Source organism: Coregonus lavaretus (genome assembly GCF_964263955.1).
Source record: "Coregonus lavaretus genome assembly, contig: HAP1_SCAFFOLD_1221, whole genome shotgun sequence".
NCBI lineage: Eukaryota > Metazoa > Chordata > Actinopteri > Salmoniformes > Salmonidae > Coregonus > Coregonus lavaretus.
In genome coordinates this window covers 3,290-72,500 of record NW_028165971.1, presented here as the reverse complement: position 1 = coordinate 72,500, position 69,211 = coordinate 3,290, and the positions used below count along the sequence as shown (strand labels likewise).

At 48.4% G+C, this 69,211-nt stretch overlaps 1 protein-coding gene across 1 annotated transcript; it reads left to right on the top strand.

Annotated features, from left to right (window-relative positions):
* Positions 1-17,260: 17,260 nt before the first annotated feature.
* zdhhc1 (zDHHC palmitoyltransferase 1) lies at positions 17,261-46,782 on the top strand (the record flags this gene model as incomplete). The annotated part of the gene is made up of 7 exons (XM_084190451.1): positions 17,261-18,045; positions 18,636-18,868; positions 19,501-19,676; positions 21,943-22,044; positions 32,816-32,940; positions 34,715-34,870; positions 46,661-46,782. Coding segments are annotated over exons 2-7 (897 nt in total), but the record flags the coding sequence as incomplete, so codon positions are not given.
* Positions 46,783-69,211: the final 22,429 nt, after the last annotated feature.

The following is a 69,211-nucleotide window of genomic DNA, read 5'->3' as shown; positions in this document are numbered from 1 at the left end:
ACTTTCAACTCCCTCCAAAGATTTTCTATGGGGTTGAGATCTGGAGACTGGCTAGGCCACTCCAGGACCTTGAAATGCTTCTTACGAAGCCACTCCTTCGTTGCCCGGGCGGTGTGTTTGGGATCATTGTCATGCTGAAAGACCCAGCCACGTTTCATCTTCAATGCCCTTGCTGATGGAAGGAGGTTTTCACTCAAAATCTCACGATACATGGCCCCATTCATTCTTTCCTTTACACGGATCAGTCGTCCTGGTCCCTTTGCAGAAAAACAGCCCCAAAGCATGATGTTTCCATCCCCATGCTTCACAGTAGGTATGGTGTTCTTTGGATGCAACTCAGCATTCTTTGTCCTCCAAACACGACGAGTTGAGTTTTTACCAAAAAGTTATATTTTGGTTTCATCTGACATTCTCCCAATCCTCTTCTGGATCATCCAAATGCACTCTAGCAAACTTCAGACGGGCCTGGACATGTCTGGCACTGCAGGATTTGAGTCCCTGGCGGCGTAGTGTGTTACTGATGGTAGGCTTTGTTACTTTGGTCCCAGCTCTCTGCAGGTCATTCACTAGGTCCCCCCGTGTGGTTCTGGGATTTTTGCTCACCGTTCTTGTGATCATTTTGACCCCACGGGGTGAGATCTTGCGTGGAGCCCCAGATCGAGGGAGATTATCAGTGGTCTTATATGTCTTCCATTTCCTAATAATTGCTCCCACAGTTGATTTCTTCAAACCAAGTTGCTTACCTATTGCAGATTCAGTCTTCCCAGCCTGGTGCAGGTCTACAATTTTGTTTCTGGTGTCCTTTGACAGCTCTTTGGGCTTGGCCATAGTGGAGTTTGGAGTGTGACTGTTTGAGGTTGTGGACAGGTGTCTTTTATACTGATAACAAGTTCAAACAGGTGCCATTAATACAGGTAACGAGTGGAGGACAGAGGAGCCTCTTAAAGAAGAAGTTACAGGTCTGTGAGAGCCAGAAATCTTGCTTGTTTGTAGGTGACCAAATACTTATTTTCCACCATAATTTGCAAATAAATTCATTAAAAATCCTACAATGTGATTTTCTGGATTTTTTTCTTCTCATTTTGTCTGTCATAGTTGACGTGTACCTATGATGAAAAGTACAGGCCTCTCTCATCTTTTTAAGTGGGAGAACTTGCACAATTGGTGGCTGACTAAATACTTTTTTCCCCACTGTAGTTTAGCTCAGGAAATGTGGTAATTAAACTACAATGACCATAACTCATTGCAAGGCTACTTGTCCTCTGCTAGACAGAAGAACGCGCGATCAAGAGGGGATACATAGAGAGCAGTTTGTTTGATGTATCTCTACCTGGAAATACATGATCTAAGGGATCGATAGTTTGTATTCAGCAGTCATATAAGTATGCCTTATTTACACTGAAGAACTACAGTACATGCTTCTACAGTACATCTGCATTGCTGCTGTTTGGGGTTTCAGGCTGGGTTTCAGGCTGGGTTTCAGGCTGGGTTTCAGGCTGGGTTTCAGGCTGGGTTTCAGGCTGGGTTTCAGGCTGGGTTTCAGGCTGGGTTTCTGGCTGGGTTTCAGGCTGGGTTTCTGGCTGGGTTTCAGGCTGGGTTTCAGGCTGGGTTTCAGGCTGGGTTTCAGGCTGGGTTTCAGGCTGGGTTTCTGGCTGGGTTTCAGGCTGGGTTTCTGGCTGGGTTTCAGGCTGGGTTTCAGGCTGGGTTTCAGGCTGGGTTTCAGGCTGGGTTTCAGGCTGGGTTTCAGGCTGGGTTTCAGGCTGGGTTTCAGGCTGGGTTTCAGGCTGGGTTTCTGGCTGGGTTTCTGGCTGGGTTTCAGGCTGGGTTTCAGGCTGGGTTTCAGGCTGGGTTTCAGGCTGGGTTTCAGGCTGGGTTTCAGGCTGGGTTTCTGTATAGCACTTCGTGACATCTGCTGATGTAAAAAAAAAAAAAAAAAAAAAAAAGGGCTTTATAAATGAATGTTATTTCTATTTAAAATAGTGATTTTGTCAGACAGCATAGGCAGAAGCTCTATAGAGATGAGATGACGACTTGGAATGAAATAATAAAGTCATCAAATAAAACAAATGTACTATACACAACAATTGAAATATTTTATTAAAGTAATGTGAATAAATTAAGGTTAATAAGTGATAAGCAGCAATGGGCAGTCACTACCATCATGGTACCTTTATTAATCATTTTATTCTGTGTTGTTACAGCATTCAACCCATACAATGTTTACAAAAATACTCAAAACCGAAAATCGTGATTCTTTTTTATTAATCGAACCGAAACCGAACCGACCTCAAAAAGCCCTAATCACTCAGCACTATCATACAGTACCAGTCAAAAGTTTGGACACAGCTACTCATTCAAGGGTTGTTCTTTATTTTTACTATTTTCTACATTGTAGAATAATAGTGAAGTCATCAAAACTATGAAATAACACATATGGAATCATGTAGTAACCAAACAAGTGTTAAACAAATCAAAATATATTTGAGATTTGAGATTTTTCAAATAGACACCCTTTGCGTTGATGACAGCTTTGTACACTCTTGGCATTCTCTCAACCAGCTTCACCTGGAATGCTTTTCCAACAGTCTTGAAGGAGTTCCCACATATGCTGAGCACTTGTTGGCTGCTTTTCCTTCACTCTGCGGTCCAACTCATACCAAACCATCTCAATTGGGTTGAGGTCGGGGGATTGTGGAGGCCAGGTCATCTGATGCAGTACTCCATCACTCTCCTTCTTGGTAAAATAGCCCTTACACAGCCTGGAGGTGTGTTGGGTCATTGTCTTTTTGAAAAACAAATGATAGTCCCACTAAGCCCAAACCAGATGGGATGGCGTATCACTGCAGAATGCTGTGGTAGCCATGCTGGTTAAGTGTGCCTTGAATTCTAAATAAATCACAGACAGTGTCACCAGCAAAGCACCCCCACACCATAACAGCTCCCACACAATAACAGACATGGCGGTTGGAACAAAAACTTTCAAATTTGGACTCCAGACCAAAGGACACATCCAGCAGTTTAATGTCCATTGCTCGTGTTTCTTGGCCCAAGCAAGTCTCTCCTTCTTATTGGTGTCCTTTAATAGTGGTTTCTTTGCAGCAATTCGACCATGAAGGCCTGCTTCACGCAGTCTCTTCTGAACAGTTGATGTTGAAATGTGTCTGTTACTTGAACTCTGTGAAGCATTAATTTGGGCTGCAATTATCCCCTCTGTGAAAGTGCCCCTTGAGGTAAGATTTATCTTATAGAGTTTTCAGATATCAGATGGCAACATACTGTATGTTTTTAGACTCTGAGCACCGCATGGACCTGGCATGCACCGCCCCCCCCCCACATGTCTCTGCATGGACCTGGCCTGCACCGCCCCCCCCCCCCCACATGTCTCTGCATGGACCTGGCCTGCACCGCCCCCCCCCCCCACATGTCTCTGCATGGGCCTGGCATGCACCGCCCCCCCACATGTCTCTGCATGGACCTGGCATGCACCGCCCCCCCCCCCCACATGTCTCTGCATGGACCTGGCATGCACCGCCCCCCCCACATGTCTCTGCATGGGCCTGGCATGCACCGCCCCCCCCCCACCCCACATGTCTCTGCATGGGCCTGGCATGCACCGCCCCCCCCCCACATGTCTCTGCATGGGCCTGGCATGCACCGCCCCCCCCCCCCCCCCCACATGTCTCTGCATGGGCCTGGCATGCACCGCCCCCCCCCCCCCCACATGTCTCTGCATGGGCCTGGCATGCACCCCCCCCCCCCCCCCCCACATGTCTCTGCATGGACCTGGCATGCACCGCCCCCCCCCCCACATGTCTCTGCATGGACCTGGCATGCACCGCCCCCCCACATGTCTCTGTATGGACCTGGCATGCACCCCCCCCCCACATGTCTCTGCATGGGCCTGGCATGCACCGCCCCCCCCACATGTCTCTGCATGGGCCTGGCATGCACCGCCCCCCCCCCCACATGTCTCTGCATGGGCCTGGCATGCACCGCCCCCCCCACATGTCTCTGCATGGACCTGGCATGCACCGCCCCCCCACATGTCTCTGCATGGACCTGGCATGCACCGCCCCACCATATGTCTCTGCATGGGCCTGGCATGCACCGCCCCCCCACATGTCTCTGCATGGACCTGGCATGCACCGCCCCCCCACATGTCTCTGCATGGACCTGGCATGCACCGCCCCCCCACATGTCTCTGCATGGACCTGGCATGCACCGCCCCCCCCACATGTCTCTGCATGGACCTGGCATGCACCGCCCCCCCACATGTCTCTGCATGGACCTGGCATGCACCGCCCCCCCACATGTCTCTGCATGGACCTGGCTTGCACCGCCCCCCCCCCCCCCCACATGTCTCTGCATGGACCTGGCATGCACCGCCCCCCCACATGTCTCTGCATGGACCTGGCATGCACCGCCCCCCACACATGTCTCTGCATGGACCTGGCATGCACCGCCCCCCCACATGTCTCTGCATGGACCTGGCATGCACCGCCCCCCCCCCACATGTCTCTGCATGGACCTGGCATGCACCGCCCCCCCACATGTCTCTGCATGGACCTGGCATGCACCGCCCCCCCCACATGTCTCTGCATGGACCTGGCATGCACCGCCCCCCCACATGTCTCTGCATGGACCTGGCATGCACCGCCCCCCCACATGTCTCTGCATGGACCTGGCATGCACCGCCCCCCCCCCCCCCCCCACCCCACATGTCTCTGCATGGACCTGGCATGCACCGCCCCCCCCCCACATGTCTCTGCATGGACCTGGCATGCACCGCCCCCCCACATGTCTCTGCATGGACCTGGCATGCACTGCCCCCCCACATGTCTCTGCATGGACCTGGCATGCACCGCCCCCCCACATGTCTCTGCATGGACCTGGCATGCACCGCCCCCCCACATGTCTCTGCATGGACCTGGCCTGCACCGCCCCCCCCCACATGTCTCTGCATGGACCTGGCATGCACCGCCCCCCCCCCACATGTCTCTGCATGGACCTGGCATGCACCACCCCCCCCACATGTCTCTGCATGGACCTGGCATGCACCGCCCCCCCCCCACATGTCTCTGCATGGACCTGGCATGCACCGCCCCCCCCCCCACATGTCTCTGCATGGACCTGGCATGCACCGCCCCCCCCACATGTCTCTGCATGGACCTGGCATGCACCGCCCCCCCCACATGTCTCTGCATGGACCTGGCATGCACCACCCCCCCCACATGTCTCTGCATGGACCTGGCATGCACCGCCCCCCCCACATGTCTCTGCATGGACCTGGCATGCACCGCCCCCCCACATGTCTCTGCATGGACCTGGCATGCACCGCCCCCCCCCCCCCCCCCCCCACATGTCTCTGCATGGACCTGGCATGCACCGCCCCCCCCACATGTCTCTGCATGGACCTGGCATGCACCGCCCCCCACATGTCTCTGCATGGACCTGGCATGCACCGCCCCCCCACATGTCTCTGCATGGACCTGGCATGCACCGCCCCCCCACATGTCTCTGCATGGACCTGGCATGCACCGCCCCCCCCCACATGTCTCTGCATGGACCTGGCATGCACCGCCCCCCCCCCCACATGTCTCTGCATGGACCTGGCATGCACCGCCCCCCCACATGTCTCTGCATGGACCTGGCATGCACCGCCCCCCCACATGTCTCTGCATGGACCTGGCATGCACCGCCCCCCCCCACATGTCTCTGCATGGACCTGGCATGCACCACCTCTATATAACAGTGGCTTGCGAAAGTATTCACCCCCCTTGGCATTTTTCCTATTTTGTTGCCTTCCAACCTGGAATTAAAATTGATTTTTGGGGGGGTTTGTATAACTTGATTTACACAACATGCCTACCACTTTGAAGATGCAAAATATTTTTTATTGTGAAACAAACAAGAAATAAGATAAAAAAACTGAAAACTTGAGCATGCATAACTATTCACACCCCCAAAGTCAATACTTTGTAGAGACACCTTTTCCAGCAATTACAGCTGGAAGTCTCTTGGGGTATGTCTCTATAAGCTTGGCACATCTAGCCACTGGGATTTTTGCCCATTCTTCAAGGCAAAACTGCTCCAGCTCCTTGAAGTTGGATGGGTTCTGCTGGTGTACAGCAATCTTTAAGTCATACCACAGATTCTCAATTGGATTGAGGTCTGGGCTTTGACTAGGCCATTCCAATACATTTAAATGTTTCCCCTTAAACCTCTCGAGTGTTGCTTTATCAGTATGCTTAGGGTCATTGTCCTGCTGGAAGGTGAACCTCCGTCCCAGTCTCAAATCTCTGGAAGACTGAAACAGGTTTCCCTCAAGAATTTCCCTGTATTTAGCGCCATCCATCATTCCTTCAATTCTGCCCAATAGAAATCCAATATGGATGGTGTTAAGAGATAGATGGGAGGTGTTGAATGGAGCTGAAGGATGGGACTAATAACAACAACTAATAACAACAAGATAACTAATGTAAAGCATACTGTGTCCATAATAAGTATATAGGTTATAGGTTGAGAGCTTTTGTGAAAGAGCACAGTTAGAAAAATATGGCATATAGAAGCAAACCAGATGGACATCATGAAAATTATTGGAGGAAGTTCAGGAGTAAAAACAAACAAAATATAATTATTGTAGAATTTGACTGTGTCCATAAAATGTATATAGTATGTATGGGCTGGAAGTAGAGGCCTGAGCGTTGATGTTCACTAGTTTACTCCAAGTGAGGAAGGGGTGGTTGGGTTGGAAAGTAATGAAGGGAAATATAATTTAAAAAAGGATATACAGTGGGGAGAACAAGTATTTGATACACTGCCGATTTTGCAGGTTTTGTCACGGTTCTCTAAGACCGAACCCAGAAGCAGACCAGGACAAGGTGAGTAGAACGAATGTGAGTGTTTATTTACAGATAAAAAAGATGCAGAATAGTCCAGGAGACGGAGCGGGTGGCGGAGATGAGTAGGTGGTGGTGAAGTGGCAGATGAACTGATGGCACGGCAGGGGTTGGGTGAAGGTTCCAGGAGAATGATGTTTATGGCTAACGATCCGGCAGGGAATGGATGTCAGGTCAGAGCTTATGAAGGGGTGATGATCAGGACCAGGTGTGCCGAAGCAGATGAGAAGCAGGTGCGGGTAATCGAGAGATCACCCGCCTAGCAACGTCGCCCGGCAACCGGACAGGGTGCGTTCAGGCACCTTCGGGAAACAGGAGATTCAGAGCAGAAAAACGGCAACACAGGCAGGAACAGACTCAGGACGTAGGGTTCATGACAGGTTTTCCTACTTACAAAGCATGTAGAGGTCTGTACTTTTTTATCATAGGTACACTTCAACTGCGAGAGACGGAATCTAAAACAAAAATCCAGAAAATCACATTGTATGATTTTTAAGTAATTAATTTGCATTTTATTGCATGACATAAGTATTTGATCACCTACCAACCAGTAAGAATTCCGTCTCTCACAGACCTGTTAGTTTTTCTTTAAGAAGCCCTCCTGTTCTCCACTCATTACCTGTATTAACTGCACCTGTTTGAACTCGTTACCTGTATAAAAGACACCTGTCCACACACTCAATCAAACAGACTCCAACCTCCCCACAATGGCCAAGACCAGAGAGCTGTGTAAGGACATCAGGGATAAAATTGTAGACCTGCACAAGGCTGGGATGGGCTACAGGACAATAGGCAAGCAGTTGGTGAGAAGGCAACAACTGTTGGCGCAATTATTAGAAAATGGAAGAAGTTCAAGATGACGGTCAATCACCCTCCGTCTGGGGCTCCATGCAAGATCGCACCTCGTGGGGCATCAATAATCATGAGGAAGGTGAGGGATCAGCCCAGAACTACACGGCAGGACCTGGTCAATGACCTGAAGAGAGCTGGGACCACAGTCTCAAAGATAACCATTAGTAACACACTACGCCGTCATGGATTAAAATCCTGCAGCGCACACAAGGTCCCCCTGCTCAAGCCAGCGCATGTCCAGGCCCGTCTGAAGTTTGCCAATGAACATCTGGATGATCCAGAGGAGGAATGGGAGAAGGTCATGTGGTCTGATGAGACAAAAATAGAGCTTTTTGGTCTAAACTCCACTCTCCGTGTTTGGAGGAAGAAGAAGGATGAGTACAACCCCAAGAACACCATCCCAACCGTGAAGCATGGAGGTGGAAACATCATTCTTTGGGGATGCTTTTCTGCAATGGGGGCAGGGCGACTGCACCGTATTGAGGGGAGGATGGATGGGGCCATGTATCGCGAGATCTTGGCCAACAACCTCCTTCCCTCAGTAAGAGCATTGAAGATGGGTCGTGGCTGGGTCTTCCAGCATGACAACGACCCGAAACACACAGCCAGGGCAACTAAGGAGTGGCTCCGAAAGAAGCATCTCAAGGTCCTGGAGTAGCCTAGCCAGTCTCCAGACCTGAACCCAATAGAAAATCTTTGGAGGGAGCTGAAAGTCTGTATTGCCCAGCGACAGCCCCGAAACCTGAAGGATCTGGAGAAGGTCTGTATGGAGGAGTGGGCCAAAATCCCTGCTGCAGTGTGTGCAAACCTGGTCAAGACCTACAGGAAACTTATGATCTCTGTAATTGCAAACAAAGGTTTCTGTACCAAATATTAAGTTCTGCTTTTCTGATGTATCAAATACTTATGTCATGCAATACAATGCAAATTAATTACTTAAAAATCATACAATGTGATTTTCTGGATTTTTGTTTTAGATTCCGTCTCTCACAGTTGAAGTGTACCTATGATAAAAATGACAGACCTCTACATGCTTTGTAAGTAGGAAAACCTGCAAAATCGGCAGTGTATCAAATACTTGTTCTCCCCACTGTATGTGTGTGCATGGATGTATGTATATATGTATGTACAGTTGAAGTTGGAAGTTTACATACACCTTGGCCAAATACATTTGACACATCGAGACCTGTCCTTGTGTATCTGGGATAAACCAGAGCTAATCATCACAGAGGGTTTGTGTTGGAGTGCTCTCTTCCCTGGGATAATGAAGGCGTGATCCAAACATTGTTTGTTAAAATCCCTCAGGTCCTCCCTCTTCCTTCCTCTGGGTTTTGGGCCCCAGCACTGGAGCTTTCCCAAATGTAGCTTGGCCTAGCCTGTCTCTGATCACTAGGGGATGTGGAGAGGTGGCCCTAGCACTCTAATCAATAGGGGACGTGGGGAGGTGGCCCTAGTCCTTTAATCAATAGGGGACGTGGGGAGGTGACCCTAGTCCTTTAATCAATAGGAGAAGTGGGGAGGTGGCCCTAGCCTGTCTCTAATCAATAGGGGACGTGGGGAGGTGGCCCTAGTCCTTTAATCAATAGGAGAAGTGGGGAGGTGACCCTAGTCCTTTAATCAATAGGCGACGTGGGGAGGTTGTCCTCTAATCAATAGGGGATGTGGGGAGGTTGTCCTCTAATCAATAGGGGACGTGGGAAGGTGGCCCTAGCCCTCTAATCAATAGGGGATGTGGGGAGGTGGTCCTCTAATCAATATTGGACATGGGGAGGTGGGGCATGGCTGTGTCCACCTGTGGTAAATTCAGTTGATTGGATATGATTTGGAAAGGCACACACCTGTATATATAAGGTCCCACAGTTGACAGTGCATGTCAGAGCAAAAACCAAGCCATGAGGTCGAAGTAATTGTCCGTAAAGCTCCGAGACAGGATTGTGTCGAGGCACAGATCTGGGGAAGGGTACCAAAACATGTCTGCAGCATTGAAGGTCCCCAAGAACACAGTGGCCTGCATCATTCTTAAATGGAAGAAGTTTGGAACCACCTAGACTCTTCCTAGAGCTGGCCACCCGGCCAAACTGAGAAATCGGGGTAAGAAGGGCCTTGGTCAGGGAGGTGACCAAGAACCCGATGGTCACTCTGACAGAGCTCTAGAGTTCCTCTGTGGAGATGGGAGAACCTTCCAGAAGGACAATCATCTCTGCAGCACTCCACCAATCAGGCCTTTATGGTAGAGTGGCCAGATGGAAGCAAAAATGTTTTATAAGAAACATTCTATAATCATCAGCACGACTGGACAGTTTTTGTGTTGTGAGAACATTTGCCGCGACCTAACCAATGTTCTGGGAACTATATCTATATAGCCCACTACTTTTGTCCAGGGCCCACAGGGAATAGGCTTTTCTCTGACCAGAATGGAAACAATGTTGCAAAGGACCATGTTGCTCTAGCTCTGTTTATGGGGAGGTGCTCGAGTTTCATAAGACATTTAATTTTAGTTCCTGTTACTTTTAGTGCTTTTGACCTCTTCTGATTAAATCAACTGTATTTGTATGTGATGTAGAGTTGCCAATTAAATGGAGAATTTGGCCACCAACAGAGGTCATATTGGATAGGCTCCAAGCCTGGTGGGAGTTCTGGACTACGTCCCAAATGGCACCCTATTCCCTATATAGTGCACTACTTTAGACCAGAGAATGGCACCCTATTCCCTATATAGTGCACTACTTTAGACCAGAGCCCCCTATCCCCTATATAGTGCACTACTTTAGACCAGAGAATGGCACCCTATTCCCTATATAGTGCACTACTTTAGACCAGAGAATGGCACCCTATTCCCTATATAGTGCACTACTTTAGACCAGAGAATGGCACCCTATTCCCTATATAGTGCACTACTTTAGACCAGAGAGACCTAGGGAGGAGGGTACCGTTTGGGACACAACTTTGATCTGATCTCTGCAGCCCTGTGGAAGTGGAGAAACTCTGATAGGAAAGATTCAACCTTTGTTGAACCCAGCAGCTTTGCCCCCCCCCCCCCCCCAAAACTGTGTGTGTGCGTGTGTGTTTGGCGTTAGTGCATTATGTGCACCTCTGCCATAGTGCCAATGGAGACCCACCCCCTCCCATCGCTGTGAGAGAGAGAGAGAGATCTGCAACCTTCTATTGGCTCGGAGAGAGAGGAAGGCCCCTTGATTACCTCCCAGGTTAAGTCTCTGTCCCAAATAGCACCCTATTCCCTATATTTAGAGCACTATTTTCGACCAGGGCCCGTAGGGTTTTGGTCAAAAGTAGTGCACTATGTAGGGAATATGGTGCTATTTGGGACGTAGCCTTAACCCTGAACAGCCCTGAGCAGCCAGATAACCACCCCCTCCATCCTCTATCCAGCCTGGAGCCTGTTGCTCAAGCCTCAACCCATCCAGAGTAGTGGAAATAGCTCACATTGTTCAAAGCACTGTGGGATATTAGCAGCTGGTGTCACTGAGTTTAAAACAGTGGTGAGAGAGAGACTCATACAGACACACACACACACACACAGACACACACACACACACACACACACAAACACACACACACACACACACACACACACACACACACACAGACACACACACACACACACACACACAGACACACACACACACAAACACACACACACACACACACACACACACACACGCAGCATCCATCCAAATATTACACAACAAAATGTACGCAAAAAAACATGCGTCTCAGCAGACATCACACTTCATTTACTGCTATCCGCTCCAGAGTCCAGAGCAGAGATAGTCCATAACATGATCTCCTGTTTCTCCTCAGTTAACCTGCTATCCGCTCCAGAGTCCAGAGCAGAGATAGTCCATAACATGATCTCCTGTTTCTCCTCTGCTATCCGCTCCAGAGTCCAGAGCAGAGATAGTCCATAACATGATCTCCTGTTTCTCCTCAGTTAACCTGCTATCCGCTCCAGAGTCCAGAGCAGAGATAGTCCATAACATGATCTCCTGTTTCTCCTCAGTTAACCTGCTATCCGCTCCAGAGTCCAGAGCAGAGATAGTCCATAACATGATCTCCTGTTTCTCCTCAGTTAACCTGCTATCCGCTCCAGAGTCCAGAGCAGAGATAGTCCATAACATGATCTCCTGTTTCTCCTCAGTTAACCTGCTATCCGCTCCAGAGTCCAGAGCAGAGATAGTCCATAACATGATCTCCTGTTTCTCCTCAGTTAACCTGTTAACTCCTGATGAGTCCAAGTCCCTGGATGCATCCCAAATAGCACCCTATTCCTTATATATAGTGCATTTCTTTTGGCCTGGTCAACAGTAGTGCACTATACGGTATATGGAATAGGGTGGCATTTTAGACACAACCCTGATGAGTAAAAGTCTCTGTCCTAGTGTCCTTGTTCTGGAGCCTTGAGAGGATCATGGTGAAGATGGACTGATCACAGGTGCCAAGGTAAGACCGGAGCCTGCCTGCCTGAATGGATGGAGACCGCTTTATGCAATCTTCCAGATGTCTGCTCCGGTTCTCTCAACGGCCCCAGTCTTCTCCTCAAGATGCCCCCGTCTCAGCACTTCCGTGGCTGGGCTGGGGTGGCTGGGAGGTTAGGGGGCTGGGGCTGAGAGGCTGGGGGTGGGGCTGGGGCTGCAGCTGGGGAAGGAGCTGGGGGTGGGGCTGGGGATGGGGGTGGGGCTGGGGATGGGGCTGGGGCTGGGGTTGGAGCTGGGGGTGGGGCTGGGGATAGGGCTGGGGTTGGAGCTGGGGGTGGGGCTGGGGCTGGGGGTGGGGCTGGGGGTGTTGCTGGGGATGAGCTGGGTTTGGAGCTGGGGGTGGGGCTGGGGATGGAGCTGGGGGTGGGGCTGGGGATGGGGGTGGGGGTGGGGCTGGGGATGGGGATGGGGCTGGGGCTGGGGTTGGAGCTGGGGGTGGGGCTGGGGATAGGGCTGGGGTTGGAGCTGGGGGTGGGGCTGGGGGTGGGGGTGGGGCTGGGGATGAGCTGGGTTTGGAGCTGGGGGTGGGGCTGGGGATGGGGCTGGGGATGGGGATGGGGCTGGGGTTGGAGCTGGTGCTGCAGCTGCTTTGGGGGTGGAGCTGGGGGTGGGGGTGGGGCTGGGGATGGGGCTGGGGGATAGCACACACCCCTGCTGCTGCCATATGAAACCACACCCCTGCTGCTGCCATATGAAACCACACCCCTGCTGCTGCCATATGAAACCACACCCCTGCTGCTGCCATATGAAACCACACCCCTGCTGCTGCCATATGAAACCACACCCCTGCTGCTCCATATGAAACCACACCCCTGCTGCTCCATATGAAACCACACCCCTGCTGCTCCATATGAAACCACACCCCTGCTGCTGCCATATGAAACCACACCCCTGCTGCTGCCATGTGAAACCACACCCCTGCTGCTGCCATATGAAACCACACCCCTGCTGCTGCCATGTGAAACCACATGAAAATATTACTAGCAGTCAAATCCTTGATTTCTCCATCCTTGTTTCCTCAATTCCTTTCAAAGCGCATTGGAGGAGAGGATCCAAGGTCTCTCCCTCGCACCTCCTGCTCCAATTAGCTTGGAGTCTGAATCTGATGTGTGTGCCATTCTGGTCTCCGTCCCAAACGCCACTCTATTCCCTATGTAGTGCACTAAGGCTCATAGGGCTCTGATCAAAAAGTAGTGCACTCTGTAGGGAATATGGTGCCATTTGAGATGCATCCTTGGTCTCACCCCACAGAGCGTGTACAAATGACAGAAACAGACAGACATTGTGGTGTACTGACTAGAAACACATGCACCATGTCAGGCCTCAAAGCCACTACCCTCCTGATTCTCCAGCAACCATTAGAAATGTAACAAGTGGAAAACGAGAAGTGACTTTTCCTGCCAGACCTTTCACACCCCGCTTATGGAAAATGGGATGTGCCCCAAATGGCACCGTATTCCTCATTCAGTGCACTACTTTTGACCAGGAATCATAGGGCTCTGATCAAAAGTAGTGCGCACTATGTAGGGAATAGGGTGCCATTTTGAACACAGACAAAAATGTGTGGGGAGGGGGGGGGGGGGACGACAAAGCAGGTTTGGGTTTTCTGTACAACGCACCCCTTATGCACTATACGAGGCTCATAAAAGCAATTACAAGGTTTAATAAATCAAGCAATTACATCTACTACCATTCCCTTGGTAGAGTTAGGGATGTACCTGCAGTCAGGCACGGAGGGAGAACCAAGAGACCAATATAAACTGTGCAGTGTGAAAAATACACACACACACACACACACACATTTGTACATTCCAATACAGCAATGGAACACAGTGCCACACAAGGGAAAACCCATGCTCTCTCTCTCTCTCTCTCTCTCTGCTTCTCTCTGCTTCTCTCTCTCTCTCTCTCTCTCTCTGCCTCTCTCTCTCTCTCTCTCTCTCTCTCTCTCTCTCTCTCTCTCTCTCTCTCTCTCTCTTTCTGCTTCTCTCTCTCTCTCTCTGCTTCCCTCTCTCTCTCTCTGCTTCCTCTCTCTCTCTCTGCTTCTCTCTCTCTCTCTCTCTGCTTCCCTCTCTCTCTCTCTCTCTCTCTCTCTCTCTCTCTCTCTCTCTCTCTCTCTCTCTCTCTCTCTCTCTCTCTCTCCCCCTCTCGCTGCATTTTCTCTCTTTATTCTTAAAGGGACTCTCTGGTACTTTTGTATACTTTTTAGCCAGTAGTTCTGAAAGTAGTGCTCGTGAGCCAAAAGTGGTCCCCGAAAGTGCACAACCTCATTGCTCTCTCTCTCTGCTGTGTGTGCATGTATGAACTACACATTGACACATCCAGCCCAAAGCAGGAGGTTTAAACAATCCTTGGTAGTCACCAGAGTTCTGGAGCATGTCTTTAACTCTAGACATTAAAATTCCAGAAAACATTGAAATCTAGAATATTATCTGATATTGCTCACTCGCAGCATGGACTGATATAGTTATGTTTTATATGTTGTATGCGTTCATATATACAGTGGCTTGCGAAAGTATTCACCCCCTTGGCATTTTTCCTATTTTGTTGCCTTCCGACATGGAATTAAAATTGATTTTTAGGGGTTTGTATCATTTGATTTACACAACATGCCCACCACTTTGAGATGCAAAATATGTTTTGGTGTGAAACAAACAAGAAATAAGACACAAAAAAAACAGAAAACTTGAGCGTGTATTCACCCCCCCAAAGTCAATACTTTGTAGAGCCACCTTTTCCAGCAATTACAGCTGCAAGTCTATTGGGGTATGTCTCTATAAGCTTGGCACATCTAGCCACTGGGATTTTTGCCCATTCTTCAAGGCAAATCTGCTCCAGCTCCTTCAAGTTGGATGGGTTCCGCTGGTGTACAGCAATCTTTAAGTCATAACACAGATTCTCAATTGGATTGAGGTGTGGGCTTTGACTAGGCCATTCCAAGACATTTAAATGTTTCCCCTTGAACCACTTGAGTGTTGCTTTAGCAGTATGCTTAGGGTCATTGTCCTGCTGGAAGGTGAACCTCCGTCCCAGTTTCAAATCTCTGGAAGACTGAAACAGGTTTCCCTCAAGAATTTCCCTGTATTTAGCGCCATCCATCATTCCTTCAATTCTGACCAGTTTCCCAGTCCCTGCCAATGAAAAAAATGCCTTTTGGCGAACACCAAACGTGTTTGCTTATTTTTTTTTTAAGCAATGGCTTTTTTCTGGCCACTCTTCCATAAAGCCCAGCTCTGTGGAATGTATGGCTTAAAGTGGTCCTATGGACAGGTACTCCAATCTCAGCTGTGGAGCTTTGCAGCTCCTTCAGGGTTATCTTTGGTCTCTTTGTTGCCTCTCAGATGAATGCCCTCTTTGCCTGGTCCGTGAGTTTTGGTGGGCGGCCCTCTCTTGGCAGGTTTGTTGTGGTGCCATATTCTTTCCATTTTTTAATAATGGGTTTAATGGTGCTCCATGGGATGTTCAAAGTTTCATATATTTTTTTATAACCCAACCCTGATCTGTACTTCTCCACACCTTTGTCCCTGACCTGTTTGGAGAGCTCCTTGATCTTCATGGTGCCGCTTGCTTGGTGGTGCCCCTTGCTTAGTGGTGTTGCTGACTCTGGGGCCTTTCAGAACAGGTGTATATATACTGAGATCATGTGACAGATCATGTGACACTTAGATTGCACACAGGTTGACTTTATTTAACTAATTATGTGACTTCTGAAGGCAATTGGGAGGAAGTGATGGGCCCCGTGTAGTTCAGTTGGTAGAGCATGGCGTTTGCAACGCCAGGGTTGTGGGTTCGATTCCCACGGGGGGCCAGTATGAAAAAATATATATATGTTAATGTATGTAAAAAATAATGTACGCACTCACTAACTGTAAGTCGCTCTGGATAACAGAGCCTGCTAAAATGACAGAGTCTGCTAAAATGACTAAAATGTTGCTGAGTTGGGATAAATGTCTCCTGAGTGGCGCAGTGGTCTAAGGCACTGCATCGCAGTGCTAACTGGGCCACTAGAGATTCCTGGTTCGAATCCAGGCTCTGTCGCAGCCGGCCGCGACCGGGAGACTCATGGGCGGCGCACAATTCGACCAGCGTCGTCCAGGGTAGGGGAGGGAATGGCCGGCAGGGATGTAGCTCAGTTGATAGAGCATGGCGTTTGCAATGCCAGGGTTGTGGGTTCGATTCCCGGGGGCCAGTATAAAAAAATATGTATTCACTAACTGTAAGTCGCTCTGGATAAAAGCGTCTACTAAAATGTAAAATGTAATAAATTGCTGTTGGGATATTCAAATATATGACACACTGCTGCCCTCTGCTGTTCGTTCTATGACATTACAATGACGTGGGTGGAGACAGTGATTAATTTATGGAACAAGAGACATCAAATGACTCATCAGATGACTCCCATGTATCTGGAGAAACTAAACATACAAGCAATGTAAGTGTTCTTTTCCCCACTGTTTGTTATACTGTACATGTCTAACCAATGTGACACACACACAGAGTAGCCGTACTGGGTAATGCTTTTTCAAGCATCGCCAATGGGTACCAAACAATACAAATTCAGAGGGGAAATGACGGTGTGGTGTTCGGCTGCAAACTCAGATCTCCTGTCCCAAAGACAGACATTTCCTTGAGCACTCCAGATGTATCATAGAAATCAAGTGCTATATGCATGTCATGGGATCATGATGCATTTCCTCCATTCTTCACTATATGTTTTGTCAGTGCCGCTCTTTGATTGGTACCGCACAGCTTACAGATTGTGGCTTTAAATCAGCTGACACGTTGAAAAAAAGATATTCATACTGTTTTCAGTTTTGTACAATATTCAAAGTATTCTGCTGAATCAATGTATACCTACCTGGCTCGGCTGCACCTGTAGTTCATCTGTGAAACCATTCTGTAAACCATGAGTGAAACAGGTACAGGGCAAGCAGGTTGCTTGAAATGACCACCAGAGGTCACTGTGGTGGCGACTCCTGGGATGACCAATCGGACATGGGGATCTGGGTCGTTACCAGGGAAACCAGGGAGTTGAAGTCGGAAGAGATTTTTACAAGAACCATCTCAAAGGCTACCGAAGGGACCGTTATCTGGTTAAAATACGTTACCATTTAAGATGAAAATATTAAAACTCAATTGGTGGTAGCTTTTGGTATTTCGTGATTTGGTATTTTTCTTGATTCTTTGTATTTTTAACAAGCAAACAAGCTAACGTCGCTGGCTGAGTTTACTGATGCCACATTGTCAGGCTGGTGATTGTTACAGGACGTTAATAGCGCAGTTAGCTACAGAGCTAACGCATTAGCTGCATAGATATCCGGTCTCCCAGCATCTCCAGACATCAAGAATGATCACCTAGTCAATTAACTGCTCCTAGTACAGTTAGCTAACGTTACCTTTGCTTGCTTTCAGATAGCTAGCAAATAGCAATTAACTAAATTAGCTTGCTAGCCTAATACAAATCGCATGGTGCTGATTTAGAAGCTAGCAAGCTTAGCTAGCAAGTTCTATCCCCCCATGGCATATGCTTTTACGCCCTACTGACTTGAATTCCTTTGAGGAGGAGGGTTGGCTGATTACGTCTGTATGGTGTGCAGAACCTATGTGCAGCTAGCTAGCTAGTTAAAAGCAATGGGCTGGCTGTCATGCTGAAGCAAGGCATGGGACCCTGCTGCTGGAGTTAGCTGACACCCTGGAGGAAAGACAACCCGCCTTGTTTTGATCGGATTCTGAAATGCTGTGGTTGAGAAGAGCAGCTCGCAGCAGCGTCTCTAGTCGAGTCAACCCGCACTGAAAAGGTGAGTCACTCACTAGTGGCTTTTGGGTTTTTCTTATCGACTAGAAATGTTAACCTACATTATTATCAGCTTCCCTTTTTCTAACGGGATAGTGCTTTTGTTCTTCGATCTGCAGTCAAGATAAGGATGCTGATATGGTAGGCTAGCTAGCTAACGTTACAGAGCAGAGTTATGATGAGCTGGTTGATTTCAGAAACGTCCTGCCCTGCACACAAACATTTGGATTGTGTTTGAGTGTTAGCTAGTAATCATGTAGGTACAGCCCTCACCTGAATAGGTACTGACCTGCAACCAAAACGATGCAGAATATTCTTCCTTCCTTCCTTGACATGGATGATAGGATAAGTTAATGTCAATAACAATGAGGCTAATAACAATGTTATATGGTGTGAATAATGCACCAATGACCAGAGTCTCTCTCTCTCTCTCTCTCTCTCTCTCTCTCTCTCTCTCTCTCTCGCTCTCTCTCTCTCTCTTTCTCTCTCTCTCTCTCTCTCTCTCTCTCTCTCTCTCTCTCTCTCTCTCTCTCTCTCTCTCTCTCTCTCTCTTTCTCTCTCTTTCTTTCTTTCTTTCTCGCACGCGCGCTCCAGAAAGAGTCCCCTCCCATATGGATGTGTGTAACCCCAACCCCAACCGTACGGCCCCAGTGAGTGAGGCTGGGCCCCGGCGGGACCGGCCTCTGTGCTCCAGGACCAACGGGTGGAGCTGGCCTCCTCACCCCTTCCAGCTGCTGGCATGGCTCCTCTACCTCTTCTATGCTGTCACCGGGTTTGGCGTGTTCGTCCCCCTGCTTCCCTCCCACTGGATCCCTGCTGGCTACATCGTATCCTCTCAACCAATCAAATGTATATGATCGATCACAATCTGAACGGGATGCGCTCATTGTAATTGGGGTTATGTGGTAAAAAGGTTTTGCTCAGAGTGACAGCGTAGTGACAGCGTAGGGGTGCTCGCCTCAGCAACACAGACAGGGCGGCAGGTAGCTTAGTGGTTAAGAGCGTTGTGCCAGTAACCGAAACGTCGCTGGTTCTAATCCCCGAGCCGACTAGGTGAAAAATCTGTCGATGTGCCCTTGAGCAAGGCACTTAACCCTAATTGCTCCTGTAAGTCGCTCTGGATAAGAGCGTCTGCTAAATGAGTAAAATGTAAATAACAGCCTAGTGGTCAAAATCAATGGTTGAATAGAGTAGGCGTATCTACAGGATTGGGGTCAGTTCCATTTCAACTGAAGTCAACTAAAAGTGGTCCTCAACCGTACAACCAATGAAGTATTGGCATCATCTGTCCCTATTGGGTTGTATTTGTACTTAGATTATGGAATAGAATGAAACTAACCCTACTGTTACTGACAGAGTGTACATAAAGCTACCTGTTCTGTTAGCATTTAGGCTACACAACCACAGTATAAGTGCAATTGCATGCAGGATCAGGTCCTTAACTGCATCCAATCCCCAGTGCACGGGCATCATGTTTGCGTGTCACCTGTTTGTCCACCTGATGGCTGTTTCCATCGACCCCGCGGACTACAACGTCAGGGCCAAGAGCTACCACGGCCCCGTGCCCGAGTTCGACCGCACGAAACATGCACACGTCATCGAGAACTGCCACTGCTACCTCTGTGAAGTAGACGTGTGAGTCTGACTTTAACTCTCTTTGTAAAGCCTCACAGAGAAATGCTTTCCTCACATCTTTTTATCAGGGCATTCCTTCAAGCAGATACTTAGGATGCGTCCCAAATCAATGGCACCCTATTCCATATAGTGTACAACTTTGACCAGGGCCCAATTCTAAAAACCTGTTTCCACTTTGTCATTATGGGGTATTGTGTGTAGATTGATGAGGATTTATTTATTTATTTTAATCCATTTTAGAATAAAGTTGTAACGTAACAAAATGTGGAAAAAGGGAAGGGGTCTGAATACTTTCCCAACGCACTGTATACTAGCAAAATAGGGGAGAGGAGTGGACAGGGCTGAGTGGGTGGCTGATGGGAAGACAGGAGTGGACAGGGCTGAGTGGGTGGCTGATGGGAAGACAGGAGTGGACAGGGCTGAGTGGGTGGCTGATAGGAAGACAGGAGTGGACAGGGCTGAGTGGGTGGCTGATGGGAAGACAGGAGTGGACAGGGCTGAGTGGGTGGCTGATGGGAAGACAGGAGTGGACAGGGCTGAGTGGGTGGCTGATGGGAAGACAGGAGTGGACAGGGCAGAGTGGGTGGCTGATGGGAAGACAGGAGTGGACAGGGCTGAGTGGGTGGCTAATGGGAAGACAGGAGTGGACAGGGCTGAGTGGGTGGCTGATGGGAAGACAGGAGTGGACAGGGCTGAGTGGGTGGCTGATGGGAAGACAGGAGTGGACAGGGCTGAGTGGGTGGCTGATGGGAAGACAGGAGTGGACAGGGCTGAGTGGGTGGCTGATGGGAAGACAGGAGTGGACAGGGCTGTGTGGGTGGCTGATGGGAAGACAGGAGTGGACAGGGCTGAGTGGGTGGCTGATGGGAAGACAGGAGTGGACAGGGCTGAGTCGGTGGCTGATGGGAAGACAGGAGTGGACAGGGCTGAGTGGGTGGCTGATGGGAAGACAGGAGTGGACAGGGCTGAGTGGGTGGCTGATGGGAAGACAGGAGTGGACAGGGCTGAGTGGGTGGCTGATGGGAAGACAGGAGTGGACAGGGCTGAGTGGGTGGCTGATAGGAAGACAGGAGTGGACAGGGCTGAGTGGGTGGCTGATGGGAAGACAGGAGTGGACAGGGCTGAGTGGGTGGCTGATGGGAAGACAGGAGTGGACAGGGCTGAGTGGGTGGCTGATGGGAAGACAGGAGTGGACAGGGCTGAGTGGGTGGCTGATAGGAAGACAGGAGTGGACAGGGCTGAGTGGGTGGCTGATGGGAAGACAGGAGTGGACAGGGATGAGTGGGTGGCTGATGGGAAGACAGGAGTGGACAGGGCTGAGTGGGTGGCTGATGGGAAGACAGGAGTGGACAGGGCTGAGTGGGTGGCTGATAGGAAGACAGGAGTGGACAGGGCTGAGTGGGTGGCTGATGGGAAGACAGGAGTGGACAGGGCTGAGTGGGTGGCTGATGGGAAGACAGGAGTGGACAGGGCTGAGTGGGTGGCTGATGGGAAGACAGGAGTGGACAGGGCTGAGTGGGTGGCTGATGGGAAGACAGGAGTGGACAGGGCTGAGTGGGTGGCTGATGGGAAGACGGGAGTGGACAGGGCTGAGTGGGTGGCTGATAGGAAGACAGGAGTGGACAGGGCTGAGTGGGTGGCTGATGGGAAGACAGGAGTGGACAGGGCTGAGTGGGTGGCTGATGGGAAGACAGGAGTGGACAGGGCTGAGTGGGTGGCTGATGGGAAGACAGGAGTGGACAGGGCTGAGTGGGTGGCTGATGGGAAGACAGGAGTGGACAGGGCTGAGTGGGTGGCTGATGGGAAGACAGGAGTGGACAGGGCAGAGTGGGTGGCTGATGGGAAGACAGGAGTGGACAGGGCTGAGTGGGTGGCTGATGGGAAGACAGGAGTGCAGGATGGAGAGGATTGTGAGCAGCAGAATAGAAGAGGGGACGCGCCTGGGGATGACAGAGAGTCAGAGCTGAGCTCACGCTCCACTTCCTAATACTAACCTCTCCCCCAGCAGCCCATCCCTCCTGTCTCACACACATCTATATTGGATTATACCTCAGGCTGGTCAGGAGGGACTGAGGAGGAGTCACTGGCCAGGCAGCTAGTCAACATAACGTTGCATCTGTCATGAGAGAAGAGAAGCAGCCATAAGTCTATGATCATAACTACCAGCTCATGGACCCCCCTGCCCTGGGGTCTGTAATGTTCAGGGCCAGTCACGTTGTGTATGACTGTGTGTTTATCCTGTACTGAGACGTGTGGTGTGTTGCAGGGGGCCCAAATCCAAACACTGCAGTGCCTGTAACAAGTGTGTTGCTAGCTTTGACCATCACTGCAGGTGGCTCAACAACTGTGTGGGGAGCAGGAATTACTGGTCAGTATCTCTCTCTCTCTCTCTCTCTCTCTCTCTCTCTCTCTCTCTCTCTCTCTCTCTCTCTCTCTCTCTCTCTCTCTCTCTCTCTCCTAATACAATTGCTCAGAGAAATACATTTTGTTTAACAAGTAATATATTTTTCTAAATTATTGACACCCCTGTTTTCAATACCTTTCAATACAGTGGCTTGCGAAAATATTCACCCCCTTGGCATTTTTCCTATTTTGTTGCCTTACAACCTGGAATTAAAATGGATTTTTGGGGGGGGGTTGTATCATTTGATTTACACAACATGCCTACCACTTTGAAGATGCAAAAAAAAAATTTTGTGAAACAAACAAGAAATAAGACAAAAAGGCAGAACTTGAGCGTGCATAACTATTCACCCCCCCAAAGTCAATACTTTGTAGAGCCACCTTTTGCAGCAATTACAGCTGCAAGTCTCTTGGGGTATGTCTCTATAAGCTTGGCACATCTAGCCACTGGGATTTTTGCCCATTCTTCAAGGCAAAACTGCTCCAGCTCCTTCAAGTTGGATGGGTTCCGCTGGTGTACAGCAATCTTTAAGTCATACCACAGATTCTCTTCTTCTTCTAGTTACTAGCGAACTAGACGAAAAGCAAACCAATTGGATTAAGGTCTGGGCTTTGACTAGGCCATTCCAAGACATTTAAATGTTTCCCCTTAAACCACTTGAGTGTTGCTTTAGCAGTATGCTTAGGGTCATTGTCCTGCTGGAAGGTGAACCTCCGTCCCAGTCTCAAATCTCTGGAAGACTGAAACAGGTTTCCCTCAAGAATTTCCCTGTATTTAGCGCCATCCATCATTCCTTCAATTCTGACCAGTTTCCCAGTCCCTGCCGATGAAAAACATGGTGGTGGATGGTGTTCTCGGGGTGATGAGAGGTGTTGGGTTTGTGCCAGACATAGCGTTTTCCTTGATAGACAAAAAGCTAAATTTTAGTCTGTTCTGCACCTGATAAGATGGATGTGCATATTTCTCTCTCTTTGTATTCTATGTGAAACCAACCCCTCGGGACAATAAAGTATATCCTATCCGATTTATAAGGAAAAGATATCATGAACTGAAAGATATCTACTGTCTCAAGCTGTTTGTCTTTATGATTTTATAAAAATGGGTATTTTATATTTGTTAAAAAAAAATGTTTTTTGTCATTTAGCAGACGTTCTTATCCAGAGCGATTTACAGTTAGTGAGTGCATACATTTTCATACTGGCCCCCCGTGGGAAATGAACCCACAACCCTGGCGTTGCGAGTGCCATGCTCTACCAACTGAGCTACATGACCCCATGCGAAAATGTACACTGAGTATACAAAACATTAAGAACACCTGCTCTTTCCATGACATAGACTGACCAGGTGAATCCAGGTGAAAGCTATGATCCCGTATTGGTGTCACTTGCTAAATCCACTTCAATCAGTGTAGATGAAAGGGAGGAGACAGGTTGAAGAAGGATTTTTAAGCCTTTACACAATTGAGACATGGATTGTGTATGTGTGCCATTCGGAGGGTGAATGGGCAAGACAAAATATTTAAGTGCCTTTGACCGGGGTATGGTAGTAGGTGCCAGGCGCACCGGTTTGAGTGTGTCAAGAACTGCAACGCTGCTGTGCAATTCAATATTAGGAAGGTGTTCCTAATGTTTGGTGTACTCAGGGTATGCACGCACAGTAGTACGTCTCTTTGGATAAAAGAGTCTGCTAAATGGCATATATTATATTATGAAACAGACCTCTTTACTGCGCATTGGGAAACCCTATCAGCAAGGGCTTTAGTTGAAGGCTTTTAGTCCTGAGTCATGAATATTCAACACTAGAACTCTTGAAACAAGGGACAAGGTCGGGCATGAGTTGGCTCAGGCTTTGGGCGTTTTAGCATTGGGCGTTTTATCATTGGGCGTTTTAACATTGGGCGTTTTAACATTGGGCGTTTTAGCATTGGGCGTTTTATCATTGGGCGTTTTAGCATTGGGCGTTTTAGCATTGGGCGTTTTAGCTTTGGGCGTTTTAGCATTGGCCGTTTTAGCTTTGGGCATTTTAGCATTAGGCGTTTTAGCATTGGGCGTTTTAGCTTTGGGCATTTTAGCATTGGGCGTTTTAGCTTTGGGCATTTTAGCATTGGCCGTTTTAGCTTTGGGCGTTTTAGCATTGGGCGTTTTAGCATTGGGCGTTTTAGCTTTGGGCGTTTTAGCATTGGGCGTTTTAGCTTTGGGCATTTTAGCATTGGCCGTTTTAGCATTGGGCGTTTTAGCATTGGCCGTTTTAGCGTTGGGCGTTTTAGCGTTGGGCGTTTTAGCATTGGGCGTTTTAGCATTGGGCGTTTTAACATTGGGCGTTTTATCATTGGGCGTTTTAGCATTGGGCGTTTTATCATTGGGCGTTTTAGCATTGGGCGTTTTAGCGTTGGGCGTTTTAGCATTGGGCGTTTTAGCATTGGGCGTTTTAGCATTGGGCGTTTTAGCTGATTCACATGATTCAGAAAGTATGATGAATGGATGTGTCTAACTGAGGCTGTTTACACAAGCAGACCAATTCTGATCTTTTTTCCCACTATCCTTTCAGATCTTTTCACATCAGATCTTTTTCAGAGCTGATCTGATTGGTCAAAAGACCAATTAGTGAAAAAATATCTGAATTGGGCTGCCTGTGTAGACGCAGCCAGATAGGGCTGTACAGAGAAGTCACTATCTTTAGACTATGTGCCCTAGTTGGGCTGTACAGAGAAGTCACTATCTTTAGACTATGTGCCCTAGTTGGGCTGTACAGAGAAGTCACTATCTTTAGACTATGTGCCCTAGTTGGGCTGTACAGAGAAGTCACTACCTTTAGACTATGTGCCCTAGTTGGGCTGTACAGAGAAGTCACTATCTTTAGACTATGTGCCCTAGTTGGGCTGTACAGAGAAGTCACTACCTTTAGACTATGTGCCCTAGTTGGGCTGTACAGAGAAGTCACTACCTTTAGACTATGTGCCCTAGTTGGGCTGTACAGAGAAGTCACTACCTTTAGACTATGTGCCCTAGTTGGGCTGTACAGAGAAGTCACTATCTTTAGACTATGTGCCCTAGTTGCATAATTATCTGTAGCCTATATGTATTCAGAATATTATTCGGGGAAAACAGTGCCAGCGATAAAACGCAAAAATAGAGACATGTTCTAATTGAGCGAGACGTCAACGCGGACAACCCGCCCGGCTTCGATTGGGTCATTAGAATTCAAAACAATGCATTCTTAAATAAAATCGCACACGCCTCGCATGCTCTCCTTGGTGAGTTTAGGTCATGAGGTTAGTATGCTGTCCTGGGTGAGTTTAGGTCATAAGGTTAGTATGCTGTCTTTGGTGAGTTTAGGTCATGAGGTTAGTATGCTGTCCTGGGTGAGTTTAGGTCATAAGGTTAGTATGCTGTCCTTGGTGAGTTTAGGTCATGAGGTTAGTATGCTGTCCTGGGTGAGTTTAGGTCATAAGGTTAGTATGCTCTCCTGGGTGAGTTTAGGTCATAAGGTTAGTATGCTGTCCTGGGTGAGTTTAGGTCATGAGGTTAGTATGCTGTCCTGGGTGAGTTTAGGTCATGAGGTTAGTATGCTGTCCTTGGTGAGTTTAGGTCATAAGGTTAGTATGCTGTCCTGGGTGAGTTTAGGTCATGAGGTTAGTATGCTGTCCTGGGTGAGTTTAGGTCATGAGGTTAGTATGCTGTCCTTGGTGAGTTTAGGTCATAAGGTTAGTATGCTGTCCTGGGTGAGTTTAGGTCATAAGGTTAGTATGCTGTCTTTGGTGAGTTTAGGTCATAAGGTTAGTATGCTGTCCTGGGTGAGTTTAGGTCATGAGGTTAGTATGCTGTCCTGGGTGAGTTTAGGTCATAAGGTTAGTATGCTGTCCTGGGTGAGTTTAGGTCATAAGGTTAGTATGCTGTCCTGGGTGAGTTTAGGCCATGAGGTTAGTATGCTGTCCTGGGTGAGTTTAGGTCATAAGGTTAGTATGCTGTCCTGGGTGAGTTTAGGTCATGAGGTTAGTATGCTGTCCTTGGTGAGTTTAGGTCATAAGGTTAGTATGCTGTCCTGGGTGAGTTTAGGTCATAAGGTTAGTATGCTGTCCTGGGTGAGTTTAGGTCATGAGGTTAGTATGCTGTCCTGGGTGAGTTTAGGTCATAAGGTTAGTATGCTGTCCTGGGTGAGTTTAGGTCATAAGGTTAGTATGCTGTCCTGGGTGAGTTTAGGTCATGAGGTTAGTATGCTGTCCTGGGTGAGTTTAGGTCATAAGGTTAGTATGCTGTCCTGGGTGAGTTTAGGTCATGAGGTTAGTATGCTGTCCTGGGTGAGTTTAGGTCATGAGGTTAGTATGCTGTCCTGGGTGAGTTTAGGTCATAAGGTTAGTATGCTGTCCTTGGTGAGTTTAGGTCATAAGGTTAGTATGCTGTCCTGGGTGAGTTTAGGTCATGAGGTTAGTATGCTGTCCTGGGTGAGTTTAGGTCATGAGGTTAGTATGCTGTCCTGGGTGAGTTTAGGTCATGAGGTTAGTATGCTGTCCTGGGTGAGTTTAGGTCATGAGGTTAGTATGCTGTCCTGGGTGAGTTTAGGTCATAAGGTTAGTATGCTGTCCTGGGTGAGTTTAGGTCATAAGGTTAGTATGCTGTCCTGGGTGAGTTTAGGCCATGAGGTTAGTATGCTGTCCTGGGTGAGTTTAGGTCATGAGGTTAGTATGCTGTCCTGGGTGAGTTTAGGTCATAAGGTTAGTATGCTGTCCTGGGTGAGTTTAGGTCATAAGGTTAGTATGCTGTCCTGGGTGAGTTTAGGTCATAAGGTTAGTATGCTGTCCTGGGTGAGTTTAGGTCATGAGGTTAGTATGCTGTCCTGGGTGAGTTTAGGCCATGAGGTTAGTATGCTGTCCTGGGTGAGTTTAGGTCATGAGGTTAGTATGCTGTCCTGGGTGAGTTTAGGTCATAAGGTTAGTATGCTGTCCTGGGTGAGTTTAGGTCATAAGGTTAGTATGCTGTCCTGGGTGAGTTTAGGTCATGAGGTTAGTATGCTGTCCTGGGTGAGTTTAGGTCATGAGGTTAGTATGCTCTCCTGGGTGAGTTTAGGTCATGAGGTTAGTATGCTGTCCTGGGTGAGTTTAGGTCATAAGGTTAGTATGCTGTCCTGGGTGAGTTTAGGTCATAAGGTTAGTATGCTGTCCTGGGTGAGTTTAGGTCATAAGGTTAGTATGCTGTCCTGGGTGAGTTTAGGTCATAAGGTTAGTATGCTGTCCTGGGTGAGTTTAGGTCATGAGGTTAGTATGCTGTCCTGGGTGAGTTTAGGTCATGAGGTTAGTATGCTTTCCTGGGTGAGTTTAGGTCATAAGGTTAGTATGCTGTCCTGGGTGAGTTTAGGTCATAAGGTTAGTATGCTGTCCTGGGTGAGTTTAGGTCATAAGGTTAGTATGCTGTCCTGGGTGAGTTTAGGTCATGAGGTTAGTATGCTGTCCTTGGTGAGTTTAGGTCATGAGGTTAGTATGCTGTCCTGGGTGAGTTTAGGTCATAAGGTTAGTATGCTGTCCTGGGTGAGTTTAGGTCATAAGGTTAGTATGCTGTCCTTGGTGAGTTTAGGTCATGAGGTTAGTATGCTGTCCTGGGTGAGTTTAGGTCATAAGGTTAGTATGCTGTCCTTGGTGAGTTTAGGTCATGAGGTTAGTATGCTGTCCTGGGTGAGTTTAGGTCATAAGGTTAGCATGCTGTCCTTGGTGAGTTTAGGTCATGAGGTTAGTATGCTGTCCTTGGTGAGTTTATGTCATAAGGTTAGTATGCTGTCCTGGGTGAGTTTAGGTCATAAGGTTAGTATGCTGTCCTGGGTGAGTTTAGGTCATGAGGTTAGTATGCTGTCCTGGGTGAGTTTAGGTCATAAGGTTAGTATGCTGTCCTGGGTGAGTTTAGGTCATAAGGTTAGTATGCTGTCCTGGGTGAGTTTAGGTCATAAGGTTAGTATGCTGTCCTGGGTGAGTTTAGGTCATAAGGTTAGTATGCTGTCCTGGGTGAGTTTAGGTCATAAGGTTAGTATGCTGTCCTGGGTGAGTTTAGGTCATAAGGGGTTAGTATGCTGTCCTGGGTGAGTTTAGGTCATAAGGTTAGTATGCTGTCCTGGGTGAGTTTAGGTCATAAGGTTAGTATACTGTCCTGGGTGAGTTTAGGTCATAAGGTTAGTATGCTGTCCTGGGTGAGTTTAGGTCATAAGGTTAGTATGCTGTCCTGGGTGAGTTTAGGTCATAAGGTTAGTATGCTGTCCTGGGTGAGTTTAGGTCATGAGGTTAGTATGCTGTCCTGGGTGAGTTTAGGCCATGAGGTTAGTATGCTGTCCTGGGTGAGTTTAGGTCATGAGGTTAGTATGCTGTCCTGGGTGAGTTTAGGTCATAAGGTTAGTATGCTGTCCTGGGTGAGTTTAGGTCATAAGGTTAGTATGCTGTCCTGGGTGAGTTTAGGTCATGAGGTTAGTATGCTGTCCTGGGTGAGTTTAGGTCATGAGGTTAGTATGCTGTCCTGGGTCAGTTTAGGTCATGAGGTTAGTATGCTGTCCTGGGTGAGTTTAGGTCATAAGGTTAGTATGCTGTCCTGGGTGAGTTTAGGTCATAAGGTTAGTATGCTGTCCTGGGTGAGTTTAGGTCATAAGGTTAGTATGCTGTCCTGGGTGAGTTTAGGTCATAAGGTTAGTATGCTGTCCTGGGTGAGTTTAGGTCATGAGGTTAGTATGCTGTCCTGGGTGAGTTTAGGTCATGAGGTTAGTATGCTGTCCTGGGTGAGTTTAGGTCATAAGGTTAGTATGCTGTCCTGGGTGAGTTTAGGTCATAAGGTTAGTATGCTGTCCTGGGTGAGTTTAGGTCATAAGGTTAGTATGCTGTCCTGGGTGAGTTTAGGTCATGAGGTTAGTATGCTGTCCTTGGTGAGTTTAGGTCATGAGGTTAGTATGCTGTCCTGGGTGAGTTTAGGTCATAAGGTTAGTATGCTGTCCTGGGTGAGTTTAGGTCATAAGGTTAGTATGCTGTCCTGGGTGAGTTTAGGTCATAAGGTTAGTATGCTGTCCTTGGTGAGTTTAGGTCATGAGGTTAGTATGCTGTCCTGGGTGAGTTTAGGTCATAAGGTTAGTATGCTGTCCTTGGTGAGTTTAGGTCATGAGGTTAGTATGCTGTCCTGGGTGAGTTTAGGTCATAAGGTTAGCATGCTGTCCTTGGTGAGTTTAGGTCATGAGGTTAGTATGCTGTCCTTGGTGAGTTTATGTCATAAGGTTAGTATGCTGTCCTGGGTGAGTTTAGGTCATAAGGTTAGTATGCTGTCCTGGGTGAGTTTAGGTCATAAGGTTAGCATGCTGTCCTGGGTGAGTTTAGGTCATGAGGTTAGTATGCTGTCCTGGGTGAGTTTAGGTCATGAGGTTAGTATGCTGTCCTGGGTGAGTTTAGGTCATAAGGTTAATATGCTGTCCTGGGTGAGTTTAGGTCATGAGGTTAGTATGCTGTCCTGGGTGAGTTTAGGTCATGAGGTTAGTATGCTGTCCTGGGTGAGTTTAGGTCATGAGGTTAGTATGCTGTCCTGGGTGAGTTTAGGTCATAAGGTTAGTATGCTGTCCTGGGTGAGTTTAGGTCATAAGGTTAGTATGCTGTCCTGGGTGAGTTTAGGTCATAAGGTTAGTATGCTGTCCTGGGTGAGTTTAGGTCATGAGGTTAGTATGCTGTCCTTGGTGAGTTTAGGTCATGAGGTTAGTATGCTGTCCTGGGTGAGTTTAGGTCATAAGGTTAGTATGCTGTCCTGGGTGAGTTTAGGTCATAAGGTTAGTATGCTGTCCTGGGTGAGTTTAGGTCATAAGGTTAGTATGCTGTCCTTGGTGAGTTTAGGTCATGAGGTTAGTATGCTGTCCTGGGTGAGTTTAGGTCATAAGGTTAGTATGCTGTCCTTGGTGAGTTTAGGTCATGAGGTTAGTATGCTGTCCTGGGTGAGTTTAGGTCATAAGGTTAGCATGCTGTCCTTGGTGAGTTTAGGTCATGAGGTTAGTATGCTGTCCTTGGTGAGTTTATGTCATAAGGTTAGTATGCTGTCCTGGGTGAGTTTAGGTCATAAGGTTAGTATGCTGTCCTGGGTGAGTTTAGGTCATAAGGTTAGCATGCTGTCCTGGGTGAGTTTAGGTCATGAGGTTAGTATGCTGTCCTGGGTGAGTTTAGGTCATGAGGTTAGTATGCTGTCCTGGGTGAGTTTAGGTCATAAGGTTAATATGCTGTCCTGGGTGAGTTTAGGTCATGAGGTTAGTATGCTGTCCTGGGTGAGTTTAGGTCATGAGGTTAGTATGCTGTCCTGGGTGAGTTTAGGTCATGAGGTTAGTATGCTGTCCTGGGTGAGTTTAGGTCATGAGGTTAGTATGCTGTTCTGGGTGAGTTTAGGTCATAAGGTTAGTATGCTGTCCTGGGTGAGTTTAGGTCATGAGGTTAGTATGCTGTCCTGGGTGAGTTTAGGTCATAAGGTTAGTATGCTGTCCTTGGTGAGTTTAGGTCATAAGGTTAGTATGCTGTCCTGGGTGAGTTTAGGTCATAAGGTTAGTATGCTGTCCTGGGTGAGTTTAGGTCATAAGGTTAGTATGCTGTCCTGGGTGAGTTTAGGTCATAAGGTTAGTATGCTGTCCTGGGTGAGTTTAGGTCATAAGGTTAGTATGCTGTCCTGGGTGAGTTTAGGTCATAAGGTTAGTATGCTGTCCTGTGTGAGTTTAGGTCATGAGGTTAGTATGCTGTCCTGGGTGAGTTTAGGTCATGAGGTTAGTATGCTGTCCTGGGTGAGTTTAGGTCATAAGGTTAGTATGCTGTCCTGGGTGAGTTTAGGTCATAAGGTTAGTATGCTGTCCTGGGTGAGTTTAGGTCATAAGGTTAGTATGCTGTCCTGGGTGAGTTTAGGTCATGAGGTTAGTATGCTGTCCTGGGTGAGTTTAGGTCATAAGGTTAGTATGCTGTCCTGGGTGAGTTTAGGTCATGAGGTTAGTATGCTGTCCTGGGTGAGTTTAGGTCATGAGGTTAGTATGCTGTCCTGGGTGAGTTTAGGTCATGAGGTTAGTATGCTGTCCTGGGTGAGTTTAGGTCATGAGGTTAGTATGCTGTCCTGGGTGATTTTAGGTCATAAGGTTAGTATGCTGTCCTGGGTGAGTTTAGGTCATGAGGTTAGTATGCTGTCCTGGGTGAGTTTAGGTCATAAGGTTAGTATGCTGTCCTGGGTGAGTTTAGGTCATGAGGTTAGTATGCTGTCCTGGGTGAGTTTAGGTCATGAGGTTAGTATGCTGTCCTGGGTGAGTTTAGGTCATGAGGTTAGTATGCTGTCCTGGGTGAGTTTAGGTCATGAGGTTAGTATGCTGTCCTGGGTGAGTTTAGGTCATGAGGTTAGTATGCTGTCCTGGGTGATTTTAGGTCATAAGGTTAGTATGCTGTCCTGGGTGAGTTTAGGTCATGAGGTTAGTATGCTGTCCTGGGTGAGTTTAGGTCATAAGGTTAGTATGCTGTCCTGGGTGAGTTTAGGTCATGAGGTTAGTATGCTGTCCTGGGTGAGTTTAGGTCATGAGGTTAGTATGCTGTCCTGGGTGAGTTTAGGTCATGAGGTTAGTATGCTGTCCTGGGTGAGTTTAGGTCATGAGGTTTAGTATGCTGTCCTGGGTGAGTTTAGGTCATGAGGTTAGTATGCTGTCCTGGGTGATTTTAGGTCATAAGGTTAGTATGCTGTCCTGGGTGAGTTTAGGTCATGAGGTTAGTATGCTGTCCTGGGTGAGTTTAGGTCATAAGGTTAGTATGCTGTCCTGGGTGAGTTTAGGTCATGAGGTTAGTATGCTGTCCTGGGTGAGTTTAGGTCATGAGGTTAGTATGCTGTCCTGGGTGAGTTTAGGTCATGAGGTTAGTATGCTGTCCTGGGTGAGTTTAGGTCATGAGGTTAGTATGCTGTCCTGGGTGAGTTTAGGTCATAACACAGAATACTGCTCTGTTTCACAGCAACATAACAACACTGTGTTTGTCTGTAATGAAAGCCTCTTGTCCATTGATGGACTGTCACTCTGAAGCCCTTGTCTCTCATGAGTTGGAACTGTCACAGTGCTATGACTGATTGTTTGTGTCCTGACTGTATAAGTCAGCGTTCACTTCAAACTATGTAACTTGACATCGTGCCTGAACATGCACCAAGCTTTATCTTTCGCTGTCAGTGTTGTCTTTTCACTCCTCTGGTATTAATAATATATCATATCCTAACCTCTCATTATTCCCTCTCTGTGTCCATGTACCCTAACCTATCTCCCCCCCCCCCCCCCAGGCTTTTCCTGAACAGTGGTATCTCTGTGTTCATGTACCCTAACCTATCTCCCCCCCCCCCCCAGGCTTTTCCTGAACAGTGGTATCTCTGTGTTCATGTACCCTAACCTATCTCTCCCCCCCCCCAGGCTTTTCCTGAACAGTGGTATCTCTGTGTTCATGTACCCTAACCTATCCCCCCCCCCCCCCCCCCAGGCTTTTCCTGAACAGTGGTATCTCTGTGTTCATGTACCCTAACCTATCCCCCCCCCCCCCCCAGGCTTTTCCTGAACAGTGGTATCTCTATGTTCATGTACCCTAACCTATCTCTCCCCCCCCCCCCCAGGCTTTTCCTGAACAGTGGTATCTCTGTGTTCATGTACCCTAACCTATCTCTCTCCCCCCCCCCCCCAGGCTTTTCCTGAACAGTGGTATCTCTGTCTTCATGTACCCTAACATATCCTCTCTCTCTCTCTCTCCCAGGCTTTTCCTGAACAGTGTGATCTCTGCTCTGCTGGGTATATTCCTGGTGGTGGTCATCGCCAGTTACATCTTCATCGAGTTCTTCTTGGATCCCTCAAAGCTGCGCAGTGATAAACACTTTCAAGGTAAACCCTGGTACCTGGCACTGATAAACACTTTCAAGGTAAACCCTGGTACCTGGCACTGATAAACACTTTCAAGGTAAACCCTGGTACCTGGCACTGATAAACACTTTCAAGGTAAACCCTGGTACCTGGCACTGATAAACACTTTCAAGGTAAACCCTGGTACCTGGCACTGATATACAGTATGATCATCTACATTCAATCTATCAGCTTTATTATGAGAGAGAGACAGAGAGAGAGAGAGAGACTCTGCATGCAGAGAGACTCTGCATGCAGAATTCTGCAAAAACATCCTCCGTGTACAACTTAAAACACCAAATAATGCATGCAGAGCAGAATTAGGCCAATACCCGCTAATTATCAAAATCCAGAAAATAGCCGTTAAATTCTACAACCACCTAAAAGGAAGCGATTCCCAAACCTTCCATAACAAAGCCATCACCTACAGAGAGATGAACTTGGAGAAGAGTCCCCTAAGTAAGCTTGTCCTGGGCCTCTGTTCACAAACACAAACAGACCCCACAGAGCCCCAGGACAACAACAACAACAACACAACTAGACCCAACCAAATCATGAGAAAACAAAAAGAGAATTACTTGACACATTGGAAAGAATTAACTAAAAAACAGAGCAAACTAGAATGCTATTTGGCCCTAAACAGAGAGTACACAGTGGCAGAATACCTGACCACTGTGACTGACCCAAACTTAAGGAAAGCTTTGACTATGTACAGACTCAGTGAGCATAGCCTTGCTATTGAGAAAGGCTGCATAGGCAGACCTGGCTCTCAAGAGAAGACAGGCTATGTGCACACTGCCCACAAAATGAGGTGGAAACTGAGCTGCACTTCCTAACCTCCTGCCAAATGTATGACCATATTAGAGACACATATTTCCCTCAGATTACAGCGATCCACAAAGTATTCGAAAACAAACCAAATTTGATAAACTCCCTTATCTACTGGGTGAAAAACCACAGTGTGCCATCACAGCAGCAAGATTTGTGACCTGTTGCCACAAGAAAAGGGCAACCAGTGAAGAACAAACACCATTGTAAATACAACCCATATTTATGTTTATTTATTTTCCCTTTTGTACTTTAACTATTTGCACATTGTTACAACACTGTATATATACATAATATGACATTTGAAATGTCTTTATTCTTTTGAAACTTCTGAGTGTAATGTTTACTGTTAATATTTATTGTTTATTTCACTTTTGTTTACTATCTACTTCACTTGCTTTGGCAATGTTAACACACGTTTCCCATGCCAATAAAGCCCTAAAATTGAAATTGAAATTAAATTGAATTGAATTGAATTGAGAGAGAGAGAGAGAGAGAGAGAGAGAGAAAGGGAAGCAGAGAGAGAGAGAGAGAGAGAGAGAGAAAGGGAAAGGGAAGCAGAGAGAGAGAGAGAGAGAGAGAGAGAAAGGGAAAGGGAAGCAGAGAGAGAGAGAGAGAGAGAGAGAGAAAGGGAAAGGGAAGCAGAGAGAGAGAGAGAGAAGCAGAGAGAGAGAGAGAAGCAGAGAGAGAGAGAGAGAGAGAGAGAAAGGGAAAGGGAAGCAGAGAGAGAGAGAGAGAAGCAGAGAGAGAGAGAGAAGCAGAGAGAGAGAGAGAGAAAGGGAAGCAGAGAGAGAGAGAGAGAGAGAGAGAGAGAGAGAGAGAGAGGGAAGCAGAGAGAGAGAGAGAGATGAAGATGTAAATACAAGACTAGCTCTCTGTGTCCACTCCTGACGTCTGTGCTGATGTCCCTGCCTTGTCCCCCTCACAGTGAAGAATGAGACGGTGGTGTGGTTTGTGTTCCTGCCCGTGGCTCCGGTCTCCACAGCAGGCCCAGCCATCCCTACCCTGGCTGGCGTCACCATCGCCCTGGGCCTGCTCTCTGCTCTGCTGCTGGGTCATCTACTCTGCTTCCACATATACCTCCGTGAGTTTAACATCTGCTTTATACTTCATGTTTATGTCTGTCTCTGGCTGGCTGGCCCTTTGTATGTCTGTCTGCTGGGACATCTACTCTGTTTCCACATATACTGTACCTCAGTAAGTCTATCTAGCTGGCTGGCTGGCTTGGTGCTCACTTTGGGCAGTCCAATAACTAATATTTACAGTGGGGAGAACAAGTATTTGATACACTGCCGATTTTGCAGGTTTTCCTACTTACAAAGCATGTAGAGGTCTGTAATTTTTATCATAGGTACACTTCAACTGTGAGAGACGGAATCTAAAACAAACATCCAGAAAATCACATTGTATGATTTTTAAGTAATTCATTTGCATTTTATTGCGTGACATAAGTATTTGATACATCAGAAAAGCAGAACTTAATATTTGGTACAGAAACCTTTGTTTGCAATTACAGAGATCATACGTTTCCTGTAGGTCTTGACCAGGTTTGCACACACTGCAGCAGGGATTTTGGCCCAATCCTCCATACTCCATACAGACCTTCTCCAGATCCTTCAGGTTTCGGGGCTGTCTCTGGGCAATACGGACTTTCAGCTCCCTCCAAAGATTTTCTATTGGGTTCAGGTCTGGAGACTGGCTAGGCCACTCCAGGACCTTGAGATGCTTCTTACGGAGCCACTCCTTAGTTGCCCTGGCTGTGTGTTTCGGGTCGTTGTCATGCTGGAAGATCCAGCCACGACCCATCTTCAATGCTCTTACTGAGGGAAGGAGGTTGTTGGCCAAGATCTCGCGATACATGGCCCCATCCATCCTCCCCTCAATACGGTGCAGTCGTCCTGTCCCCTTTGCAGAAAAGCATCCCCAAAGAATGATGTTTCCACCTCCATGCTTCACGGTTGGGATGGTGTTCTTGGGGTTGTACTCATCCTTCTTCTTCCTCCAAACACTGCGAGTGCCGTTTAGACCAAAAAACTCAATTTTTGTCTCATCAGACCACATTACCTTCTCCCATTCCTCCTCTGGATCATCCAGATGGTCAATGGCAAACTTCTGACGGGCCTGGACATGCGCTGGCTTGAGCAGGGGGACCTTGCGTGCGCTGCAGGATTTTAATCCATGACGGCGTAGTGTGTTACTAATGGTTTTCTTTGAGACTGTGGTCCCAGCTCTCTTCAGGTCATTGACCAGGTCCTGCCGTGTAGTTCTGGGCTGATCCCTCACCTTCCTCATGATCATTGATGCCCCACAAGGTGAGATCTTGCATGGGGCCCCAGACCGAGGATGATTGACCGTCATCTTGAACTTCTTCCATTTTCTAATAATTGTGCCAACAGTTGTTGCCTTCTCACCAAGCTGCTTGCCTATTGTCCTGTAGCCCATCCCAGCCTTGTGCAGGTCTACAATTTTATCCCTGATGTCCTTACACAGCTCTCTGGTCTTGGCCATTGTGGAGAGGTTGGAGTCTGTTTGATTGATTGTGTGGATAGGTGTCTTTTATACAGGAAACGAGTTCAAACAGGTGCAGTTAATACAGGTAATGAGTGGAGAACAGGAGGGCTTCTTAAAGAAAAACTAACAGGTCTGTGAGAGCCGGAATTCTTAATGGTTGGTAGGTGATCAAATACTTATGTCATGCAATAAAATGCAAATTAATTACTTAAAAATCATACAATGTGATTTTCTGGATTTTTGTTTTAGATTCCGTCTCTCACAGTTGAAGTGTACCTATGATAAAAATTACAGACCTCTACATGCTTTGTAAGTAGGAAAACCTGCAAAATCGGCAGTGTATCAAATACTTGTTCTCCCCACTGTATATCTAACGTTTACCTACCAACTAAGCATTTATATAACTAACTTTGTACTTTATACCTTAGTCAAAATCTCTCACAGTGTACACATCTCAACAAGAGTGTAAATCATATCTACCTCTCTTAGTGGGTACTATACAGTCAGTGATGTGGTGAAATATTCATCCCTGAGTAGACTGTTCTGATCTGCGTCTCCTGCTGTGTGCCTCCATAGCAGCAGCATCATTAGCCCCAGTGAATACAACAAGCTCCATAGCAACAGCATCATTAGCCCCAGTGAATACAACAAGCTCCATAGCAGCAGCATCATTAGCCCCAGTGAATACAACAAGCTCCATAGCAGCAGCATCATTAGCCCCAGTGAATACAACAAGCTCCATAGCAGCAGCATCATTAGCCCCAGTGAATACAACAAGCTCCATAGCAGCAGCATCATTAGCCCCAGTGAATACAACAAGCTCCATAGCAACAGCATCATTAGCCCCAGTGAATACAACAAGCTCCATAGCAGCAGCATCATTAGCCCCAGTGAATACAACAAGCTCCATAGCAGTAGCATCATTAGCCCCAGTGAATACAACAAGCTCCATAGCAGTAGCATCATTAGCCCCAGTGAATACAGCAAGCTCCATAGCAGCAGCATCATTAGCCCCAGTGAATACAACAAGCTCCATAGCAACAGCATCATTAGCCCCAGTGAATACAACAAGCTCCATAGCAGCAGCATCATTAGCCCCAGTGAATACAACAAGCTCCATAGCAGTAGCATCATTAGCCCCAGTGAATACAACAAGCTCCATAGCAACAGCATCATTAGCCCCAGTGAATACAACAAGCTCCATAGCAGCAGCATCATTAGCCCCAGTGAATACAACAAGCTCCATAGCAGCAGCATCATTAGCCCCAGTGAATACAAGAAGCTCCATAGCAGCAGCATCATTAGCCCCAGTGAATACAACAAGCTCCATAGCAGCAGCAGCATTAGCCCCAGTGAATACAACAAGCTCCATAGCAGCAGCATCATTAGCCCCAGTGAATACAACAAGCTCCATAGCAGCAGCATCATTAGCCCCAGTGAATACAACAAGCTCCATAGCAGCAGCATCATTAGCCCCAGTGAATACAAGAAGCACACTGTTAACATCAAAGCATGGGCTTAGAAGCATCCCACTACAAGCCCTTGATACCTGCTGTAAATTCTCACATCATGTTACAATACTGGCTTGTATTATCTCTGTCTCTCACACACACACACACACACACACACACACACACACACACTCACACACACACACACACACACACACACACACACACACACACACACACACACACACACACACACACACACACACATAGAGCAGTATGTTAGTCGCAGCACGGACTTGGTAGGATAGGAGGCCAAATGGGCGGAGGCTCTGCAGTGTGTGCCTGTGTGTGCGTGCCTGTGCCTGTGTGTGTGTGCCTGTGTGTGCGTGCCTGTGTGTGCGTGCCTGTGTGTGCGTGCCTGTGTGTGCGTGCCTGTGTGTGCGTGCCTGTGTGTGCGTGCCTGTGTGTGCGTGCCTGTGTGTGTGTGCCTGTGTGTGCGTGCCTGTGTGTGCGTGCCTGTGTGTGCGTGCCTGTGTGTGCGTGCCTGTGTGTGTGTGCCTGTGTGTGTGTGCCTGTGTGTGTGTGCCTGTGTGTGTGTGCCTGTGTGTGTGTGTGCGTGTCAAATACCATTTGTCTGATTCGAAACCAGCCACTTGGGTGCCTGCTCTGGTTACCTTGGACACCAGAAGCCAAAAGAAGACACCTTGTTTCAACAAAGATGCTAGGCGACTGTGGGATCACGCTCTCCATAATCGATGTGAGCTAGACCTTTAAACAGGTAAACATTACCAGGACGGATTACCAGGACGTGTACTCAGAGCATGCGCGGACCAACTGGCAAGTGTCTTCGCTGACATTTTCAACCTGTCCCTGACCGAGTCTGTAACACATACAGGGCCTTGCTAAAGTATTCATCCCACTTGGCATTTTAAAAAAAAATTTGCATTACAACCTGTAATTTAAATGGATTTGTATTTTTTATTTCATGTAATGGACATACGCACACCAAAAAGTCCAAATTGGTGAAGTGAAATTAAAAAACTAAATAACGGAAAAGTGGTACGTGCATACAGTGGGGAAAAAAAAGTATTTAGTCAGCCACCAATTGTGCAAGTTCTCCCACTTAAAAAGATGAGAGAGGCCTGTAATTTTCATCATAGGTACACGTCAACTATGACAGACAAAATGAGAAAAAAAAATCCAGAAAATCACATTGTAGGATTGTTAATGAATTTATTTGCAAATTATGGTGGAAAATAAGTATTTGGTCAATAACAAAAGTTCCTCAATACTTTGTTATATACCCTTTGTTGGCAATGACACAGGTCAAACGTTTTCTGTAAGTCTTCACAAGGTTTTCACACACTGTTGCTGGTATTTTGGCCCATTCCTCCATGCAGATCTCCTCTAGAGCAGTGATGTTTTGGGGCTGTCGCTGGGCAACACGGACTTTCAACTCCCTCCAAAGATTTTCTATGGGGTTGAGATCTGGAGACTGGCTAGGCCACTCCAGGACCTTGAAATGCTTCTTACGAAGCCACTCCTTCGTTGCCCGGGCGGTGTGTTTGGGATCATTGTCATGCTGAAAGACCCAGCCACGTTTCATCTTCAATGCCCTTGCTGATGGAAGGAGGTTTTCACTCAAAATCTCACGATACATGGCCCCATTCATTCTTTCCTTTACACGGATCAGTCGTCCTGGTCCCTTTGCAGAAAAACAGCCCCAAAGCATGATGTTCCCACCCCCATGCTTCACAGTAGGTATGGTGTTCTTTGGATGCAACTCAGCATTCTTTGTCCTCTAAACATGACAAGTTTAGTTTTTACCAAAAAGTTCTATTTTGGTTTCATCTGACCATATGACATTCTCCCAATCCTCTTCTGGATCATCCAAATGCACTCTAGCAAACTTCAGACGGGCCTGGACATGTACTGGCTTAAGCAGGGGGACACGTCTGGCACTGCAGGATTTGAGTCCCTGGCGGCGTAGTGTGTTACTGATGGTAGGCTTTGTTACTTTGGTCCCAGCTCTCTGCAGGTCATTCACTAGGTCCCCCCGTGTGGTTCTGCGATTTTTGCTCACCGTTCTTGTGATCATTTTGACCCCACGGTGTGAGATCTTGCGTGGAGCCCCAGATCGAGGGAAATTATCAGTGGTCTTGTATGTCTTCCATTTCCTAATAATTGCTCCCACAGTTGATTTCTTCAAACCAAGCTGCTTACCTATTGCAGATTCAGTCTTCCCAGCCTGGTGCAGATCTACAATTTTGTTTCTGGTGTCCTTTGACAGCTCTTTGGTGTTGGCCATAGTGGAGTTTGGAGTGTGACTGTTTGAGGTTGTGGACAGGTGTCTTTTATACTGATAACAAGTTCAAACAGGTGCCATTAATACAGGTAACGAGTGGAGGACAGAGGAGCCTCTTAAAGAAGAAGTTACAGGTCTGTGAGAGCCAGAAATCTTGCTTGTTTGTAGGTGACCAAATACTTATTTTTCCACCATAATTTGCAAATAAATTCATAAAAAATCCTACAATGTGATTTTCTGGAAAAGAATTTCTCAATTTGTCTGTCATAGTTGACGTGTACCTATGATGAAAATTACATTTACATTTACATTTTAGTCATTTAGCAGACGCTCTTATCCAGAGCGACTTACAGTTAGTGAACACATATATATATATATATATATATTTTTTTTTATACTGGCCCCCCGTGGGAATCGAACCCACAACCCTGCCGTTGCAAACGCCATGCTCTATCAACTGAGCTACATCCCTGCCGGCCATTCCCTCCCCTACCCTGGACAACGCTGGGCCAATTGTGCGCCGCCCATGAGTCTCCTGGTCGCGGCCGGCTGCGACAGAGCCTGGATTCAAACCAGGATCTCTAGTGGCACAGTTAGCACTGCGATCCAGTGCCTTAGACCACTGCGCCACTCACAAATTACAGGCCTCTCTCATCTTTTTAAGTGGGAGAACTTGCACAATTGGTGGCTGACTAAATACTTTTTCCCCCCACTGTATGTATTCACCCCCTTTGCTATGAAGCCCCTAAATATGATCTGGTGCAACCAATTACCTTCAGAAGTCACATAATTAGTTAAATAAAGTCCACCTGTGTGCAATCTAAGTGTCACATCATCTGTCACATGATCTCAGTATATATACACCTGTTCTGAAAGGCCCCAGAGTCTGCAACACCACTAAGCAAGGGGCACCACCAAGCAAGCGGCACCATGAAGACCAAGGATCTCTCCAAACAGGTCAGGGACAAAGTTGTGGAGAAGTACAGATCAGGGTTGGGTTATAAAAAAATATCAGAAACTTTGAACATCCCACGGAGCACCATTAAATCCATGATTAAAAAATTGAAAGAATATGGCACCACAACAAACCTGCCAAGAGAGGGCCGCCCACCAAAACTCACGACCCAGGCAAGGAGGGCATTAATCAGAGAGGCAACAAAGAGACCAACGATAACCCTGAAGGAGCTGCAAAGCTCCACAGCTGAGATTGGAGTATCTGTCCATAGGACCACTTTAAGCCGTACACTCCACAGAGCTGGGCTTTATGGAAGAGTGGCCAGAAAAAAGCCATTGCTTCATGAACAAAATAAGCAAACACGTTTGGTGTTCGCCAAAAGGCATGTGGGAGACTCCCCAAACATATGGAAGAAGGTACTCTGGTCAGATGAGACTAAAATTGAGCTTTTTGGCCATCAAGGAAAGTGCTATGTCTGGCGCAAACCCAACACCTCTCATCACCCCGAGAACACCATCCCCACAGTGAAGCATGGTGGTGGCAGCATCATGCTGTGGGGATGTTTTTCATCGTCAGGGACTGGGAAACTGGTCAGAATTGAAGGAATGATGGATGGTGCTAAATACAGGGAAATTCTTGAGGGAAACCTGTTTCAGTCTTCCAGAGATTTGAGACTGGGACGGAGGTTCACCTTCCAGCAGGACAATGCCCCTAAGCATACTGCTAAAGCAACACTCGAGAGGTTTAAGGGGAAACATTTAAATGTCTTGAAATGGCCTAGTCAAAGCCCAGACCTCAATCCAATTGAGAATCTGTGGTATGACTTAAAGATTGCTGTACACGAGCGGAACCCATCCAACTTGAAGGAGCTGGAGCAGTTTTGCCTTGAAAAATGGGCAAAAATCCCAGTGGCTAGATGTGCCAAGCTTATAGAGACATACCCCAAGAGACTTGCAGGTGTAATTGCTGCAAAAGGTGGCTCTACAAAGTATTGACTTTGGGGGGTGAATAGTTATGCACGCTCAAGTTTTCTGTTTTTTTGTCTTATTTCTTGTTTGTTTCACAATAATTAATATTTTGCATCTTCAAAGTGGTAGGTATGTTGTGTAAATCAAATGATACAAACCCCCCAAAAATCAATTTTAATTCCAGGTTAAAGGCAACAAAATAGGAAAAATGCCAAGGGGGGTGAATAATTTCGCAAGCCACTGTACATGTTTCAAGCAGACCACCATAGTCCCTGTGCCCAAGAAAGCGAAGGTAACCTGCCTAAATGACTACCGACCCGTAGCACTTACGTCGGTAGCCATGAAGTGCTTTGAAAGGCTGGTCATGGCTCACATCAACACCATCATCCCGGAAACCCTAGACCCACTCCAATTCGCATACCGCCCCAACAGATCCACAGATGACGCAATCTCAATCGCACTCCACACTGCCCTTTCCCACCTGGACAAAAGGAACACCTATGTGAGAATGCTGTTCATTGACTACAGCTCAGCATTCAACACCATAGTGCCCACCAAGCTCATCACTAAGCTAAGGACCCTGGGACTAAACACCTCCCTCTGCAACTGGATCCTGGACCTCCTGACGGCCACCCCCAGGTGGTAAGGGTAGGTAACAACACATCTGCCCCGCTGATCCTCAACACGGGGGCCCCTCAGGGGTGCGTGCTTAGTCCCCTGCTATACTCCTTGTTCACCCACGACTGCATGGCTAAGCACGACTCCAACACCATCATTAAGTTTGCTGACGACACAACGGTGGTAGGCCTGATCACCAACAATGATGAGACAGCCTATAGGGAGGAGGTCAGAGACCTGGCCGTGTGGTGCCAGGACAACAACCTCTCCCTCAATGTGAGCAAGGCGAGCTGATCGTGGACTACAGGAAAAGGAGAGCCGAACACGCCCCCATTCACATCGACGGGGCTGTAGTAGAGCGGGTCGAGAGTTTCAAGTTCCTTGGTGTCCACATCACCAACAAACTATCATGGTCCAAACACACCAAGACAGTCGTGAAGAGGGCACGACAACACCTTTTCCCCCTCAGGAGACTGAAAGATTTGGCATGGGTCCCCAGATCCTCAAAAAGTTATACAGCTGCACCATCGAGAGCATCCTGACCGGTTGCATCACCGCCTGGTATGGCAACTGCTCGGCATCCGACCGTAAGTCGCTACAGAGGGTAGTGCGTACCGGAGCGCCAAGTCTAGGTCCAAAAGGCCCCTTAACAGCTTCTACCCCCAAGCCATAAGACTGCTGAACAGTTAATCAAATGGCCACCTCGACTATTTACATTGACACCCCCCCACCATTTGTTTTTACACTGCTACTATTCGCTGTTTATTATCTATGCATAGTCACTTTACCCCTACCTACATGTATAAATTACCTTGACTAACCTGTACCCCCGCACATTGACTTGGTACCGGTACCCCCTGTATATAGCCTCATTATTGTTATTTAAATTTTTTACTTTAGTTTATTTAGTAAATCTTTTCTTAACTCTATTTCTTGAACTGTATTGTTGGTTAAGGGCTTGTAAGTAAGCGTTTCACGGTAAGGTGACCTGTTGTATTCGGCGCATGTGACAAATAAGATTTTATTTTATTTTTGCCCTGATTCAGCCTGTTAACATCTAGTACAGGACTACAACACACCACTGCTGGATACTCTTTCTAGTTGCTTTTAGTTGCCTGTTATTTATTCAATAAGTTAAACTATTTTAAGGAATGAAGTTAGCGCTAAAACAGCAGAATTAACCCAAAATAACATATTTTGAAATCTGCCTTAGTGATCCAGTATTTAGATAATTATCATGGTGTCACCCACCTTTATAGAAACAACAGTTTCTCCTCCTCTCTCTGTCCATGGTGTTAACAACCCCATCGATCTGGATGGCCGGGCCCTCAGTGTCATGTCATCTGAGTAACACGGTGCTCCTCCTCCTCTCTGTCCATGGTGTTAACAACCCCATCGATCTGGATGGCCGGGCCCTCAGTGTCATGTCCTCTGAGTAACACGGTGCTCCTCCTCTCTCTGTCCATGGTGTTAACAACCCCATCGATCTGGATGGCCGGGCCCTCAGTGTCATGTCATCTGAGTAACACGGTGCTCCTCCTCTCTCTGTCCATGGTGTTAACAACCCCATCGATCTGGATGGCCGGGCCCTCAGTGTCATGTCCTCTGAGTAACACGGTGCTCCTCCTCTCTCTGTCCATGGTGTTAACAACCCCATCGATCTGGATGGCCGGGCCCTCAGTGTCATGTCATCTGAGTAACACGGTGCTCCTCCTCTCTCTGTCCATGGTGTTAACAACCCCATCGATCTGGATGGCCGGGCCCTCAGTGTCATGTCCTCTGAGTAACACGGTGCTCCTCCTCTCTCTGTCCATGGTGTTAACAACCCCATCGATCTGGATGGCCGGGCCCTGAGTGTCATGTCCTCTGAGTAACACGGTGCTCCTCCTCTCTCTGTCCATGGTGTTAACAACCCCATCGATCTGGATGGCCGGACCCTCAGTGTCATGTCCTCTGAGTAACACGGTGCTCCTCCTCTCTCTGTCCATGGTGTTAGATCTGGATGGCCGGGCCCTCAGTGTCATGTCCTCTGAGTAACACGGTGCTCCTCCTCTGTACTCTACACTGAGTGCACAAAACATTAAGAACACCTTCCTAAACTTGAGTTGCAGCACCCACTTTTGCCCTCAGAACAGCCTCAATTCATCGGGGCAGGGACTCTACAAGGTGTCGAAAGCATTCCAGAGGGATGCTTGGCCCATGTTGACTCCAATGCTTTCCAAAGTTGGGTCAAGTTGGCTGGATGTCCTTTGGGTGGTGGACCATTCTTGAAACACACGGGAAAATGTTGAGCGTGAAAAACTCAGCAGCGTTGCAGTTCTTGATACACTCAAACCGGTGCGCATGGCACCTACTACCATACGCCGTTCAAAGGCACTTAAATATTTTGTCTTGCCCATTGACCCTCTGAATGGCACACGTACACAATCCATGTCTCAAGGCTTAAACATCCTTCTTTAACCTGTCTCCTCCCCTTCATCTACACTGATTTGAAATGGATTTAAGAGGTGACATCAATAAGGGATCATAGCTTTCACCTGGATTCACCTGGGAAAGAGCAGGTGTTCATAATGTTTTGTACACACAGTGTAAATACACTGTGTCCCCGGGGCCCTCCTGTTCCACATGATGCCAATGAACTAATTGGCCCCATCACAGTACAACACAGTGTAAACAATGCCCTGAAGCTGGAACAACAAGCCACTCACTCACTCTGCCACTCACAGACCTGCTAGCTGATTTGTCTATGGGTCCTGGTCAAATGGCACCCTATTCCCTATATGGGCCCTGGTCAAAAGTAGTGCAGTACAGGGAATAGGGTGCCATTTGGGATTTATCCTGTGTCTATGACTGAATAAGGTCAAGTAGCTAATAACATTTGTAAGGGGGAGGGAGTGGCCATAGGGAGGGAGTGGCCATAGGGAGGGATGGGCCATAGGGAGGAGGGGCCAGGGAGTGGCCATATAGAGGGAGTGGCCATAGAGAGGGAGTGGCCATAGGGAGGAGGGCCCAGGGAGGGAGTGGCCATATAGAGGGAGTGGCCATAGGGAGGGAGTGGCCATAGGGAGGGAGTGGCCATATAGAGGGAGTGGCCATAGGGAGGGAGTGGCCATATAGAGGGAGTGGCCATAGGGAGGGAGTGGCCATAGAGAGGGAGTGGCCATAGGGAGGGAGTGGCCATATAGAGGGAGTGGCCATAGGGAGGGAGTGGCCATAGAGAGGGAGTGGCCATAGAGAGGGAGTGGCCATAGGGAGGAGGGGCCAGGGAGTGTATGGCAGCATTGACCCGTAGTCACAAAGCCTGTCATAGAGGGAGTGCTGATCTATGATCAGTTTAGTCTTTTATATAATAATAAATAAGAAGGGGGACCTGATCCCAGATCAGCACTCCTACAGGTGCTTTGTGAATACAGGCCTGTAATGTTGAGAGGTACCACAAGGGGGCGTAGGAGGGATGGCTGTCCACTGTGTTGTAGCCTGCTACTGTATCCACAGAGAGGTCAAGGCAGCTTCCTTACATTGATGATGGAAGGCAGAGATCGTCAGCTAGCAGAAAATTAGGCCCGCGGACGATTTTATTTGGCCCGCCAAAGTTTTCTCAGCCCAAAAACAATCATTTGTTTTTGGACATAAAAGACTAGGAATTCACCTCAAAATGATTTTAATTTAGGAAATCTGTTCCGAAGTAATTCCACTGATAAATAGAGAGACGTGATTGTGTATCAATGTAATCAAGGTTTTAAATTATTATGGTTTTATAAAATATATTATCTGTTTGGGCTACAAATTATTTTGGCTTATGTTCTGGCCCTCCGACCGTCTGCTCAAGAAAAAATTGTCTCGTGGCTGAATCTAGTTGATGATCCTTGATGTAAGGTTTCATGACATTCATGTGTGTGTGTTTGTGTGCGTGTATACCATGCGCACATTGCTAACGGTGTTTTGTGTGTGTGTGTGTGTGTGTGTGTGTGTGTGTGTGTGTGTGTGTGTGTGTATGCCATGCGCACATTGCTAACGGTGTTTAGTGTGTGTGTGCCCTGCTAACGCTGCTCTCTCTCCGTTACAGTGTGGAACCGTCTGAGTACGTATGAGTACATCGTCAGACAGAGGCATCGCCAGGACTCCAGGGACAGCAGTAAAGGTATACAGGGGAACGAACCAGGACCTCCCAAAATCCAGCTCATGAAGGTACGCTGACCCAGGGAAATAGGATGACCATTTCTATGTTTCTATGTACTGCTGCCTTCCTTCCATGTACTGCCTCCTTCCTTCCATGTACTGCCTCCTTCCTTCTATGTTGAGTTGTGGTCCTCAGTGTCTGGATACCAGGGTACATATGGGTACATAATGGCTACCTTTCAGGTATGCTGCTATCCTTTTTTCTTGTCTCTCATCCCTAGACTGAATTTGATATGTGAGGCACATCATTTGGTTCTGCCTCAGATACACTGATAACAACTGGCCGTTCTGCCTCAGACACACTGCTAACAACTGGCCGTTCTGCCTCAGACACACTGCTAACAACTGGCCGTTCTGCCTCAGACACACTGCTAACAACTGGCCGTTCTGCCTCAGACACACTGCTAACAACTGGCCGTTCTGCCTCAGACACACTGCTAACAACTGGCCGTTCTGCCTCAGACACACTGCTAACAACTGGCCGTTCTGCCTCAGACACACTGCTAACAACTGGCCGTTCTGCCTGAGACACACTGCTAACAACTGGCCGTTCTGCCTCAGACACACTGCTAACAACTGGCCGTTCTGCCTCAGACACACTGCTAACAACTGGCCGTTCTGCCTCAGACACACTGCTAACAACTGGCCGTTCTGCCTCAGACACACTGCTAACAACTGGCCGTTCTGCCTCAGACACACTGCTAACAACTGGCCGTTCTGCCTCAGACACACTGCTAACAACTGGCCGTTCTGCCTCAGACACACTGCTAACAACTGGCCGTTCTGCCTCAGACACACTGCTAACAACTGGCCGTTCTGCCTCAGACACACTGCTAACAACTGGCCGTTCTGCCTCAGACACACTGCTAACAACTGGCCGTTCTGCTTCAGACACACTGCTAACAACTGGCCGTTCTGCCTCAGACACACTGCTAACAACTGGCCGTTCTGCCTCAGACACACTGCTAACAACTGGCCGTTCTGCCTCAGACACACTGCTAACAACTGGCCGTTCTGCCTCAGACACACTGCTAACAACTGGCCGTTCTGCCTGAGACACACTGCTAACAACTGGCCGTTCTGCCTCAGACACACTGCTAACAACCGGCCGTTCTGCCTCAGACACACTGCTAACAACTGGCCGTTCTGCCTCAGACACACTGCTAACAACTGGCCGTTCTGCCTCAGACACACTGCTAACAACTGGCCGTTCTGCCTGAGACACACTGCTAACAACTGGCCGTTCTGCCTCAGACACACTGCTAACAACTGGCCGTTCTGCCTCAGACACACTGCTAACAACTGGCCGTTCTGCCTCAGACACACTGCTAACAACTGGCCGTTCTGCCTCAGACACACTGCTAACAACTGGCCGTTCTGCCTCAGACACACTGCTAACAACTGGCCGTTCTGCCTCAGACACACTGCTAACAACTGGCCGTTCTGCCTCAGACACACTGCTAACAACTGGCCGTTCTGCCTCAGACACACTGCTAACAACTGGCCGTTCTGCCTGAGACACACTGCTAACAACTGGCCGTTCTGCCTCAGACACACTGCTAACAACCGGCCGTTCTGCCTCAGACACACTGCTAACAACTGGCCGTTCTGCCTCAGACACACTGCTAACAACTGGCCGTTCTGCCTCAGACACACTGCTAACAACTGGCCGTTCTGCCTGAGACACACTGCTAACAACTGGCCGTTCTGCCTCAGACACACTGCTAACAACTGGCCGTTCTGCCTCAGACACACTGCTAACAACTGGCCGTTCTGCCTCAGACACACTGCTAACAACTGGCCGTTCTGCCTCAGACACACTGCTAACAACTGGCCGTTCTGCCTCAGACACACTGCTAACAACTGGCCGTTCTGCCTCAGACACACTGCTAACAACTGGCCGTTCTGCCTGAGACACACTGCTAACAACTGGCCGTTCTGCCTCAGACACACTGCTAACAACTGGCCGTTCTGCCTCAGACACACTGCTAACAACTGGCCGTTCTGCCTCAGACACACTGCTAACAACTGGCCGTTCTGCCTCAGACACACTGCTAACAACTGGCCGTTCTGCCTGAGACACACTGCTAACAACTGGCCGTTCTGCCTCAGACACACTGCTAACAACCGGCCGTTCTGCCTCAGACACACTGCTAACAACTGGCCGTTCTGCCTCAGACACACTGCTAACAACTGGCCGTTCTGCCTCAGACACACTGCTAACAACTGGCCGTTCTGCCTGAGACACACTGCTAACAACTGGCCGTTCTGCCTCAGACACACTGCTAACAACTGGCCGTTCTGCCTCAGACACACTGCTAACAACTGGCCGTTCTGCCTCAGACACACTGCTAACAACTGGCCGTTCTGCCTCAGACACACTGCTAACAACTGGCCGTTCTGCCTCAGACACACTGCTAACAACTGGCCGTTCTGCCTCAGACACACTGCTAACAACTGGCCGTTCTGCCTCAGACACACTGCTAACAACTGGCCGTTCTGCCTCAGACACACTGCTAACAACTGGCCGTTCTGCCTCAGACACACTGCTAACAACCGGCCGTTCTGCCTCAGACACACTGCTAACAACTGGCCGTTCTGCCTCAGACACACTGCTAACAACTGGCCGTTCTGCCTCAGACACACTGCTAACAACTGGCCGTTCTGCCTCAGACACACTGCTAACAACTGGCCGTTCTGCCTCAGACACACTGCTAACAACTGGCCGTTCTGCCTCAGACACACTGCTAACAACTGGCCGTTCTGCCTCAGACACACTGCTAACAACTGGCCGTTCTGCCTCAGACACACTGCTAACAACTGGCCGTTCTGCCTCAGACACACTGCTAACAACTGGCCGTTCTGCCTCAGACACACTGCTAACAACTGGCCGTTCTGCCTCAGACACACTGCTAACAACTGGCCGTTCTGCCTCAGACACACTGCTAACAACTGGCCGTTCTGCCTCAGACACACTGCTAACAACTGGCCGTTCTGCCTCAGACACACTGCTAACAACTGGCCGTTCTGCCTCAGACACACTGCTAACAACTGGCCGTTCTGCTTCAGACACACTGCTAACAACTGGCCGTTCTGCCTCAGACACACTGCTAACAACTGGCCGTTCTGCCTCAGACACACTGCTAACAACTGGCCGTTCTGCCTCAGACACACTGCTAACAACTGGCCGTTCTGCCTCAGACACACTGCTAACAACTGGCCGTTCTGCCTCAGACACACTGCTAACAACTGGCCGTTCTGCCTCAGACACACTGCTAACAACTGGCCGTTCTGCTTCAGACACACTGCTAACAACTGGCCGTTCTGCCTCAGACACACTGCTAACAACTGGCCGTTCTGCCTCAGACACACTGCTAACAACTGGCCGTTCTGCCTGAGACACACTGCTAACAACTGGCCGTTCTGCCTCAGACACACTGCTAACAACTGGCCGTTCTGCCTCAGACACACTGCTAACAACTGGCCGTTCTGCTTCAGACACACTGCTAACAACTGGCCGTTCTGCCTCAGACACACTGCTAACAACTGGCCGTTCTGCCTCAGACACACTGCTAACAACTGGCCGTTCTGCCTCAGACACACTGCTAACAACTGGCCGTTCTGCCTCAGACACACTGCTAACAACTGGCCGTTCTGCCTCAGACACACTGCTAACAACTGGCCGTTCTGCCTCAGACACACTGCTAACAACTGGCCGTTCTGCCTCAGACACACTGCTAACAACTGGCCGTTCTGCCTCAGACACACTGCTAACAACTGGCCGTTCTGCCTCAGACACACTGCTAACAACTGGCCGTTCTGCCTCAGACACACTGCTAACAACTGGCCGTTCTGCCTCAGACACACTGCTAACAACTGGCCGTTCTGCCTCAGACACACTGCTAACAACTGGCCGTTCTGCCTCAGACACACTGCTAACAACTGGCCGTTCTGCCTCAGACACACTGCTAACAACTGGCCGTTCTGCTTCAGACACACTGCTAACAACTGGCCGTTCTGCCTCAGACAAGGCTTATTAACTTACACTGCAAAGAGAAGCCATGACGTTGCTTTATTAGTTCTTAATCTCTAAGTGGTGTCAGTGTCCAAGCACACACACACACACACACACACACACACACACCCCTCCAATCGGGAGCTGAAACTGATTCCACACCAGAGGGGCTTGTGGGAAACGGAACCCGTTCAGGAACTAATCGGCCAATGGCTCCGCTCAGATTCAATCTTTAATGGGATTCACAGATTTCTGTGTCCTGCTTCTTTGTGTTGGCTTACACCTGTTTCCTTCAAACACACACACTGCAGAGGACACATTCTCACACACACATACTCCCTCTCTCTCACACACACACACACATACTCCCTCTCTCTCACACACACACACACACACACACACACACACACTCCCTCTCTCTCACACACACACACACACACACACACACACTCCCTCTTTCTCACACACACACACACACACACACACACACACACACACACACACTCCCTCTCTCTCACACACACACACACACACACACACACACACACACACACACACACACACACACACACACACACACACACCACACACACACACACACACACACACTCCCTCTCTCTCACACACACACACACACACACACACACACAGACACACACACACACACACACACAGGTGCTGCATTCATGTGGTAGTGGATCATCTCATCTAGCCCAGTACACTTGGTGTGTTTAGTAAACATGCTGCGTATCATAGTGACATGAGTTACTGACGACCACGTCCATAGTCCCAAATGGCACCCTATTCCCTATATAGTGCACTACTTTAGACCAGGTCCTATAGGGCTCTGGTCAGAACTAGTGCACTATGTAGGGAATAGGGTGCCATTTGGGACGTAACCGAGGTCTCTGAACTCTCTGATGCCTCGTGAGCGGAACAGGTTAGGTGACAACTGTTAAAGCTGACACAGTATCTATCGTTCTTAGAGAGAGAATGCAGAACACTCACACTGCAGCGAAGGCTCGCCCTCAGCCCATGTGACCCACAACAGGGAACTGGAGGTCACACACACACACCGAGAGGTCGCCCACCCACGGTAACCCATGGCGACCTGAGTGTTTTATTGTGGGTGTGATAACGAGGGTGATTAGAGCATTCCTCTGGAGGTCTCCCTCTCTAATTACATTGACATTTTAAGTCATTTAGCAGACGCTCTCATCCAGAGCGACTTACAGTTGGTGAGTGCATACATTTTTCAGACTCTCTAATGGAGAGAGGAAAACACCGCTACCTACTGACCTCCCTCTGCCTCCCCGGCTGACTATACCACTAGGATAGTATTACCTACTGACCTCCCTCTGCCTCCCCGGCTGACTATACCACTAGGATAGTATTACCTACTGACCTCCCTCTGCCTCCCCGGCCGACTATACCACTAGGATAGTATTACCTACTGACCTCCCTCTGCCTCCCCGGCTGACTATACCACTAGGATAGTATTACCTACTGACCTCCCTCTGCCTCCCCGGCTGACTATACCACTAGGATAGTATTACCTACTGACCTCCCTCTGCCTCCCCGGCCGACTATACCACTAGGATAGTATTACCTACTGACCTCCCTCTGCCTCCCCGGCTGACTATACCACTAGGATAGTATTACCTGCTGACCTCCCTCTGCCTCCCCGGCTGACTATACCACTAGGATAGTATTACCTACTGACCTCCCTCTGCCTCCCCGGCTGACTATACCACTAGGATAGTATTACCTACTGACCTCCCTCTGCCTCCCCGGCCGACTATACCACTAGGATAGTATTACCTACTGACCTCCCTCTGCCTCCCCGGCCGACTATACCACTAGGATAGTATTACCTACTGACCTCCCTCTGCCTCCCCGGCTGACTATACCACTAGGATAGTATTACCTACTGACCTCCCTCTGCCTCCCCGGCTGACTATACCACTAGGATAGTATTACCTACTGACCTCCCTCTGCCTCCCCGGCTGACTATACCACTAGGATAGTATTACCTACTGACCTCCCTCTGCCTCCCCGGCTGACTATACCACTAGACTAGTATTACCTACTGACCTCCCTCTGCCTCCCCGGCTGACTATACCACTAGGATAGTATTACCTACTGACCTCCCTCTGCCTCCCCGGCCGACTATACCACTAGGATAGTATTACCTACTGACCTCCCTCTGCCTCCCCGGCCGACTATACCACTAGGATAGTATTACCTACTGACCTCCCTCTGCCTCCCCGGCCGACTATACCACTAGGATAGTATTACCTGCTGACCTCCCTCTGCCTCCCCGGCTGACTATACCACTAGGATAGTATTACCTACTGACCTCCCTCTGCCTCCCCGGCCGACTATACCACTAGGATAGTATTACCTACTGACCTCCCTCTGCCTCCCCGGCTGACTATACCACTAGGATAGTATTACCTACTGACCAGTGCGTTGGGAAAGTATTCAGACCCCTTCCCTTTTTCCACATTTTGTTATGTTACAGCCTTATTCTAAAATTGATTAAATGTATTTTTTCCTCTCATCAATATACATACAAAATCCCATAATGACAAAGTGAAAAGATTTTTGCAAATTTATAAAAACAATTAATACAGAAATACCTTAGTTACATAAGTATTCAGACCCTTTGCTATGAGACTCGAATTTGAGTTCAGGTGCATCCTGTTTCCATTGATGATCCTTTGATCATCCGTTTCTACAACTTGATTGGAGTCCACCTGTGGTAAATACAATTGATTTGACATGATTTGGAAAGGCACACACCTGTCTATATAAGGTCCCACAGTTAACAGTGCATGTCAGAGCAGAAACCAAGCCGTGAGGTCGAAGGAATCCGAGACAGGATTGTGTCGAGGCAAAGGTCTGGGCAAGGGTACCAAAAACATTCTGCAGCATTGAAGGTCCCCAAGAACACAGTGGCCTCCCTCATTCTTAAATGGAAGAAGTTTAGAACCACCAAGACTCTTCCCAGAGCTGGCCGGCCGGCCAAACTGAGCAATCGGGGGAGAAGGGCCTTGGTCAGGGAGGTAACCAAGAACCTGATGATCACTCTGACAGAGCTCCAGAGTTATTCTGTGGAGATGGGAGAACCTTCCAGAAGGACAACCATCTCTGCAGCACTCCACCAATTAGGCCTTTATGGTAGAGTGGCCAGACGGAAGCCACTCCTCAGTAAAAGGCACATGACAGCCCGCTTGGAGTTTGCCAAAAGGCACCTAAAGGACTCTCAGATCATGAGAAACAAGATTCTCTGCTCTGATGAAACCAAGATTGAACACTTTGGCCTGAATGCCAAGCGTCACGTCTGGAGGAAACCTGGCACCATCCCTACGGTGAAGCATGGTGGTAGGCAGCATCATGCTGTGGGGATGTTTTTCAGCGGCGGAGACTGGGAGACTAGTCAGGATCGAGGGAAAGATGTACGGAGCAAAGTACAGAGAGATCCTTCATGAAAACCTGCTCCAGAGCGCTCAGGATCTCAGACTGGGACGAAGGTTCACCTTCCAACAGGACAACCACACTAAGCACACAGCCAAGACAGCACAGGAGTGGCTTCGGGACAAGTCTCTGAATGTTCTTGAGTGGCCCAGCCAGAGCCCGGACTTGAACCCGATCTAACATCTCTGGAGAGACCTGAAAATAGCTGTGCAGTGATGCTCCCCATCCAACCTGACAGAGCTTGAGAGGATCTGCAGAGAAGAATGGGAGAAACTCCCCAAATACAGGTGTGCCAAGCTTGTAGCGTCATACCCAAGAAGACTGGAGGCTGTAATCGCTGCCAAAGGTGCTTCAACAAACTACTGAGTAAAGGGTCTGAATACTTATGTAAATGTAATATTTAAGTGTTTTATTTTTAATACATTTGCTACAATTTCTAAAAAACCGTTTTTGCTTTGTTATTGGGTATTGTGTGTAGATTGATGAGGGGGGAAAAAAACTATTTAATCAATTTTAGAATAAGGCTGTAACGTAACAAAATGTGGAAAATGTCAAAGGGTCTATATACATTCCGCATGCACTGTATCCCAACAACCCTTACCTTAACCCTTACCTTAACCCTTACATTAACCCTTACATTAACCCTTACCTTAACCCTTACATTAACCCTTACATTAACCCTTACCTTAACCCTTCCCTTAACCCTTCCCTTAACCCTTACCTTAACCCTTACCTTAACCCTTACATTAACCCTTACATTAACCCTTACCTTAACCCTTACATTAACCCTTACATTAACCCTTACCTTAACCCTTCCCTTAACCCTTACATTAACCCTTACCTTAACCCTTACCTTAACCCTTCCCTTAACCCTTCCCTTAACCCTTACCTTAACCCTTACATTAACCCTTACATTAACCCTTACCTTAACCCTTCCCTTAACCCTTACCTTAACCCTTACCTTAACCCTTACATTAACCCTTACATTAACCCTTACATTAACCCTTACCTTAACCCTTACCTTAACCCTTACCTTAACCATTACCTTAACCCTTACACTGTATAGGGAATAGGCTGCCATTTGGGACGCTACCTATAGGAAAGAAACAAGGGACATGAGGTCACTTCCCTCCCAGATTGACGACCATTAGAATCTAATGTAGTTCTGAGGTAGCCCACACGTTGAAGACCATTATAATCTAATGTAGTCCTGAGGTAGCCCACAGATTGAAGACCATTAGAATCTAATGTAGTTCTGAGGTAGCCCACACGTTGAAGACCATTCGAATCTAATGTAGTTCTGAGGTAGCCCACACGTTGAAGACCATTATAATCTAATGTAGTCCTGAGGTAGCCCACACGTTGAAGACCATTAGAATCTAATGTAGTCCTGAGGTAGCCCACAGATTGAAGACCATTAGAATCTAATGTAGTTCTGAGGTAGCCCACACGTTGAAGACCATTAGAATCTAATGTAGTCCTGAGGTAGCCCACAGATTGACGACCATTAGAATCTAATGTAGTTCTGAGGTAGCCCACACGTTGAAGACCATTAGAATATAATGTAGTTCTGAGGTAGCCCACAGATTGAAGACCATTAGAATCTAATGTAGTTCTGAGGTAGCCCACACGTTGAAGATCATTAGAATCTAATGTAGTTCTGAGGTAGCCCACAGATTGAAGACCATTAAAATCTAATGTAGTTCTGAGGTAGCCCACAGATTGAAGACCATTAGAATCTAATGTAGTTCTGAGGTAGCCCACACGTTGAAGAACATTAGAATCTAATGTAGTTCGGAGGTAGCCCACAGATTGAAGACCATTAGAATCTAATGTAGTTCGGAGGTAGCCCACAGATTGAAGATCATTAGAATCTAATGTAGTTCTGAGGTAGCCCACACGTTGAAGAACATTAGAATCTAATGTAGTCCTGAGGTAGCCCACACGTTGAAGACCATTAGAATCTAATGTAGTTCTGAGGTAGCCCACAGATTGAAGATCATTAGAATCTAATGTAGTTCTGAGGTAGCCCACACGTTGAAGAACATTAGAATCTAATGTAGTCCTGAGGTAGCCCACACGTTGAAGACCATTAGAATCTAATGTAGTTCTGAGGTAGCCCACAGATTGAAGACCATTAGAATCTAATGTAGTTCTGAGGTAGCCCACAGATTGAAGACCATTAGAATCTAATGACACTGTAAAGTCTGTTATCCCTCTGAAGAGTATGAATTAGGCTGTTTGAGAAGGTTTGAATCCTAAGCAACTGTCACGCTCGTTTAAGGACGGGTCAGACCAAGGCGCAGCGTGAAATGCGTACATGTTTATTTCACCGATAAACACACGAACAAAACAACAATCCAACGAACCGTGAAGTCCTAAGGGTAAACACAAAACGAGCCTCTAAACACGGAACAAGATCCCACAACTAACGACGCAAACAGGCTACTTAAGCATGATCCCCAATCAGAGACGACGAGCGACAGCTGCCTCTGATTGGGAATCACACCCGGCCAAACCTAGAACCACAACAACAGCTAGAATGTGAACATAGAATATGCAACATAGATATCCACACCCTGACTTAACATACAAGAGTCCCATAAGTCAGGGTGTGACAGCAACCTGCCTACACAGAGTTTGAAGTACAATACCAACATAGTTACTGTAGTAGGTCAAAGCTGTGTGCTGGAAAACCTTGGTAGAGCATGGGTGGAATAGGCATTGTGGTGCTCATGTGAAATTCCTTTCTTCTTCGGCTTTAGACCAATGCCTATTCTCACTTAAAATGTAGTTTTTAGTTTTTTTAATTACCATGTTTTTTACACCGGAAGGTGATTTATGCAACATTATTATAGAACATTATAATACAGCTTAACACATGTTCTCTTTGTGAACCCTCACAATGTTGTGCGTTTTATTTATTTTATTGATTAATAAGATCCCATCTCATAATCCTACTGAAGCAAATATTTACTATGCGATTACACAATGTAGCTGGCTAGATGGCTACAGGAGCGCGAAATATGGATGAGCTGTTTTCAATGGAAGGGTTCTGAAATATTCCCTCTCTCCAAGGCGAGGTGTGACCGTGAATACATCACAGTCATCCACCTCGGTGGAAACGACTTGTAACCACAAATTACGCCCTGGTGCGTCAGAACATGTGTCAGATCCTGGCTTCACACGTACTGATAGAGTTACTGATCCTGGCGAGAGGTGAGGTTTCAGTGAGGTGGTTAGAGTCTGGGTGAGGTTTCAGTGAGGTGGTTAGAGTCTGGGGGAGATTTCAGTGAGGTGGTTAGAGTCTGGGTGAGGTTTCAGTGAGGTGGTTAGAGTCTGGGTGAGGTTTCAGTGAGGTGGTTAGAGTCTGGGTGAGGTTTCAGTGAGGTGGTTAGGGTCACGGTGAGGTTTGAGTGAGGTGGTTAGAGTCTGGGTGAGGTGAGGTTTCAGTGAGGTGGTTAGTGTCTGGGTGAGGTTTCAGTGAGGTGGTTAGGGTCTGGGTAAGGTTTCAGTGAGGTGGTTAGGGTCACGGTGAGGTTTGAGTGAGGTGGTTAGGGTCTGGGTAAGGTTTCAGTGAGGTGGTTAGGGTCTGGGTGAGGTTTCAGTGAGGTGGTTAGGGTCACGGTGAGGTTTCAGTGAGGTGGTTAGAGTCTGGGTAAGGTTTCAGTGAGGTGGTTGGAGTCTGGGTGAGGTTTCAGTGAGGTGGTTAGGGTCTGGGTAAGGTTTCAGTGAGGTGGTTAGGGTCTGGGTGAGGTTTCAGTGAGGTGGTTAGGGTCACGGTGAGGTTTCAGTGAGGTGGTTAGGATCTGGGTGAGGTTTCAGTGAGGTGATTAGAGTCTGGGGGAGATTTCAGTGAGGTGGTTAGAGTCTGGGGGAGGTGAGGTTTCAGTGAGGTGGTTAGGGTCTGGGTGAGGTTTCAGTGAGGTGGTTAGGGTCTGGGTGAGGTGAGGTTTCAGTGAGGTGGTTAGAGTCTGGGTGAGGTTTCAGTGAGGTGGTTAGGGTCTGGGTGAGGTTTCAGTGAGTGGTTAGGGTCTGGGTGAGGTGAGATTTCAGTGAGTGGTTATGGTCTGGGTGAGGTTTCAGTGAGGTGGTTAGAGTCTGGTTGAGGTTTTAGTGAGGTGGTTAGGGTCTGGGTGAGGTGAGATTTCAGTGAGGTGGTTATGGTATTGGTGAGGTTTCAGTGAGATGGTTAGGGTCTGGGTGAGGTTTCAGTGAGTGGTTATGGTCTGGGTGAGGTTTCAGTGAGGTGGTTAGAGTCTGGTTGAGGTTTCAGTGAGGTGGTTAGGGTCTGGGTGAGGTTTCAGTGAGGGGTTAGAGTCTGGGTGAGGTTTCAGTGAGATGGTTAGGGTCTGGGTGAGGTTTCAGTGAGGTGGTTAGAGTCTGGGTGAGGTTTCAGTGAGTGGTTATGGTCTGGGTGAGGTTTCAGTGAGGTGGTTAGGGTCTGGGTGAGGTTTCAGTGAGTGGTTATGGTCTGGGTGAGGTTTCAGTGAGGTGGTTAGAGTCTGGTTGAGGTTTCAGTGAGGTGGTTAGGGTCTGGGTGAGGTGAGGTTTCAGTGAGGTGGTTAGGGTCTGGGGGAGATTTCAGTTCGGCTTTAGACCAATGCCTATTCTCACTTAAAATTTAGTTTTTAGTTTTTTTAATTACCATGTTTTTTACACCGGAAGGTGATTTATGCAACATTATTATAGAACATTATAATACAGCTTAACACATGTTCTCTTTGTGAACCCTCACAATGTTGTGCGTTTTATTTATTTTATTGATTAATAAGATCCCATCTCATAATCCTACTGAAGCAAATATTTACTATGCGATTACACAATGTAGCTGGCTAGATGGCTACAGGAGCGCGAAATATGGATGAGCTGTTTTCAATGGAAGGGTTCTGAAATATTCCCTCTCTCCAAGGCGAGGTGTGACCGTGAATACATTACAGTCATCCACCTCGGTGGAAACGACTTGTAGCCACAAATTACGCCCTGGTGCGTCAGAACATGTGTCAGATCCTGGCTTCACACGTACTGATAGAGTTACTGATCCTGGCGAGAGGTGAGGTTTCAGTGAGGTGGTTAGAGTCTGGGGGAGATTTCAGTGAGGTGGTTAGAGTCTGGGTGAGGTTTCAGTGAGGTGGTTAGAGTCTGGGTGAGGTTTCAGTGAGGTGGTTAGAGTCTGGGTGAGGTTTCAGTGAGGTGGTTAGAGTCTGGGTGAGGTGAGGTTTCAGTGAGGTGGTTAGAGTCTGGGTGAGGTTTCAGTGAGGTGGTTAGAGTCTGGGTGAGGTGAGGTTTCAGTGAGGTGGTTAGTGTCTGGGTGAGGTTTCAGTGAGGTGGTTAGGGTCTGGGTAAGGTTTCAGTGAGGTGGTTAGGGTCACGGTGAGGTTTGAGTGAGGTGGTTAGGGTCTGGGTAAGGTTTGAGTGAGGTGGTTAGGGTCTGGGTGAGGTTTCAGTGAGGTGGTTAGGGTCACGGTGAGGTTTCAGTGAGGTGGTTAGGGTCTGGGTAAGGTTTCAGTGAGGTGGTTAGGGTCTGGGTGAGGTTTCAGTGAGGTGGTTAGGGTCATGGTGAGGTTTCAGTGAGGTGGTTAGGGTCTGGGTGAGGTTTCAGTGAGGTGGTTAGGGTCACGGTGAGGTTTCAGTGAGGTGGTTAGGGTCTGGGTGAGGTTTCAGTGAGGTGGTTAGGGTCTGGGTGAGGTTTCAGTGAGGTGATTCGAGTCTGGGTGAGGTTTCAGTGAGGTGATTAGAGTCTGGGGGAGATTTCAGTGAGGTGGTTAGAGTCTGGGGGAGGTGAGGTTTCAGTGAGGTGGTTAGGGTCTGGGTGAGGTTTCAGTGAGGTGGTTAGGGTCTGGGGGAGGTTTCAGTGAGGTGGTTAGGGTCTGGGGGAGATTTCAGTGAGGTGGTTAGAGTCTGGGTGAGGTGAGGTTTCAGTGAGGTGGTTAGGGTCTGGGTGAGGTTTCAGTGAGGTGGTTAGGGTCTGGGGGAGGTTTCAGTGAGGTGGTTAGGGTCTGGGTGAGGTGAGGTTTCAGTGAGGTGGTTAGAGTCTGGGTGAGGTTTCAGTGAGGTGGTTAGGGTCTGGGGGAGGTGAGGTTTCAGTGAGGTGGTTAGGGTCTGGGGGAGATTTCAGTGAGGTGGTTAGAGTCTGGGTGAGGTGAGGTTTCAGTGAGGTGGTTAGGGTCTGGGTGAGGTTTCAGTGAGGTGGTTAGGGTCTGGGGGAGGTTTCAGTGAGGTGGTTAGGGTCTGGGTGAGGTGAGGTTTCAGTGAGGTGGTTAGAGTCTGGGTGAGGTTTCAGTGAGGTGGTTAGGGTCTGGTTGAGGTTTCAGTGAGTGGTTAGAGTCTGGTTGAGGTTTCAGTGAGGTGGTTAGAGTAGGGTGAGGTTTCAGTGAGGTGGTTAGGGTATGGGTGATGTTTCAGTGAGGTGGTTAGGGTCTGGGTGAGGTTTCAGTGAGTGGTTATGGTCTGGGTGAGGTTTCAGTGAGGTGGTTAGAGTCTGGTTGAGGTTTTAGTGAGGTGGTTAGGGTCTGGGTGAGGTGAGATTTCAGTGAGGTGGTTATGGTATTGGTGAGGTTTCAGTGAGATGGTTAGGGTCTGGGTGAGGTTTCAGTGAGTGGTTATGGTCTGGGTGAGGTTTCAGTGAGGTGGTTAGAGTCTGGTTGAGGTTTCAGTGAGGTGGTTAGGGTCTGGGTGAGGTGAGATTTCAGTGAGGTGGTTAGAGTCTGGGTGAGGTGAGGTTTCAGTGAGGTGGTTAGGGTATTGGTGAGGTTTCAGTGAGATGGTTATGGTCTGGGTGAGGTTTCAGTGAGGTGGTTAGAGTCTGGGGGAGGTGAGGTTTCAGTGAGGTGGTTAGGGTCTGGGTGAGGTTTCAGTGAGGTGGTTAGGGTATGGGTGAGGTGAGATTTCAGTGAGGTGGTTAGAGTCTGGGTGAGGTTTCAGTGAGGTGGTTAGGGTCTGGGTGAGGTTTCAGTGAGGTGCTTAGGGTCTGGGTGAGGTTTCAGTGAGGTGCTTAGGGTCTGGGTGAGGTTTCAGTGAGGTGGTTAGGGTCTGGGTGAGGTTTCAGTGAGGTGGTTAGGGTCACGGTGAGGTTTCAGTGAGATGGTTAGAGTCTGGGTGAGGTTTCAGTGAGGTGGTTAGGGTCACGGTGAGGTTTCAGTGAGGTGGTTAGAGTCTGGGTGAGGTGAGGTTTCAGTGAGGTGGTTAGGGTCACGGTGAGGTTTCAGTGAGGTGGTTAGAGTCTGGGTGAGGTGAGGTTTCAGTGAGGTGGTTAGGGTCACGGTGAGGTTTCAGTGAGGTGGTTAGAGTCTGGGTAAGGTGAGGTTTCAGTGAGGTGGTTAGGGTCACGGTGAGGTTTCAGTGAGGTGGTTAGAGTCTGGGTGAGGTGAGGTTTCAGTGAGGTGGTTAGGGTCACGGTGAGGTTTCAGTGAGGTGGTTAGGGTCACGGTGAGGTTTCAGTGAGGTGGTTAGGGTCTGGGGGAGGTTTCAGTGAGATGGTTAGGGTCTGGGTGAGGTGAGGTTTCAGTGAGGTGGTTAGGGTATTGGTGAGGTTTCAGTGAGATGGTTATGGTCTGGGTGAGGTTTCAGTGAGGTGGTTAGAGTCTGGGGGAGGTGAGGTTTCAGTGAGGTGGTTAGGGTCAGGGTGAGGTTTCAGTGAGGTGGTTAGAGTCTGGGGGAGGTTTCAGTGAGATGGTTAGGGTCTGGGTGAGTTTTCATTGAGCCTCAGGTCTCAGCCTGGTGTTGGTTATGAGGAATCCTTGTGGTTTTGTCAGCCTGCTGTGAGTTATAGGAGTGCACTGTGGTTTATATGGTGGGCGATAGTTCAGTAAGACAGAGAGCCAGCGTCCCAAATGCCACCCTATTCCCTATACAGTGCACTACTTTCGACCAGAGCCCATGCCATTTGGGACACAGGCAGAGTGGACTGGGCCGGGGCCAGAGCTGGGGTGCTGCATGGCGGGTCTCTCTGTGAGTGTGCCAGGTGCAGGTGCTGGGTCGGTGTCTGTCCCGTCAGCTGCTGGGTGTTGTCACTGCCAGACAGCACACGCCAAACCTAACACAGCGTCACCATGGTTACCCTAACCCAGCATGCAGCCCATTCTGGGAGAGCAGCCAACGATCACAGGGCAGGGAGGTGTGTGGTGTCTACTTGAGTGTGTGTGTGTGTGTGTGTGTGTGCAAGTACTTGTAAGTCTGCATTTGACAGCGTGATTGTGGGTGGGTGTGTCTGTGTGAAGCCAGGATCAGTAACTCTATCAGAACATGTGTGAAGCCAGGATCAGTAACTCTATCAGAACATGTGTGAAGCCAGGATCAGTAACTCTATCAGAACATGTGTGAAGCCAGGATCAGTAACTCTATCAGAACATGTGTGAAGCCAGGATCAGTAACTCTATCAGAACATGTGTGAAGCCAGGATCAGTAACTCTATCAGAACATGTGTGAAGCCAGGATCAGTAACTCTATCAGAACATGTGTGAAGCCAGGATCAGTAACTCTATCAGAACATGTGTGAAGCCAGGATCAGTAACTCTATCAGAACATGTGTGAAGCCAGGATCAGTAACTCTATCAGAACATGTGTGAAGCCAGGATCAGTAACTCTATCAGAACATGTGTGAAGCCAGGATCAGTAACTCTATCAGAACATGTGTGAAGCCAGGATCAGTAACTCTATCAGAACATGTGTGAAGCCAGGATCTGACACATGTTCTGACACACCAGGGCTGTCCCCTTTGTGGTCACAAGTAAGTATCCTGACCCTACTCTGGTTCTACACTGGTGGTTACCAGCTCCCATTGAGTTCACAGACATAGGGTAGACCTATATTAAATGCCATTAATGAAATTAAGGTTTTTATGGAGTAATGTTTCATTACAACTCCATAACCATCTAAACAGTTTGTGGCTATCCCTTTTCCTTAGTAACAACCCTGTTCCTGATCCATCACTACAGGGTGCTGTCTGTCTGTCTGTTCCATCACTACAGGGTGCTGTCTGTCTGTCTGTTCCATCACTACAGGGTGCTGTCTGTCTGTTCCATCACTACAGGGTGCTGTCTGTTCCATCACTACAGGGTGCTGTCTCTCTGTTCCATCACTACAGGGTGCTGTCTGTCTGTTCCATCACTACAGGGTGCTGTCTGTCTAATCCATCACTACAGGGTGCTGTCTCTCTGTTCCATCACTACAGGGTGCTGTCTGTCTGTTCCATCACTACAGGGTGCTGTCTGTCTGTCTGTTCCATCACTACAGGGTGCTGTCTGTCTGTTCCATCACTACAGGGTGCTGTCTGTCTGTCTGTTCCATCACTACAGGGTGCTGTCTGTCTCTCTGTTCCATCACTACAGGGTGCTGTCTGTCTGTCTGTTCCATCACTACAGGGTGCTGTCTGTCTGTCTGTTCCATCACTACAGGGTGCTGTCTGTCTGTCTGTTCCATCACTACAGGGTGCTGTCTGTCTGTTCCATCACTACAGGGTGCTGTCTGTCTGTCTGTTCCATCACTACAGGGTGCTGTCTGTCTCTCTGTTCCATCACTACAGGGTGCTGTCTGTCTCTCTGATCCATCACTACAGGGTGCTGTCTGTCTGTCTGTTCCATCACTACAGGGTGCTGTCTGTCTCTCTGTTCCATCACTACAGGGTGCTGTCTGTCTCTCTGATCCATCACTACAGGGTGCTGTCTGTCTGTCTGTCTGTTCCATCACTACAGGGTGCTGTCTGTCTCTCTGTTCCATCACTACAGGGTGCTGTCTGTCTGTCTGTTCCATCACTACAGGGTGCTGTCTGTCTCTCTGTTCCATCACTACAGGGTGCTGTCTCTCTGTTCCATCACTACAGGGTGCTGTCTGTCTGTCTGTTCCATCACTACAGGGTGCTGTCTGTCTGTTCCATCACTACAGGGTGCTGTCTGTCTCTCTGTTCCATCACTACAGGGTGCTGTCTGTCTGTCTGTTCCATCACTACAGGGTGCTGTCTGTCTGTCTGTTCCATCACTACAGGGTGCTGTCTGTCTGTCTGTTCCATCACTACAGGGTGCTGTCTGTCTCTCTGTTCCATCACTACAGGGTGCTGTCTGTCTGTTCCATCACTACAGGGTGCTGTCTGTCTCTCTGTTCCATCACTACAGGGTGCTGTCTGTCTGTCTGTTCCATCACTACAGGGTGCTGTCTGTCTGTCTGTTCCATCACTACAGGGTGCTGTCTGTCTGTCTGTTCCATCACTACAGGGTGCTGTCTGTCTCTCTGTTCCATCACTACAGGGTGCTGTCTGTCTGTCTGTTCCATCACTACAGGGTGCTGTCTGTCTGTTCCATCACTACAGGGTGCTGTCTGTCTGATCCATCACTACAGGGTGCTGTCTGTCTGTTCCATCACTACAGGGTGCTGTCTGTCTGTCTGTCTGTTCCATCACTACAGGGTGCTGTCTGTCTGTCTGTTCCATCACTACAGGGTGCTGTCTGTCTGTTCCATCACTACAGGGTGCTGTCTGTCTGTCTGTTCCATCACTACAGGGTGCTGTCTGTCTGTTCCATCACTACAAGGTGCTGTCTGTCTGTCTGTTCCATCACTACAGGGTGCTGTCTGTCTGTCTGTTCCATCACTACAGGGTGCTGTCTGTCTGTCTGTTCCATCACTACAGGGTGCTGTCTGTCTGTCTGTTCCATCACTACAGGGTGCTGTCTGTCTCTCTGATCCATCACTACAGGGTGCTGTCTGTCTGTTCCATCACTACAGGGTGCTGTCTGTCTGTCTGTTCCATCACTACAGGGTGCTGTCTGTCTGTTCCATCACTACAGGGTGCTGTCTGTCTGATCCATCACTAAAGTGTGCTGTCTGTCTGTCTGTTCCATCACTACAGGGTGCTGTCTGTCTGTTCCATCACTACAGGGTGCTGTCTGTCTCTCTGTTCCATCACTACAGGGTGCTGTCTGTCTGTCTGTTCCATCACTACAGGGTGCTGTCTGTCTGTCTGTTCCATCACTACAGGGTGCTGTCTGTCTCTCTGTTCCATCACTACAGGGTGCTGTCTGTCTCTCTGTTCCATCACTACAGGGTGCTGTCTGTCTGTCTGTTCCATCACTACAGGGTGCTGTCTGTCTGTCTGTTCCATCACTACAGGGTGCTGTCTGTCTCTCTGTTCCATCACTACAGGGTGCTGTCTGTCTGTCTGTTCCATCACTACAGGGTGCTGTCTGTCTGTTCCATCACTACAGGGTGCTGTCTGTCTCTCTGTTCCATCACTACAGGGTGCTGTCTGTCTGTCTGATCCATCACTACAGGGTGCTGTCTGTCTCTCTCTTCCATCACTACAGGGTGCTGTCTGTCTGTTCCATCACTACAGGGTGCTGTCTGTCTCTCTGATCCATCACTACAGGGTGCTGTCTGTCTGTCTGATCCATCACTACAGGGTGCTGTCTGTCTGTTCCATCACTACAGGGTGCTGTCTGTCTGTTCCATCACTACAGGGTGCTGTCTGTCTGTCTGTTCCATCACTACAGGGTGCTGTCTGTCTGTCTGTCTGTTCCATCACTACAGGGTGCTGTCTGTCTCTCTGTTCCATCACTACAGGGTGCTGTCTGTCTGTCTGTTCCATCACTACAGGGTGCTGTCTGTCTGTTCCATCACTACAGGGTGCTGTCTGTCTCTCTGTTCCATCACTACAGGGTGCTGTCTGTCTGTCTGTTCCATCACTACAGGGTGCTGTCTGTCTGTTCCATCACTACAGGGTGCTGTCTGTCTGTTCCATCACTACAGGGTGCTGTCTGTCTCTCTGTTCCATCACTACAGGGTGCTGTCTGTCTGTCTGTTCCATCACTACAGGGTGCTGTCTGTCTGTCTGTTCCATCACTACAGGGTGCTGTCTGTTCCATCACTACAGGGTGCTGTCTGTCTGTTCCATCACTACAGGGTGCTGTCTGTCTGTTCCATCACTACAGGGTTCTGTCTGTCTCTCTGTTCCATCACTACAGGGTGCTGTCTGTCTGTCTGTTCCATCACTACAGGGTGCTGTCTGTCTGTCTGTTCCATCACTACAGGGTGCTGTCTGTCTGTCTGTTCCATCACTACAGGGTGCTGTCTGTCTCTCTGTTCCATCACTACAGGGTGCTGTCTGTCTGTCTGTTCCATCACTACAGGGTGCTGTCTCTCTGTTCCATCACTACAGGGTGCTGTCTGTCTGTCTGTTCCATCACTACAGGGTGCTGTCTGTCTGTCTGTTCCATCACTACAGGGTGCTGTCTGTCTGTCTGTTCCATCACTACAGGGTGCTGTCTGTCTGTCTGTTCCATCACTACAGGGTGCTGTCTGTCTGTCTGTTCCATCACTACAGGGTGCTGTCTGTCTGTCTGTTCCATCACTACAGGGTGCTGTCTGTCTGTCTGTTCCATCACTACAGGGTGCTGTCTGTCTGTCTGTTCCATCACTACAGGGTGCTGTCTGTCTCTCTGTTCCATCACTACAGGGTGCTGTCTGTCTGTCTGTTCCATCACTACAGGGTGCTGTCTGTCTCTCTGTTCCATCACTACAGGGTGCTGTCTGTCTCTCTGTTCCATCACTACAGGGTGCTGTCTGTCTGTCTGTTCCATCACTACAGGGTGCTGTCTGTCTGTTCCATCACTACAGGGTGCTGTCTGTCTGTCTGTTCCATCACTACAGGGTGCTGTCTGTCTGTCTGTTCCATCACTACAGGGTGCTGTCTGTCTGTCTGTTCCATCACTACAGGGTGCTGTCTGTCTGTCTGTTCCATCACTACAGGGTGCTGTCTGTCTGTATGTTCCATCACTACAGGGTGCTGTCTGTCTGTCTGTTCCATCACTACAGGGTGCTGTCTGTCTCTCTGTTCTATCACTACAGGGTGCTGTCTGTCTCTCTGTTCCATCACTACAGGGTGCTGTCTGTCTGTCTGTTCCATCACTACAGGGTGCTGTCTGTCTGTCTGTTCCATCACTACAGGGTGCTGTCTGTCTGTTCCATCACTACAGGGTGCTGTCTGTCTGTCTGTTCCATCACTACAGGGTGCTGTCTGTCTGTTCCATCACTACAGGGTGCTGTCTGTCTGTTCCATCACTACAGGGTGCTGTCTGTCTGTCTGTTCCATCACTACAGGGTGCTGTCTGTCTCTCTGTTCCATCACTACAGGGTGCTGTGTGTCTGTTCCATCACTACAGGGTGCTGTCTGTCTGTATGTTCCATCACTACAGGGTGCTGTCTGTCTGTCTGATCCATCACTACAGGGTGCTGTCTGTCTGTCTGTTCCATCACTACAGGGTGCTGTCTGTCTGTCTGATCCATCACTACAGGGTGCTGTCTGTCTGTTCCATCACTACAGGGTGCTGTCTGTCTGTCTGTTCCATCACTACAGGGTGCTGTCTGTCTCTCTGTTCCATCACTACAGGGTGCTGTCTGTCTGTCTGTTCCATCACTACAGGGTGCTGTCTGTCTGTTCCATCACTACAGGGTGCTGTCTGTCTCTCTGTTCCATCACTACAGGGTGCTGTCTGTCTCTCTGTTCCATCACTACATGGTGCTGTCTGTCTGTCTGTTCCATCACTACAGGGTGCTGTCTGTCTGTCTGTTCCATCACTACAGGGTGCTGTCTCTCTGTTCCATCACTACAGGGTGCTGTCTGTCTGTCTGTTCCATCACTACAGGGTGCTGTCTGTCTGTCTGTTCCATCACTACAGGGTGCTGTCTGTCTCTCTGTTCCATCACTACAGGGTGCTGTCTGTCTTTCTGTTCCATCACTACAGGGTGCTGTCTGTCTGCCTGTTCCATCACTACAGGGTGCTGTCTGTCTGTCTGTTCCATCACTACAGGGTGCTGTCTGTCTGTCTGTTCCATCACTACAGGGTGCTGTCTGTCTCTCTGTTCCATCACTACAGGGTGCTGTCTGTCTGTCTGTCTGTTCCATCACTACAGGGTGCTGTCTGTCTCTCTGTTCCATCACTACAGGGTGCTGTCTGTCTCTCTGTTCCATCACTACAGGGTGCTGTCTGTCTGTCTGTTCCATCACTACAGGGTGCTGTCTGTCTGTCTGTTCCATCACTACAGGGTGCTGTCTGTCTGTCTGTTCCATCACTACAGGGTGCTGTCTGTCTGTCTGTTCCATCACTACAGGGTGCTGTCTGTCTGTCTGTTCCATCACTACAGGGTTCTGTCTGTCTGTCTGTTCCATCACTACAGGGTGCTGTCTGTCTGTCTGTTCCATCACTACAGGGTGCTGTCTGTCTCTCTGTTCCATCACTACAGGGTGCTGTCTGTCTGTCTGTTCCATCACTACAGGGTGCTGTCTGTCTCTCTGTTCCATCACTACAGGGTGCTGTCTGTCTCTCTGTTCCATCACTACAGGGTGCTGTCTGTCTGTCTGTTCCATCACTACAGGGTGCTGTCTGTCTGTTCCATCACTACAGGGTGCTGTCTGTCTGTCTGTTCCATCACTACAGGGTGCTGTCTGTCTGTCTGTTCCATCACTACAGGGTGCTGTCTGTCTGTCTGTTCCATCACTACAGGGTGCTGTCTGTCTGTCTGTTCCATCACTACAGGGTGCTGTCTGTCTGTATGTTCCATCACTACAGGGTGCTGTCTGTCTGTCTGTTCCATCACTACAGGGTGCTGTCCGTCTCTCTGTTCCATCACTACAGGGTGCTGTCTGTCTCTCTGTTCCATCACTACAGGGTGCTGTCTGTCTGTCTGTTCCATCACTACAGGGTGCTGTCTGTCTGTCTGTTCCATCACTACAGGGTGCTGTCTGTCTGTTCCATCACTACAGGGTGCTGTCTGTCTGTCTGTTCCATCACTACAGGGTGCTGTCTGTCTGTTCCATCACTACAGGGTGCTGTCTGTCTGTTCCATCACTACAGGGTGCTGTCTGTCTGTCTGTTCCATCACTACAGGGTGCTGTCTGTCTCTCTGTTCCATCACTACAGGGTGCTGTGTGTCTGTTCCATCACTACAGGGTGCTGT